At 37.6% G+C, this 72,089-nt stretch overlaps 4 protein-coding genes across 14 annotated transcripts in view; 2 read left to right on the top strand and 2 right to left on the bottom strand.

Annotated features, from left to right (window-relative positions):
- Positions 1-2,256: 2,256 nt before the first annotated feature.
- LOC120512053 (programmed cell death 1 ligand 1-like) lies at positions 2,257-15,073 on the bottom strand. The gene is made up of 11 exons (XM_039729952.1): positions 14,958-15,073; positions 14,746-14,852; positions 13,525-13,731; positions 12,451-12,497; positions 10,357-10,425; positions 9,205-9,555; positions 8,464-8,745; positions 7,136-7,246; positions 5,328-5,378; positions 4,299-4,364; positions 2,257-3,306 (listed from the first exon to the last, which is right to left on the bottom strand). The coding sequence occupies exons 5-11, from the start codon at positions 10,409-10,411 to the stop codon at positions 3,284-3,286; spliced, it is 939 nt and encodes a 312-aa protein (XP_039585886.1). The 5' UTR covers positions 10,412-10,425; positions 12,451-12,497; positions 13,525-13,731; positions 14,746-14,852; positions 14,958-15,073; the 3' UTR covers positions 2,257-3,283.
- A 4,083-nt stretch (positions 15,074-19,156) lies between these two features.
- PLGRKT (plasminogen receptor with a C-terminal lysine) lies at positions 19,157-43,904 on the top strand. The gene is given in 5 exon segments (XM_039729946.1): positions 19,157-19,225; positions 38,290-38,394; positions 38,397-38,422; positions 39,339-39,448; positions 43,783-43,904. Coding segments are annotated over 5 exon segments (432 nt in total).
- Positions 43,905-49,565: 5,661 nt separating this feature from the next.
- LOC120512040 (relaxin-3-like) lies at positions 49,566-52,590 on the top strand. The gene is made up of 2 exons (XM_039729913.1): positions 49,566-49,818; positions 51,913-52,590. The coding sequence occupies exons 1-2, from the start codon at positions 49,602-49,604 to the stop codon at positions 52,278-52,280; spliced, it is 585 nt and encodes a 194-aa protein (XP_039585847.1). The 5' UTR covers positions 49,566-49,601; the 3' UTR covers positions 52,281-52,590.
- Positions 52,591-62,635: 10,045 nt separating this feature from the next.
- JAK2 (Janus kinase 2) overlaps positions 62,636-72,089 on the bottom strand; it is an 84,585-nt gene continuing 75,131 nt past the window's right edge. For 5 of the 11 annotated variants that reach the window (XM_039729703.1, XM_039729699.1, XM_039729700.1 and 2 more), the window contains 4 exons: positions 71,680-71,852; positions 70,669-70,786; positions 69,069-69,182; positions 62,636-66,852 (listed from right to left, as the gene is read on the bottom strand). In XM_039729703.1, coding sequence (XP_039585637.1) covers positions 66,745-66,852; positions 69,069-69,182; positions 70,669-70,786; positions 71,680-71,852 — 513 coding nt within the window. In that variant the 3' untranslated portion in view covers positions 62,636-66,744. The remainder of the gene's footprint in view (positions 66,853-69,068; positions 69,183-70,668; positions 70,787-71,679; positions 71,853-72,089) is intronic. The other 6 variants (XM_039729704.1, XM_039729701.1, XR_005629882.1 and 3 more) reach the window with 5 other exon arrangements.

The raw sequence follows: 72,089 nt of genomic DNA on the forward strand, positions 1-72,089 counted from the left end.
GTAGCCCTGTCACACAAAGTAATTAATGAGTAGTCTCAACTTTTCCTAGAAAAGCTTCAATGATTTTTTTTAGCAGAAGTCAACGATTTGGATGACAGAAAAAAAACACCAAAGTTACTTCACAATCACCATCATCTACTCATTCTGAGCTAGTCCTTCCCTACATGTTATCTTTATGCATTCCCATATTGGAACAAGGAGAGAGCTCCATGAAGTTGCCCAAGAGTCAGTGACTTGCCTTGGACATCATATGAACCCCAGTAGCATCTGACTTGCCTGGGACAATCATATATTTGCAGAGCCAGAGAAATATGGAGAGAGACAGGGAAAACAGGACAATATGCTGAAAAAACAGAAGTCCTACTGTTAAGGTCTGCAAAAGCAGAAATTCCACTGTTAATACCTCTGTTGATTTCCTGGCTAGCCCATGCTTGAATGATGCACCGTTGGTAACTCTTTAGTCAAAGGGGAAAAGGGACATGGTCAGAAGTCCTGCAGTTCTGCTCCATGAAAAGCTGTGCAGGTCAATAGCAATGATTCTATTTTTCATTATTAGATCTTTATTAGAATTGTAATTATAAATAGCTTTCATATTCTACAAAATTAAATGCCACATCACAAAGCAGGCCACCACACTGTTTCATAGTTACATTTGTAAAATAATTGAGTCCTGAACTGAAATACCAATAAGCCAATTTTGATTGTGCACATGAACCAGGCTTTTCTGAGCACTTTTGAAAATCTAATAATGCTTGGCTGCTAGGAAGTAAAATGCAGCTTACTGAAGCTAAGTCTGGTCCTGCTTGCTGCTGTATTTTGTCTTCCAGATATCTGAAAACACTGAAGGATCATGCAAATGTTTTTAACAGAAGGAAAAAATGTTATTACACATATAGTGTTTAACTACATTTATTAGGATAGGAAGGATTTCCACTTACCTAGTTCTCATTAACTAAATGTGTTCCCTCTGTAATGAGTGGAGAATACTTGATCTGAAACCACTTATGGCATTCAAGGAGAAGCATGTGGGCCTCTCTCACTGTATTTATAAATTGAAGCCACAAAACTTAAGCCATACTAAAGTTATACTAAAAGTTTAAAATAAAGATTAGACAGTTCAGCTTTGTATTTCAGAGGAGTATAAAAGAGTGCTTATTTAGTGAGGGCAGGTCTTTTCACTTTACCTGTTATTCACCACATCTCCTACTTTTCTAAGCAAAATTTTATGCTTCCCATCAACCACTCAGGAATTCAAGCACTGTCATTTCAGAGTTAGGGTTCAGCCAAAGAATTTCTTTTTTTATCCCCTCATCTCATTATCTTACTCATCTGACATCACTCGCTTTCAACAGCAACTTGCCCTTTCTCCTACTGGGAAAAGAGAAATATAACAGTTCCTGCTGTCCAGTAGAATTTGACAAAGACATTAACTTCAGTTCTGTAACACTAAGAAAGAACTGCCCTGCAAAGGCTTATAAGAACTAACAAGAGGAGACTTCTTCACTTTTACTGTAATATGCACACAACTTGTCCAGTCTCAAACAGGAAGTAGAAAGTGAAAGGTCATCTTGTCTGGAAAGTGAATGATTTATGTGGTGATATGATTCTATATTTTTGTGCTGAGTCAGTACTTTGTCTACAAATGGCCATGATATTTAAAAAACCTTGCTGTAGATAATTAAAATTTGGCTATTACCTTCAATGACACCCAGATTCAAAAAGCATATTGGGAAGCAGAAGGAGATATTCAAGTTCACATAGTAACCTTGAAGACTCAGATGGGAAGAATCAGTATATATGACCCAGAATACACAAGGTCTGCAATGAATCAGGGAAATAACTTGATAGTAACTGAAGTTTTACTAACTAACTGTGGTTGACCAGCCCATTATGATTCTGAGAAACATTTCTCTATTTTCCTACATAGGACAGCTTTCTGAGATTATTAAACACAATCATACATTAGCTAGCTTGAATACTGCCAGTAGTGAAGCCCTGATATTCATTAATGAGGACTGTGTCCACATTCTTAGGACTGCACAATAAATTATTTCTTTTCAAATGAAAAATAAAACCTGAGTCCAATGAGATTCCAGTTCTCTGCCACCTGTTCTTTGTGGGAGCCATTAGAGGGAGGTCATGGCTGTAGACTCTCTCCTACACCTAAATCTTAGATACTGCTTTTTTCTCAGAAATATGCAAATAGAGCTTACACTACTTGCTGACAGGTTAAGGAAAGCAGGAAAAAACACAGGAAAAAGAAAACACATTTTATTTAAAAAATACTATGTGAATACCATTGTAATATTTTTTTTTCACCTGTGTATGATCCCGCCCCATAAAGCAATGCACTTAACAAAATGCAATACAACAATAACTTGTGAAATGGGATCCAGGAACAGGTTCAGCATTTCTATGTAATCACATGTTCTTCAGCATTTCTATGTAATCACATGTGCATATATTTTCATGTCCTGGAAGTAAGTAGGCTTTCTTTCTTCCACTCCCAAGAAAACAAAATGGTCATCCAAAGCAAGGGCTGCTTTTCCTAAATGTCCAAAGAATTGTATTATCCCCAGACTGTAAATCAGAAGACAGTAAGCAGAAACCAAGTAGTGCCGACAATATAATGAGGAAATTAAATGCTCAAAATGCTTTTCAAAGAAAGATGTCAAAAAGCTTAGTATTATTTAATTTCCAAACCATAGTTACCAAGAGTTTTAAATCATTTTTTTCATGCTTAGCTGTGAGCATCTGGTATTTTAAGGACCAAAAGTGCCCTGTATGTATGGCAACTTGCCTTGCTGCACTTTTTATGAGGATCAAAGTATTGAAAAGATTCTTTAAATGATGGAAAACCAGTTATGTGCAGGAAATTGGGAGCTCGGGTGAAGGAAGAAAAAAGTTTCAGAAGATGACTTATCAAGAGCTAGCTGTGAAATTCATGATGGTCATAGACCTAAAGTGCTTTATATGAAAGATACATTCAATTAAATAAAATCTTTGAAGGACACATTTCCCTACACTTGACAAGGTAGAAACTTTGATATTTAAATAAATATCTCAATATCTAGTCATACATACAGAAGCCTGCATTCAGTAATTTTTTATGCTATAATAATTATTTTAACTTCATTAAATTTTTTCCTGTGTTACAATATAGAAGATTGCCATCACACAATAAATACAAAAAAATTTTATATCCCCTTCAATACATAGAACACAGAACACTTGAGCTGTCAAATCTTCACAATAGAGGGAAAAAAGTCTTCTCCTGCTCTCTCTAGGTCTTCTCAATTTGCATATCTGTAACAGGAAGAATTATATGAAAAAATTATCCAATTACAAAATTATGAAGGCACAGAACACTTCATAGTTTTGCTCCCCTTTCCTAGAGTTTGAAGGTACCAAAAAGTTTCCTTCATTGACAGAATTAAAGATCTAAAAATAAATTAATTAAAAGATCATACAGGAAAATATCACAATGGGAGGAAATAAAAGTGGTAGTTCAAACTTACTGTAGGGAAGTGGTCTTTAGCATATACAGTGAGATTTCTGTTGCTTAGGTCCCCCTTTCTTTCAAGACCTTTCAAAATTCTTTCAAATACATTTAGTGCTCCCTCTGTCAGTATTCCCAGTGGCATATCTCCAGGCCCTAACTTTTTGGCTTGGAGATCAACATCTGCAGGACCAGCAGGCTTACCTGTAAGTTTACTGTAGTAAAGTGTAGCAGGGAGGGATTTGGGATGCAATTAATGCAAGTGCTTTAGGAGTCAGCAAGAAAGGGAGAGAAATACCTCAAGAATTTCACCCTCCTGTTCCACACATAGGATGTTCCATGGATTTGAGATATTTGGTCATATATTTTCTTGTTTTGTTGAGACAGAATCGCACAGTTTGAGACCTGTTCAAGCAGCTGTGACAGGTTCCTCTCCCCTCCCTCACTGCCATCACTACCCTTACAGACATACATGAACAACTCTTTCTATAGCAAAAGGGCAAGCTGGAAAAAGCAACTGGTTTGGGTTTTATATATCTCCACATCACATTTTCCTTTGTATATCTTTACTTTTTATTTTAAAAACCAGATTCATTATTTGATGTAACAAACAGTACACAATGAGTTATGATGGTGAGTTTGTAAGGCACAGAATGGGAGGCTGTATTATCTCTTGAACGCTCTGTCTATTGAAACAAGAGGCTAAATAAACCAGCCTTGAATCAATACTCCAGTGACCAGGGATGGTTTATGCCGTGTAAAATTTGCTACTAATTTTTTCTTTGTCATATATACTTACATTTCAGCTCTTGGTCTTCAAAAGAAGCATCTCTGCAGTTGTGTGTATCCTTATCTTTTGACAGCTCTGTAAGTAAAGGACATACATACACAAGCAGTGAGCGCAGCTTAAACTTTTCCTATAGTGATAAATCTGTGTTAGAAACTGCCACCTCAGTCCACTCAGGATCTAGAGTGACTTGAATGCAGAGCAAGGGATGAGATTCACACCAATCTGTGTCTGTTTGGGTAAGTATTCTCAAGAGAGTTTTTCTTAGGAAAAATGCCAATGGCCAGCATGAACTAATTTTCACACAGCAATTTAATTTGTGGTGGTCTCCAAATACCCATACCACAAATTGAAAATAAATCAGTGAGTAACCATCTTGAGAGGCAGAGAAAGGATTTTCATCTCTCCTCTCCTGCTGTAAATATTAAGTCTCTTTGCTCTTTTCTTCATTTTCTTCAATACCACCTGTCATCATGGTACTGGCCTTCCACTGAGCTTTGCTCATAGCAAATATCATCAATATCACAACACAGAAACAAAAGCTTCCCTGAGTTTCTCTCAATGGGGCCAAACTCTCTGTCATTAATGTTGTGACAAAGACCCTCAAATGCATGCTATGATACTGGAGAAAACAGACAAATGTGACAGCACAGTTCAAATTGCAGCAAAAAGTCTGCATATCAGGATGTGATGCATTCTGAGGTATTATTTCCAGGGAGCCTGTCCCATCCTATTGCAGGCTTTCCAAAACACAGCATACTGCTCTGTCCCTTTCTTGTTCATATCAGGAGTGCATCAGTTCCTGGACAAGTATACTTTTTCTTTCACATTTTCCTTTCAAAACGATGACACAGTCATGAAAAGCCATTCTTCAATTGTAATTTACAGTTGTTATGTAAATGAAATGTAGAAAGCAAAATCAAAATGTAATTTAAATATCCATTTGGTTGTCACCATTATGGAGTTAACTCTCAAGCAAGTATTTCCACAAGAATCACACTCTGCTTTAAATCACACTAGATTTATGTCATAAGTACATACCTGCTATTGATGGACTTGCCACAGGTGTTCTGTTGCCCTTATTTGCTCTAGCTGAAAGAAAACAAAACAAAACAAATTTTAAAAACTATCCAAAATACTTGATTTAGATCTAGTGAGGAACTTAAATACACTGGTGGGAGGGGCACACATTACATAGTGTAATAATTTGTTCTCAAAACACTAAACTTCTTCAAAAACTTCAAAATAAATTCTTCAGTGCTCCCAGTCTCTTGGTTTCCTTTCCAACTCCCTTTTCTTGTTTCTAAGCCAGAACTCTATTGATACTATGCACTAACATCACTGGAAAATACTTGTTCAAATGGTTTCCCATTGCATCTTTTGTTTCTAAGCCAGAACTCCATTGCTACTATGCACTAACATCACTGGAAAATACTTGTTCAAATGGTTTCCCATTGCATCTCTTCACCCAGAAATTGAACATAGCAGAAAACAGGGAACAGAACAGGGATCATCTTCCCAGTGCTTTTTGAGGGGGAAAAATGCTCACATTCTGGGAAGATTCTGTTCAGAAAAAATCACTTGTCCAGTAACCCAGGACAGCTTAGGGTTTAAGACAAAAACCTATTGTCACTAGTTTAGCTTTTGAATCAACTCGTAGTTTATCAAACATGAAAAAATCACTCGTCCAGTAACCCAGAGCTTAGGGTTTAAGACAAAAAACCTATTGTCACTAGTTTAGCTTTTGAATCAACTCGTAGTTTATCAAACACACACACACTCACATGTGTATGTGTGTATACATAGACAGATATGAAAGCTAATGCAATGTGCATTACCACATACACACACAAACAATAAATATTAGTCAGGCAACCTAGGAAACTTCTGACCTTCAATGAAATCCCCAGCGGGATTCTTTTGAGCAGTCAAGGATTTTGCTGTCCCTTCTTCCACTTTCATGTTCTCCTCCTATTCCTATTATGTTCTTAGGGTAAGTATATTCTTATACTTGCAGGATTTTCTACAGTCCTCTTGCAGCCTGTTAGAATCACCTGGAAGCCTGTTAAGCTTATGAATACTTCTCTCAGGATGTTTCCATAGCTGCCCCCCTCCCCTAACCAAACTATGAAAGAAAAGTAAATTAACAGTACTTTCAATTTAAGTTACAAGTTTAAAACCCTTTTTTTTCTTTATTTTGGGTGCTAGCTATAGTCTTTTCATACACAGACAACCTACAAATTATTTCTTCAAGTTTTTCTTTTGTTAGCTAGCAAGTGAAAACAAATTATTGCCAATGCTTTAGCTTTTGAAGATACTGTGATGCTGAAAATGTCCAATCTTAATTCAGGAAGTGAACTTAGAAAGCTCAAAACTTAGTAAGGAAATCAATGATTAACTTAAAAATCAATATTAACTTAAAAAAACAGATGCTCTCATAGTTCAGTGAAATTTTTCAGAGAATGCAGAAAAAGAACCACTAAAAAACCTCTAGTATCCTGTCTGCTACCAGCATTCTGGTTCCCAGTCAAAAGGAAGGAAACACTACAGGAACCTCCTATTTCCAGTAGGTAAAAAATAAGCGCTTTGAGGTTGCAATAGGTTAGACACTAATTTTACTACTTACATCCTTACCTATAAGAAAGATAAACAGACATACATGAGTAAGTGGGGTTTGTGAGGGGCTGACAACCTATTTCACTTTGACAACTTGCTAGTATCTACTCAAGTCCAGCAAAGAAATAGAAATAAACAATGTGGTAAAAAACCACATTCCACTCAGCGAGGATGAATTAACAAAGCAGATTGATAATAACTTTAAAATACTCTAAAATAAATAATTTGCATACCTTTTCTTATGCAGAGCAGAAATAGAAGCACTGATCCAACAAAAGCAGTAGCAATGAGAGTTGCTCCAACAAAACGTCTGCTCTCAGTCTGGAGAATGCCATCAGTTGAATCTTCAAGAAAAACAGGTGGGGGATAAGACATAAGATCCTCCCTTTGTATTTAATTTTCATTGTATTATTTTTGCTATGAGCAATTAAGGCATGATAACAACATTAATAGATTGTGTCTAAGGTCAGGTGTTAATGGTACACATAACACTTTTTTAAAAGAAGGCGGGGGGAATATAGAACATATTAATATTTGTCTTTGTTCTCTGCATGTAATAGTGCCTTTGACCCCATCAGAATTCTGCTTGTTAAAGTGTTACATCTGGCTTAGTTTCCCATCAGGATTACAGGAAAAAGGTAATTGAGGAAGAGGACAGAGTCCCTTTCACCTGGTAATGATCGCTCTAAATGCAAAGGGCAAGTGGTCTCCTTGAATCCCAGATATTTTTCTTATTAAAATCAATAAGAATTGAAATTTCCCATTGAAATTTCCCATTCCCATTCTTTCAACTGCCCATTGAAAGAATTACTTGGTTTTCTCACTTTAAACCTGCCTGTTTCAAATCCTTGTCATGTCCAAAAAGTGTGACTGCACAGTGTTTCTAAAAGTAGGTGGTGAACTGAACCAGGGAAATGAGCTCACTAAGTAACAGTCTGACAAAGAGAAATATTATTTTTGAGTTGGATCAGGTCTCCAGTCTGGTTGAAAACACATCAGGCTACAATGCAGAAAAGAATAATCAAAAGCAAAAGCAGCAGAGGAGCTGCCCAGTTAAAAGGTTTAATTAGGAATTGCATTGTCCATTTATGAGTCTTCCTTAAATTCTGACTTTATGAGGAAAAAAAAATCTGTGTAAAATTACTGAAATTTAAATATGCTCAGAGCAAAGGCTGTAGTGGCAGGAACAGACCATATTGTTCAAGTTTATGTGACAGTGATCATCAACAAACTAAAATGTTCTTGGAAGAAGGAAGGATTTAATTTCCAGATGCTGAGTTGCATGTCTTCCAAATAATGGAACTTTTTAAACATTTAGACTCAATATCCACATACCTGCGGGTCACACAAAATTCCTGTCTTTAAATTCTGACCATACATGCATAATGAACATGTTACTATGGTGAAAGTATACATTAATAACAAAACTTAATGACACAGGTATGTCTTTCTAGCCTCTTCAAAATTTGGAAAGAGAAACAAATCACAGCTGATTTGACTGGGACAAAATTACATTTGCACCTTGAAGTGTATTACCATAAACGAAATTTAGAAATGTTACCTGCTATGTGTAAAACGGCAGTTGTATTTTCTTGCAGCTCTTTATTCCAGAATGTACAGTAAAAAATCTCGTCAATTCCACTTTTGATTGTAAGGGTACTTGTCACAAGGTACAGCTGGTCACTTGCAGTTTCAAACCTTGTGTTTGCCTTATAAGTCAAATCTTCATAGTTTCTATTTTGCCATATCACTACAGCTTCTGGGTATCCTTCTGACTGACATGTCAACCTCCATTCATTGTGTCCTGTGCTCACAACACCTTGGTTTATAATTCTGTAAGGAGCTAAACAATTGGGAAAAAAAAAATCATTACCAATAGGATGCTAGAAGAACAGCCTGTATTAAAGGAAGACACCTTTTCTTTTTCCCTAGCCCCCAGGGTCAAGTTTCTGCTGGGACTTTAACAGGAAAAGTAAGTAACACTATTGAGTCTGTAACTGGAGGTACAGGATTTATTACATTTTGATGTGGTTTAGAAGGCTCACTAGGCTTTAAGGTCTTTGTACTCTCTACATGATTTTGCAACCTGATTTCTTGCATGTCATAGGGGATTTAAAGGACAGAACACAGATTCAACCTAAACAGAAGTGCCAAGTTACACAGCTGCACAACTACCATCGGGCAGCTCCTGCCTCCAATACAGTTTCTTTAACTGCTAATCCAGATATATCTTACTTCAGGGTCTCCTCTGAAATCTATTAAGAGTATCAGAGTATTGAATCTCTGGTAGTAGCACACGCACCCTTAACTTTCAGATGGATTGTCTTGTAGTCAGCTCCCCCATAGGCAATAACACAGCGGTAAACCCCTGCATCTCTGAGCTTCACATCAGTGATCTGAAGGAGAGACCGTCCCAAGTTCAGATTCTCTTTCAACAATTTTATTCTTCCCTTAAAGTCAATATGCTGATTTTTTAAGTCTTCCTTTCCTTTGTGAAGTACATAAACCTGCTTCAACCCATCTTTCTTTTCCCAGCTGACACTTAAATCTCTAAACTCTAATTTCCCATTCACTGGAAATGTGCATTCCATGGTGACATTGTTCCCACGTTCCACAATGCAGAGTGACTGAGGAGCTTCAACAGTGAATAAAGCTGAAAAACAAAATTTGGAAGAAAACTCAGTTTTTAAATAATACACCTAATCTTTGAAGTAAGACTTTGAAGTCATGTCTTACCATATCCATAGAAAATTTTAAGGACCAAAGTATCTGCTCTGTTCTGAAAAGTTAATGTATGTTGTTGTCCAAGTGTGTGACAAAACACAAGACCTCTGCTGTAAACACACACAATGGGCACTCCTATCTGCAGACACCTGCTTTGTGCACACACACAATGTGATGCTGTATTAAAAACAGTGAAGTGTATACGCACAGCCCCTCAGCTGTTGCTTTGAGAAAACACTGCCATGGTAACAGGCAAGAGTTCGTAGTGTGATGCTGTATTAAAAACAGTGAAGTAGTGAAGTGTATACGCACGGCCCCTCAGCTGTTGCTTTGAGAAAACACTGCCATGGTAACAGGCAAGAGTTCGTACCTCCAATGGGCATGTTCTGTTTGTATAAGTGCCAGTTGTTTTTTACCCACTATGTTAAAGAATACACAACATTTCCCAGGTTTGATAGAGCCTAGAAAACCTTTGATGTAATGTAGTGGTACCTCATTTGAAATAGTGCCTCTGCTGGAACACTGACAGGGATTTTAACCTGACCCCTTATCAAAATACATGCATCTAGTTTAATGTAAAGCTATGCTTAGACCTTTTCACTTAAAACATTAAGGGGAAAAAACTTCAAATGCTAGCAGCTGAAGGAAAACTGGATAAATTAACATTTCTGTGCTTAGACATGGAAGGAAAACATACTAAAACAGTTCTACTGCTTTTTACAATTCTTACCATTTAGGAAATGCCAGTAGAATAAAAATACATAAAAAACCAAAAGTCTTCCCATTATGTAGATGGAACCTAAAATGATAAAAAATAGGCAAGTATAAATACATACTCATTTTCTGAGTTCCACTGTCAAATACCCTTTATAGTCAATCCTCACAGAGAACTAGACAGGAGACACTGAATTCCACCCTATTTAAAAACAGGATGAAACCGCACCCAGTAGATAATCAGGCAGAAATCTTCCTGTACAGGTGGGTCCAGGAAAAACATCTTACTTAATTTGCTTTAAATATCTGTTCTTGACTATGGCTAAATAGATGCTTTATCATTATCTGTTGATTAGTGAATAAGTACTCACAAATTCCCAGTTGTACCCCTAACTATAGCAGGGAATGTTGCTCCCATCAGGAGAATGAAAGAATATTCTATACTGTCAGTGCAGGAAATAGAACTTGGTTCTTCCCCACCTGTTTGCTTTTTATTTTAACACACTGTGAATACACCCTGCTTTTTTGCCCTGGTCCCACAGTACATACCAGAAGGCTCACAAAGTTACACATATTGTGAAAACAATTAATGCAGTAGTTCATCTCATAACATGTGTTTATGCGATAACAACTATGAATCAACGCTTCACACAATAGTGCCTTTGTAAAACAGTGACAAAGCCAGTCAATCTACAAGCAGAATCTATTGCCTTGAATTTCTGCTGCTTTACCTCTGAATACAAAAGTAATTTCACTTTTCTGTCAGAAGTTTTTCCCCTCTTTACTGGCATAGGTTTTATAGTCCTACACAACATTTTAACATTTTAAAATGCTTATTAATATCAACTGATACATTTAATCTTCACACACCCACTGCTTTTGGTAAGTCTGTATTTTAAGTCATAAATACAGAAAATGGTATCTTTTTTTGCTAAATAAAGTTCTAATTTTGACCCCACAAAAATCCACCAAAATAAGGAAGCCTCGCCTGTAGTTGTTTTCTAGTGGTACCTTCAGAATCTGCATAAGAAATTAGACAACTGTAATGCCCACGACACTTCCTAATTGATGAAGTTCTATCTTGACTGCCATCCTTCACAATTTTTGTTTCATCCTTCTTTCTCTGATTGTCAACTTTAAGATGATAATGACAAAACAATTTTGTCTTGAATTCATAAGACACATGTGCCCTTATAGTGCTATGGCTTAAAGGAACTAGACTCCTTCTAACAATTTGATTCAAGCTACTTCCTTTCCTCAGATTGCTGCTGCCTGATCCCAACAGCCAATTTGCAGCAAGCAATGCATATGGAGAAAGAAAGGCAATCCACTACTTTGTTAACAATGTAAGCATAGTCTGAAAACAGGTGCAGGAAAAATACAAAGAAAATTCTCAGGGGGCAAGATCTGATTAATTGATAAATCCTAGGCTTCATAAAGTGGTTAGGTACCAGTCTTATTCCTTAGCCATAAGTGATGTCCTTGAAAGCACTAGAAAATTGCAGGCCAATCCTGTGGGTTCCCAAGAGCTTCTCTGAACACGTATGCATAGGAATGGCTCTGTCATGATTCCCCTACTAGAGTAACAAGCACACCAGACCACCAATTAATCTCCTAAGTAACACTTCTCAAACAAGATAGAGGTATACCCATCACACAAATGTGCCATAATCACCCTTATTCTGGAGACAAGCCTACACAGGGACTGACTGGGTATTGTGCACTCCCCCATCAGAATGACCAGAGTTGCAGCACACTCAAAATCCTTTCTTCTTTTTTTTTTTTTTTTTTTTTTTTTTTAAGTAGAGGATGTAGACTACTTGTAACAAAGCAGACTGCTTGGACTAGTACACTGCTTGGAACAACAGTATGTGCACTACAGTCAGGATACTGAAAGAGACCCATATTCCTGCCTGCAACCCCTATCCACCATTTTGACTGTAATCCTGCTCTCATTAACTCCTGGAAGACAGATGACAACAAGTTAGCTTTTATAGTCCTAAGACCCATGCTTATGTCCTGCAATTGCTGAAACTTATTAGTATGCTTTCTCCCACTGTAGAGGAAAACAAGCTTTACAATACACAAAATAAGTATGACTATTACTTACAAATTTCCTCAAGACTGAGAAGGTTTGCTGCTGTATTCAATTTTTCACTTTCAGAGGGAAGAAAATGTAAGTCCAGGTCAAATCCAGGTGCACATGCAAAAAGAAAACCACTGAAATAAGCATTATAGAACCTTCTTCTGTTTCACCCGAGCAGAAGAATCCTCCAGATCAGTTTGAGACCTTGACATCAATCAAAGTCCTTCCCTAAAGCTATCTGCTTGCTGTTCTTCTTACAGAACCTACTAAAATGCCCTTTCTGTCCTCCTGCCACCTTCCAACATCTGTGGCAAATAGTTTTTTAAAAGCAAAGTATATTCTGAAGTGTGCAATTGCTCCTCAGTACTGCTGCTGCGTGTTTCTGCCACAATCAAATGAAAAAGACAGGAAAAACCAGAACTATTTGTCAAAGGACTTCATGTGACAACTTAAATGTTAATGTAACTACACCTACTTCTTTAGGAAACTTCCCCATTATTGGAAAGTTCCCCAGCAGGGAAAATTCTGTATTGCTAACAGTGGTTCACTGTAACCAAACACATAAATGCTGCAAAAATTAGAACATAAAGTGCCATGGGCATTTTAAGAAACACATAATCCAGTCAAAACTATGTGTGAGCACCAGTCCTTGGAACACCAATTGCAAGTGGTCATCCATTTACACAAACTCAGGGTCCCTAGATTATTAATCTCAAGCCATGCCAAAAAGCTGCTAACAACAACCAGAACTTTCTACACAATTTTCTCATGTCTGTAAAGGTCATAGGAATAGAAATAATGTAGGAATAACAGGAAAAGCATTTCCTAACCTCCTCTTGTAAACTCAGGTATTGTCTTCCCAAGATTTGGACACAGTGAAGGCCCCTTGGCTTGCTACTGTGTAGCAAAAAAAGAGTTCTTAATCCTATGTACTATGTTAGCAAAAAATAGAGAGCACTGTCTTTTTCATTTTCTTGATTCTAGAAGAAATCAAAAAATAGAGAGCACTGTCTTTTTCATTTTCTTGATTCTAGAAGTCCTTTAAAGAACAGAACCCCCCTCCCCCCTCAAGTGTTAGAAGCAAAAGGATGTACTCACATTAACTTGTAGACTGTAGATGGAGAATTGAGTCAACAACACAAAATACAGCTCTAAACATATGTTTCAGAGTAAATTAATTCTCCTAAATTGTCTTTACATACACCAGAAAAGGGTTGAAATTCTCAGAGGACTTAAAATACTGTAAAATGAGCACTCTAAAAATTTCTGTTTTCTTCTTTCCACTTGACAGCTTGCTGACAGTACCTGTCATGGAAGAAAAACCACGTAATGTACAAACTGATTAAGGTTAATGTCTTTACTTGAGGTGTGAGATGAATGTGGAAACCGTGGTATATAAAATAGCTGAATGTAACATTTAGGTTGTAACAACCTGAAACTACCTTAGGAGATTGAGGGGGTGGATATTCGCAGTAGGTGAGACTGATAAATGTAAATTTCCACTGTTTTTTTTTACTTCTCTTAAAAATAGGCTAAATTCTATTGTCTCAGTAAAAAAAAAAAAAAAAAAAAAAAAAAGTGGAACAGAAGAAAAGTGATACAGATTTATAAAATGCTGTGAGATCATAGAAGCCACCTTTCAATGCAGTGACCTTTCAATGTCAGGAAATTGGTTTCTGCTTTTTCATTGCTTACCTTGAGGTCACAGGGTTGCAATTTTTTATGTAAATTTTTAGCAGCAAATAAAAGACCAGTACAGGTGGCATTTTGTTTTGTTGAGTTTCTTTTTGTTCTTGTTTAATTATGTTGTTTATATACACATACTCATATATATATATATACATATACATACACATCTACAGGCACATAAGCACATTTTACTGCACAGTTCTACAATGTAGTGGTGGAGTTTGAGTTTTGGCGTTTTTTCACCTGTTTTGCAACAAACTTCCCAGACACCTATCTCAGCCGTGCCTGCCTTGGGGCATTCCCAAGCAAACCTCAGGGCGGGATGAGGTCGGTGCAGCACCGGGACGGGCCCCGGCCGCCGGCAGCCCCGCGCCCCTCAGAGCTGCCGTCCGGCTCCTCCCTGCCCGCCGGCTCCTCCCTGCCTGGGCTCTCTCCGCGGCCCCGGAGCTGTGCGGAGCGTCTCCCACCCCACCTCGGCCGGGCCCCGGTCGCCTCGGGTGTGTTCCGGCCCCGGCCCCGGCCCCGGCCCCGGCCCCGGCCCCGGCCCCGGCCCCGGCCCCGGCCCCCCCGCTGCGGCCGTGGCACTGCCGGGAACTGGTCCCGGCCACGACCCTTCGCGGAAACCCGTACCGAAACCCCCAGAGCCGTGCTCCTACGCCTCACGGTTCCCAGCGCTTCAGCCGTGGCGGAACAGGGAGTTCTCCAGGCAGCTTCTCTGTTCCTGAGAGCCTTGAGCTCTAGAAAACAAAACCAAAAGCAGCATCAGTACCCCTCCCTCACCCTGCTTCCCTTGCCTTTTCCTTATCCTTTCTTTTTCAACATGGTGAGATCATTTTATTCACTTTCTAAACGGATGGCTTGCATGACTGATGTGTACTCATGCAGAGGATGACTGTTGTCAAAGGACTGGAAATTACAGTCATCCAGGATAGCCATAAATTCCAGGAGCTATGTCCTGCTTCTCCAGAGACAAAGAAGCAATTTATTTAAATAGCTCTGCTTCCTGCCGCTTAAAGAGCCTTCTGGGAAACAAACCTCCAATTTAACAACATGCTAATATGATCTGGACGTACGATGTTGTGCATAATTTTTTTGCTGCAATAATGTTTCTTATGTTATGAAACATAAACCTAACAAGATCTCAGCTGTAACTCTTCTGTGAGAGAGCAACCCCGAAATAAGGATATTAGTCAAGATATTACCAACGAACCAAACAGCGGTTGTGAGAGCGGTTTACTAATGAGTGTATTTACAGGGTAAAATATAAATCAAATAAAAAATTCTGATCCCTGATAGCATACACGTCTCAGAGGTGTATACTGAAGGAGGGGAAGGACACCCAAACCCTTGTGCTCTCTATGCTCTAAGCATCAGGTACTGCCACCTGCAGTATGAAGTTAATGGTTTTGTTAATGCCATAAGCCAGCAGGTGTCAGAGAAACCACAGGAATCCCTACCTAGAAGCCATCGGGATTTCTGTTGATAAAGCACATTGATGTGGAGGTGTTTAACAGCAATCAGTTTAATTGTGTTCAAATCTTCCAAAAACATACAACATGAGTCCCTCAGAAAGAAGGATGTAGATATTAGGATATGCAGTAAAAACTTTGCACACCCCTCACATGTACGTCCAGACAAAGACTGCTGTCCCTGCTGCTTCCAGGCCCTTCCCAGGGGATATGAGCCCAACAGAGACACATCTCCACAAGCACAGAGAAGCACAGAGGTCTCAAGGCAGGTAGGAGTACAAATAAAGGACTTGGAGGAAGCTCATATTTTAATAAGCTTCAAATTGTTTAGCAATAAACACGACATTTGTAAATGGACACAGCTATGTGGTGTACATGAGGTACAAAACAGCCATGAACCCAGACAAAATAATGATAAGCCAAGCTGTGAAGTTCCTTTACAGTAAGAACAAAAAATTACTACAGAAACATTCCAGAATGAAGTGGAAGCTTCTAGTTTATGACAAATACTTTAAGTTAACTAAGAAGACCAGATAACATAGGGACTTCCCCTACAGCAATCAAAAAAATGCTGTGTCAAAACTACAGGCTTGTTGTAGTTCTGTGTAGCTGCTAGGATTTTTCTTCACACAACTCCTATTTTCAAAAGTCAAACAGTAAAACAAAAGCCCAGGTAAAAATCTACAAGATTGCAATCATCTTTCTTCAGTAATGTAAAATATTAGCAATCTGGATAGTTTTGCTGAACATTCATTCCTAAAATATTTTTAAAAAAATTACTGTCACAAGTTAAATAATTAGTTATTATAGGGTTAAAATGTCTTACAGACATCTATGTTTACCGTCAGTAAACTTCTAGCATACTTAAGTAAATATACTGTGGTAAAACAAGGAAACTGGCTTGTAAAATGCTACAAATTCAGAACATTTATCTTAAATTTATTTCTTCAGTTTCTTTCAAATTAACTATTTTGATTGATAGATTTTGGAATTCAATTTTGTAGAGAGTCTTTCAAGTTCAATGAAATCAGTCAGGCAGATTGATAGAGATATATTCTACTTTTCAGATACTAGTTCTGCAGGCTGTGTCTAGCATGATATATTTCCTTCTCAATCTGGATTATATAATTGAAGAGAATAATGATTTGTTTAACATCCAAGTCATTATAGTAAAATTAAACTGATGCATCCAAGTGCACTACATATAATGAAAAGAGGAAGAACATTTGCTTTCTTTCAAATATTTCTTCTGGTTCTAATTCTCTGTTCCTCTTTCTTCCTCATCTTGTAAAAATCACAAATAAATTACATAATAAATATCTGCATTGGCACAAATTATAACTATTTCAAATTTTTGTTGACTTTTTCTGTTGGGTATCACAGTCAACATTTCCAAGGTTCAATTATTTTTGGACCAGCTGTTTGTGGAGAAAATACACCCTGTAATTTAAATACTATTTTTTTAAACATGACAAGAACAAAGGAGACATGACTGCCTATCAAATGGATGCCAGATTTGTGTTACTATGAAATGTCTTTATGACTTTGCGTCAGTCTTTTGTAACGGCAAAAATACCTGTTGCTTTCTGGACTAGAGAAATACTGCCTACCTTCAGAAATGCTGACAATCTAGCAGCACCATGCAACAGAGCATGCTGTCTGATTTTTTCCTGTGGTCCCCATACCATGACCTGACAGACTGGGAATTGGAACAGGAGAGGCTATATCCCCCACGTGGTGCTATGATTATTTACAGCATCAGTGGAATCACATAATTCACTTCATGTCCGGAGCCGCAAAGTGGTACCAACAAAGAGAGGCAAGAGCTGCAGCCCCTGCTGCAGGTGGGCTTCTGCCAGTCTGTGAAGTCTGATGTAGCTCAAACCAGCCTCCCTTCCACAGGCAAGAGTCACAGTGGCTTCTTATGCCCTATGGAAACTAGTGTCCATTCTCTATGCTACTTCTTAAGCCCTAGATCCTTTCTTCAGAAACCTGTACTGTTTTTCTAGCAGTAAGTCACAGTTCTGCCCCTCCACCTCTGCCTTATCTGTTCCTGTGTTATTAAAATCTGCTGCCCCATTGTGCTAACTCCTCCACAGAAAGCAGATCTCTGTAACTCAGAGGTTTGCCAGAGCTGCACTACAGACATCTACTGCGCTCTGAAACTCCTTTCTCCTCAAGGAACGATTTGCACAGACCAGAATGGTTTACTTGGTTACAAGAGGCTCAGTGGGTGAAGATGGATGGTATCTTTGGTAACCTGCTTTGAAAGAACATTATAGTGTCACAAATTTATCAGTGAGACACCCATCAGTCACCGTTTTCTCTGAAGTCTAGTTAAATACCTGCCAGTGGCTGCCAGTGCAGTAGTGCCATCTTGCGTGGAGCTGGTGTATATCAATAAATTTCTCCCCTGGATCTCTGCTGCATCAGAGATCCAGGGGAGAAATTAAATACTTGTTGAACACATCAAAAAGTCACAGACATTTTCAAAATATCACAATAGTTCAAGTTCTTTATTTCAAGTTTTTTACTTCAAGTAAAAACACTAAGCAAGTTTCCACAAGAGAAAAATAATTTATTTCTTACTTTTTTCTCATTTTTGCTCTACCAGTAACAAAAAAAAAACAAAAAAAAAAAAAAAAAAAAAAAAAAAAAAAAAAAAAAAAAAACAAACAAAAAAAGGGAAAACAGCTGGCTTCTTCGTGGTTTTTTGGTTTGTGGGTTTTTTTTGTTTGTTTGTTTGTTTTTAAAGAAAACTATTTTTAAAATGCCTGAATTTAGAAACTAAGTATTGTCAAGAACAGCATTTGCAGTTCAAGATATCAGCAGATTGAAGGAGTAGACTGTTTCTGGAAAAAATATTAATTCTTGCAGTAAGACAAGATGAGCACTTGCACTATGATTTGGTGTTTGAAGTGCCGTGTATCCTCACAGACTCAAGCTGGAAAACTGAATGAGATACTCTTTAGTGCCAAAAGAATTCTGGATATTAGAGCATGCTGTTAATATTATCAGGGCTGTAGATTTGATCCCCGTATGGGCCATTCACTTAGGAGTGGAACTTGATGATCCTTGTGGGCCTCTTTCAACTCAGAATATTCTGTGATTTTGTAATTCTAGCACTTATTTGTATCACTGTTGTAAAGACCAACTGACAGAGCATAATTTCTGACTCAGTATTTTTAAGTATGAAAATTTAGTTTCTTTCAAAGCCAGCCTGTCGTTATGGGTGATGATGTCATGAAAACATTCTGGCACATGATAAAAGGCAGAACAAGATAAGAACAAGATAAGATTAAGCAACAAAGGCATTTTAATTCCTTGTTCCTTACATGCATTGCCTACATGCATCACCCCCGAGTGGTGAGCCTACCAGGGCCTGTGCATCTGTTCATATGAGATGGGTTTCTTCAAATTTCTCGGGATAGTTTCTGTGGCCGAAGAGGGGGCGGTGGGGAGGGGAGGAAGAGGGGGCGGGAGCCAGGACAGACGGCTCCCGGGGCGCTCTCCTCATCCTCGCCCGGTTCCCCCGGCTTGCCGGCATCGTGTCTTCTGCGCTGCAGGGCGCGATGGGGCTCGTCTTCTCGAAGGCCATGAAGGACAGCCTGAAAGGGCAGCAGGAGTTTATGCGGCTCCCGGTAGCAGCGAGGCCGGCGGCGGTGCGGGGGAAGCCCTGCCGGGGCGCTGCCTGCGCACGGCCGGACTGGCAGCCTCCCCCGCTCAGCTCCGCTGTCCTCCCGGGCTTAAAGGCGCTCCGTTTACGTGCTCCGCCAGTTCCTGTGTGCTTACCTTGTGCAGCAGGTTCAGGTGTGTAAAGCACCTGTTCTCTGTGTCAAAGGACAGCCTCGACAGTCTGCCTTAACAAATTGTAGAAGTGGAACCCGTCATTAAAGTAGCCAGACCCTAAAAGCAGTTTTGGAAACCTACTTTGAAAAGTACATCTATGCTGAAGCTGAGCTGTCTTACTGCACTGTAACACTGCAGTGGTAAGAAGCATGTACATGTTAAAGTGAAGTTTTTGTGGTTTTTTTTTTTTTATTTTTTTTTTTTAAAGAAAGTCATAATGGAGTTGCTAAAACATGGATCTTATACTTTTAAAATATATGAGTTAAATATGTTTCAACTCTTTCACTATTAAAAAATCTTTTAAACAGTTCTTTCTTTAAGTTCAATCAGGTAACTGCAGCTGAATTTTTCTAGAAACCTCAGGCTAGGGCATGGGGATGTTTTATTCCCTCTCATAAAAATAAGAAAATAACAGCAGAGAAAAAGGAAAACCAGTTTGATTAGGTTTCAGAAAGTTGTGCTGAACAGAGCTACAGTATAGCACTGTCTGATTTGTTGTTGAATATCTTGTAACTTACTCGCAATATTTATATGCCAAGTGCTAGAATGCAATCTGAAGGATTTAGCTGCAGTTTGTTCCTTTAGTTTTGCATTTAAATTGAACACAGGTAACATTTTTAGAATGTTTAAAGTAGTGACAGATGAGCTTCCAATTTACTAAATTGCCAGTAGATGGCATATTCTAATTTATAAAGCAGTGTGCTGTAGTAAGTTTTGTAGGATCACAAGTAAACTCTGAAGGTGGCCTTGGAAATGTGTCTCAGAAGAAGAAAGATAACATAAGGAAAGACTATATAATAAAACAGTGGATAACTCTTAAGTGTTCAAAGAAGAGCAACCTTTTGCATGACTTGTAGACATTTTCTGTCTGTGCTGTGTTACATGTTTCTTAGATGAAACCACAAGTTTTTTGTACCATATTTTTTTTCCTCCTGCAGAGAGATGCTCCTCCCACCCCCAAGGGTTTTGGAAATCCAAATAACAGGAAGGTTTTCAGTTTGACAGATTGATACCGAAATTACAGTGGAAACTTGCTTCACAAACTGCTCTCTGTTGGGTAAACAAAGTTGAGGACAGGCTTGAATTCAAGCTAACATTTGTAGAGGTAGCTGCAGACCGCGAATGCCAGTCTTTGGCTTGGCTAGTTCTAGCTCAAATGCTCAGGCATTTATAAAAAACAAACTTTGAAGGCAGTTACAAAAATGCCCTTTCAAAATTACATATAAATTTTTTGCAAGTTGTTCTTTAGGAACTTCCCCTTCGCTGTATTTCTCCTTTTTTGACAATAGTTGGCCTGCATTGTATTTCTTCTTTTTAACAATAGTTGTGGTGAGAATAGTATATTTCTTTCTAGCACTACAAACACCTGATCATATCTGTTTCCTACTGGGTTTGCAGACGCACCTGCCATGTTAGAAAACCCCCATCTTTTGAAAACACATGACGTGTACAGTTGAATCACGTGTAAAATACTCAGTGGGGGCAGGGAATATGGGGATGGAAGAATATAGCCCTGCTTCAAACTTGGGGAGAGTGTAGGGAAGAGGGAAGATTGCCATTTGTCTTTTCCATATGTGACTAAAACCTATGACATGGAGTATAGTACTAGACTTTCAAGGTATCTGTAGAAAATTATATAGCCTGATTTATTTGCTTTAGACAAAATTGTAACTAGAAATGCTTGGAGAAGTTAGGTCATGCTAGGACCAGAATGAAATAGCTTAACTTAAAGCATATATATATTCTTATGGTGAAATACTGGAACTTGGATGCTATCAGTTCACCCATCTTACCCTGAAAACCATTATATTTATTAATAAAATAGAAGCTTACACTTGAATAAATATTATGTACTTAGTATAAGATATTAAAAAATAGTGATTTGTTTTAAATGGTAATCAACCCCAAAACAACATGTGGGATCCAAACTTCTTGGAGTTTTTCATAGCTTCTGAATGTTCTTAAAGTGTCCCATAATTAAGATGTTAAAGGAATAGGGTAAAATTGCCGCTCCAGGCTAATTGATGTGGATCAAGAAGTCATCAAAGTTGTTTCACCTAGAATGCTTTCCCTACTAGCAGTGATGGTGTGACAGTGCACAGAAATCAGCTACTTACTCTTTGGGTAGACCTGGAATGAAACACAGTAGGAATTGGTCAGAGAGTCAGAACCTGTAAAGCTTCTGCTCCTTGCAGATGAAGAAATATCATAATGTTACTGTAAAGTACTGTAAAGTACTGGAACAAGATTTTTGCGCGATTAATTTCTGTGACAGAACACTTTTTTTTTAAAGAAAAAATTCAAATATCATAACGTTACTGTAAAGTGCTTGGAACAAGATTTTTGTGCTATTAATTTCTGTGACAGAACACTTTTTTTTTAAAGAAAAAATTCCCAATAGGTGTATGCTCTCCTCTGAACAGAGAGAAAGCACAAAGCTATTTAGTGATTGACTTATTTCATGTGGAAGATTGTAGGTTTGAAAGAGACAGTTGCAAAAATAAAAAGACAATAAGATGATAGAAGTTTATAAAGACTCCTCCAAATCACAAACTTTGGTGCATCCTAAAGCTCAGTCAGTTTTAGAGTTGTTCCGATATGTGCTGGACAGCCAAACCAGCCTGACTAGTTTAGCATAAGACAATATTAAAAGATGTTGTGCATGGGTTTTTTATTTATGCCTTTGTTGGAATAACTCTGAAAAGGAGGGACTGTGGCCTTGTAAATTGTATCTTAATGCTTTTTGGAAGAGTAATAAAACCTCAACTGTTTGCCTTGATGTTGAAGGACTTGCCAGTTGTTTGTATTGTCTTTGTGTGGCTCCAGAATAAAATACCAGTCTGTGTCAAGTGGAGACTGTTTGTGGTAGAAGTTTGTTGAGGCTTCGTTTTTATCATGAGCCTGCTCCTTAAAGTGTAGTTTGCAAAATTATTTTCAAACACTTTAATATCACAGATCTGCAGCTCAAGACTAGTATATGACCTTGCAGAGTGCTTTTAGTGAGGCTGAATAGGCTAGAGTAGGTCTCTGCTCCAGGCCACAGAGCAGCTATAGAAGATTTTTTTAATGAGTTCTCTGTGTCCTCTTAACATAATTAAATGTGAAAATTGCATATTAAAAGTGTACATTCTGTACATTCTGTTCTAGTGAGACTTTTATTCCTTGTCCTTTTAACATCCCAAATGTATACTTAAGAAAGCTATTGCAATAACTATTTATTAAGAAAGCCATTTTAAGATGTACAAGGCAGGCTGGAAAAAGATGCATATCTGAAAGTGGCAAGTGAGAATGCAGAAATGTTTGTGGCCGATTATGCTTTCCTTAATATGGATCAGAACTCTTTAAATATTTCTTATTAATATTTCTAGACAGTGACGTTACTATTAGAACCAGGTGTCAAGACAGGTTGCTTTTTAAACCCTGACAGGTTGCTTTTTAAATAAGAAATTGTCTGACTTCATGTACTGTGAAGATATAATGAAGATACTTCCTAAAGACATTATTGTGATGAGAGAGACTTAAGTTTGGTTAGTGCATAGTACAGGTATATTGTTTTCAAATAATATTAAAAATACAAAAGCAATCTTGTAGACTCTGTGTAGTGTTATTTAGAATGATGAAAAGCAAAATCATGGTAGAAGATCACAGCACAGTACAGATAAAAATTTTAATTCTCTGCTAATGAATTTGATTCTAGGATTGCATAAAGCAGAACTTATTAAATTTGCATCTCAGAGTAGTATTTTTGCAGTGATGTGTAAAAGACATTCTAAGCACAATTTAAAAGTCTTTTAATTTAGGGGTCCCACATAGAAAATCTAAGTTCCCCCACCAAATTTTAGCCAGATCTCCTAATACATAGAGAGAAATCAAAAATGCTTTCTTTAGTTTTGAACAGAACCCCACCAAGTCAGTATTATGCCATTTCCTCCTGTGACACCCCACTCCACTCTGCGAGTTAGATTTTAGTTTATGTTCTGCTGTTATTTTTATAGAGGTAACACTGCTTTTGGCTCTAAAAAGTTGCTTTTCCTTTCTTTCCTTGGGAAACACTACTTAGGGGGAACTGATTAATATCCCAGTTTTCCTGTATATAGCATGTCTGCACTACTTGAAAGGTAACCCTACAGAGGAGAAAGCTGAGATTTTGTTTTAATAACAGGGGGGTTTTTCCCAGTGGTATTATAAGAGTTGAATTACATGAAGATATCTTGATGCGTATAAGAATAATGCTGCATAGTAAGTAGTGGTTTCTAGTCCAGACAATTAAAAAAATTAAGTCCTAGTAGCATTTTAAATCCTTCTTGATTGTTTTCAGGTATATCTCAGTGTATAGTGTTCTATTACTTAATTAGAAGAATTTTTTTTCATTGGAACTCCACAAGTAATTGGGGATACACTGAATCCATTATTGACTGATCTTTTTTACTCTTTATCATGTTAGCTTCATCATTAATAATGACATCTGAATTGAAGACTACTTTGTAATTTTGTTGTGTCATTATTTTTTCTATTTCGAGATTATAGATGGAAAGGCATGGATGAAAATACTGATTTGTTTTAATATCTTCATGTATAACAATCAGACCTAGGGTTTAAGTGCGTCTCTTGATGTTGTCAAGCCATTGAAGTTTTCACCTGGATGCATTTCTGGGAAAACTTTACAAAAACGGAGTGAGGAGAGAAGCACTGATTCAGAATCAGAGAAAAGACATGGAAGAGACAATTGTGCTGCATAAGGGCCTGCTTAGAGAAATTAAGTAAATAGGCTAGTAAATGGAGAACAAAGAATTCTCTAAGCTATTGCAGAACAATTTACTCTGGTTTTGAAAAAAAAAGCATCAAATCCCAGGAAATTAAAAACCTCTGTGTTTTCTCGAAATCAAAAAATTAATCACATTGTGCTGTCCTAAAAAAAGGTTTCTACTACAGCAGCACAATAGGAGCATTCTGCTGTTGCAGCAGATATTAAATAAAGAAGCCTAGAATGTATCTAGTCCTGGCAGAAGCTTTTATGAGACAGTATGCTGGGTTTTTCTGCAGTGTTGATGGCTCTGGAGAAAGGAAGCCTGTACATGCTCAAGCACAGATGTACACAGCCTGAGAAACAAGCATGAAAAACAAGAGCAGTCTCTGGTCACAGTACTGCAACATCATGGGAGTAACTGAGATATGGTAGGACAGCTCATGCAACTTGAAATCTCTAACGGAAAGGTACTAGCTCTTTTGGAAAGACAGGAAGGAAAGACAAGTAGTAGTGATGCCTATGATGAGAAGTGTAGCTTGTCAGTTAAGGTCAAAGGAGAGTTCACGAAACATGACACTGTGGAAGGAGTTTGCTGCAGGTCACCAGTCAGAGTGACAAAATACATGAAGAAACAACAAGTTGCCCTTTCAAACAACTGAAGAAAGTCTCTGGATTACTAACTGATTCTCATGAGACTGTAGTCTCCCTAAAATCTGCTGGAAATGCCATAAATAGGAAGATGTAAACAACTGAGTACATTTCTGCAAAATGTGAGAAATAACTACTTGATACAGGTGTGTGTGTACTAGATGGGCCATCCAAGGGCCATCATGCACAGCTGAATTTGTTATTTACAAATGAGGGGGAACTGTAATATTACAGTCAGACTTGATTGTAGCAAGATGAGTGCAGACCCTGGACACTGGGAGAGGGGTTTTCATCTTGCTTGGGAAACTGGTAGGCAAGGTGCCATAGGAGCTGTGAAGGATAAAGGAGTTTAGGAAAGCTGACATGATTGAAGTGTCAGCTAAGTGTCCTTGGCCACAACACAGACTGAGAGCTGAAAAATGGGAGCAATTCTGTAGAGATGCAACACTGCAAGATAGCAACTAGGGCATAAGTCAGCAGTGTACCCTGACAGAAGAGAGAGTCAAAAGGACAAATGAGGGCTTTTTAAGCTGTAGTGAAGCCAGTAGGTTGACAAAATTTTCTGTTGTCTTCTGTTCAGTGCTTTGTTAAATCCATTTAAATACTGCATCAACTTTTTGCCCCCCTTCTTCCCCAGTGCAAGAAAAATGTAGGTGAAAAGGAGTAGCTTTTGCAGCAGACCACCAAGATGGCCAAGGGCTGGAGCACTTCTTGCAAGGAGGCCAAGTGAGCTGTGCTTACTTAACCTGGAATGAGAGGCCTTCTGGGGAGCAGGATCTGAAGGGCAGCCCCTCATCAACCGTGAGTAATCAAGAAAGTATAGCCAGAAAGTGCAAGAGGAAATGGGTATACATTGAAACAGGATTTTGGGAGCCATGCAGACTGAGTGTAAGGAGAAACCTTTTCCCCTGCAAGGCCAATCCAGCAGTGGAGCAGAGGCTCAGTGATGCTTCCATCTTTGGATGTTTTCAAGACCTGGCAGGATAAAAGCCCTCAGTAGCCTGGTCTCCTGGTCTGATCACATAGCTATCCTAAGACTGCTGAGGTTGAATCCAAGTTATTTTATGATTCTCTAACACCCACAGAAGCAGGCTGTGGCTCACTGTATTTTGTTGGTCCTGTAAGGGAGGATTTTCTTACCTCTCTTTTTTCCCAGACTGAGAATTATGAGCGGTTATTTATTGACGTCTGCACTCGTACTGGGCACCACATGCACAGCAGCAATCTGTTGAAACAAGATGTGACTTGGTCTAACTTTTAACTGACAGCTATCAGACAGACTTTAGAAGTATGTTAAGTGATAATGATACAGAAATAACATCACAAGGGATGGAGAAGGGAATTCGGAATTAAAGCCTCTGTATGCCCTGCCTGTCAGAGTGCAAAAACAAAGCAAAAATCTTGTTTGTGGGAATAATTTACCTGAAAAAGAATGGTTCAATCTCCTGTGTATTTTGGAACTTTTGTAATATATATTGCTGTATTAGCAGATACATTATTTAAGCAAAACAAATTTTTAAAATATTGCATTGAGATTACAGTAGGTCAGCTCTGCCAGTCTCTCAGGGTCAGACTGGCAGACTGAAATTCTTGAGAATTTTAAGGATAAGTTACATAGGAAGAGCCAAGAATCACTGAAAGTACTGGAAACAAAGGAATCTAGTTAGGGTTTAGGGCATGTCATTGTTTTATTGGTTTTTGGGGGTTGCATTCAGAGTGATTTGGAGGGGTTTTTGGTAGACTTTTGGGGTTTTTTTTCCTTCCCAGCAGGAGGATTTCTTACCATGCAAAAAGACAGTCTTCTCAGTGGGAAAGCATCATTGCTTTCAGGAGTCAAATGCAGTCCCCCAAATTAATATTTGATGGGAGCCACTAAACTAGTAAGAAAATAAACATGCTAGAAAAATAATACACTTCTGACAGATCTTGTATTTAACAATAATAAAAGTGTTTTATTATAACCTGTCTACAGCATGAATCTCTGGATAGTCTCAATCCCAGTCTGCTGCTGTTCCTCTTCTCTCCCTATTTTATTATGTCAGACTCTAAAGTGCATTCTTTTCCCCAGGTAATATTGGATAGCCAGGAAACAGTCACAGATCTGCTTTTGTAGCAGTTAGTCTTTGAAAGTTTATAGACTTGCTCCCTATGTGCTCCCTGTGTGGGCATGGAAAAGATTCTATACTTCTTGGTTAAAAAAAGAGTAAAGATCAGGTAAATCTAGAAAAGTAAGGGCTTATTTTTCTGAGTTTTGACAATTCTGTGGTACTACTTTTTGTTTTTTACTTTTTTTTTTCTTTTTTTTTCTTTTCCCTGAAAATCCATGGCAATCCTATCTTGGTTTTTTAAGAATTTTCTTTCTTTTGGGATCTCTAACATCATTTAGGTTCATTTTGAGTAATGATAAAACTACATTATCCTATTTTAATTAGGACCAGAGGATTTTCTTGTTTTTTTAAAAATTTTCTTTCTTTTGCGATCCCTAACATCATTTAGGTTCATTTTGAGTCATGATAAAACTACATTATCCTATTTTAATTAGGACCAGATGGTGGTATGGAAAATCCTCTATAGTTCTGTATCTCAGTGGATACTTTTAAACTCCTTTCTTATACGACTTTCTTTTCTTTTTTTTTTTTTCACTTCTCTTTCATGGTCTTCCCCCCCTGCCTACCCTCCCCTACTTTGTTTTAACAGCTTCTTTTGAAGTTTTGGCAGTGATGCAAATTAATAAAGCACATAAAAACTAAAGGCATTTTCTTCCTCAGTTAGTTAAAATCGTGGAGCAAGTGGGCTGATAGTATAAAACATTGCTAGGGAAACTCATCCTCTAGTTCAGTAAGGCATAGTCTGCTTTTTAATAGATATAAATTATACAGCATTTTCTTCTGTAAGAGAAATTTGCTTTTGACACAACACAGAAATACCAAACATATTTATCTCTTACAGAAAAAAAATCTTATTTAGTTCTTCAAATTATAAATGGTAAGATTTATACTTCTGAAAATGGCATTCAAGTGGTCTATTCTTCAGCTCTTGCCTGTGGAGAAACATGTATGCATTGCACACTGTATGCATAAGCCACGTCACGTGCATTCACAAATCAGCTTGAAGTGAAACTGCTGGTGAGTGTTTGCTATATCTACAAATGGCACTAAAGCTCTCAGTTTTGTAAGAAAATGTTTCAGGGATATTATTTAATCATATATGCTAATGTATAAATATTAATATGATTAGAATGTAATTTAATGTTACAAAAGGTGTGTGACAAAAGTATGTTTTTTTGGAGAAAAATATCAAAAACTCACGGAAACTGTAGATAAATGTGACTTAATATTGTATGTTTTCTTTCCTCTACACTGTCAGTTCTTGATTAGGGGCAGACCATAGCATGATTGCTTTACCTTCCTGCCAGGATTGTATTGCCTTAAGAAGTTTGCTTTGAATGGCAATAAATGAAAGTAACATAGCAGTTTTTTCTTCATGTTTAACAATTGTCCTTAAATCTGAAATGAAAGTATAGAAATACCCCATAGAAGCTTATTAATTGGCCATATCTTTTGACTAAATTATATCCTTTTTTTTCTGAAATAAAGATATAAAAACAATTTTAAAATAGAGACCTATTACAAGAGATGGAACAGGACTACATTTCAGTTTATATCCAGACACTCATGTGTATCTCAAGACAACATGTTGTAACTTCAGTTATACAGCTGTTTATTACTGGTGTTTGCTTTTCACCTCAATGTCTTTTTGAAAATGTACAAAGAAGTCGAAACATTTGTGTTTGCCCAGTAAGAAATAAGTTTGAACCTTCCAGCAGGAGTTTTGTTTCTTATTGGATTCTATTTGATAGTCTAGGTAACCCTCTAATGTTTTTTGAAGTTCTTACTTCTTAAGAAACTTTAGTGAAGTTGTGACATATGGTAATATGTGTCAGGATGTATAGTAAAATAGGTAACTGAAGCATTTTAAACGTATCTTCAAGTGAAAAATGAGATTACACATTTAGCAGAGATAAGGTACAAGCAGTATTTGTATCTGCATATTTAAGAAGATAATGTTTCTGTAAAAATGTACACCTTTCCTTAAGTTATTGGTTTTGTGATGTTTGAACTGAGTCATGGATTCTACACACAGCACTTTGCTGGATGTCCTTGACTACAGATACTAAGAATTTTGTGAGTGATGAGGAAAACCCAATTTATTTATCAGATAGCTCATGGGTCTCGTCTGACCTCCTCTTCTCAGTTTTAAATTCCTTAGAATTAAAAATATATTAAGAATGTACAGATAATATTAAGATAGGTCAGTAGAGGTTTTATTAGAAACTAGATATTGGACTACTTTCTTAAAAACAAATGCAAAATGTTAATGTAAATTGGATGAGGAAAAACCAAAACTTTTGAAAAATGAAAACATTAAAGTCTTTCTGATACCTAGTAGGCTCAGTCCTAGTACTCCATCTTAAACAGGTACACGGAATTCATAGAATCATAGAATATGCTGAGTGAAAGGGAGCTATCAGGATCATCATGTCCAACTCCTGGCCCTGTACCTCATAAGACTATTGTTTGTTCTTGGTAGGGACTTATATCTTGCACATGTCCTGGTCTTTTATTCTGGGACTTTTTTTGAGTAATGAGCTATAAGTAGGAATGAAAAATAGAGTATGAAAAAGTATGAGTAAAGGCAGGGGGGAGATGACATGTTTTTCATCTAAAGAGGATTATATTTACAAATACAGTTTTGGGGATCTGTTGGGTTTTGGTTTGTTTTTTGTTTTTTTTTTTTTCCTTAATAAATTAAATTTCTGTTGGGTTTTGGTTTGTTTTTTGGTTTTTTTTTTTTTCCTTAATAAATTAAATTAACTCATTACTCAGTCAAAATGCTATCAATTATTTATCAGTTGATTTTAAAATGAAGTGGTGCTTAAAATGCATATGTATGCAATGTTTTGACTCTTGGCAGGAAAAATGGCTAATGTTAAAATGCCAGTGAGCTTCTGAACAAGAAATTTTTTTTCATGTTTCCTCTCTTTCATTGATAAAAAAGGAAAGTACTGACATAGTTTTCTGCAGTTCTTCCTGAGCCTAATAAAACTTTTTGTGATGACATTTTTCCATCTACAGATTTGTCACCTTATCTTTGTGAGTAAAAGATCAACCACCTCTATGATTATACCCAAAAAATTTAATTTCTCTTATTGTCTCAGACACTGAGTCATTTTCTTAAGGGTCTTTTAAATCCCTAACCTTTTCCTCCCCAAAGTTTTCAGTGAAATTTAGTCAAAAGGACTTTCTTTTAGTTCTAGTAAAATGAAACCAATTGTTCCTGTTCTTTCTCGTGAAGTAAAATGTAAGCAAGTTTTGCCTTTCCAGATTACTACCATCTGTTTCCCTTTGGGGTGGGAAATAGCTAGATTTGTTTTGTATTGACAAGATACTAGTAGCGCTTACGACATCACTAATGCATTTATCTTGAAGCCTTACATAAATTGTTTTGCCCCTTAGGTGATCTAGGCCTAATTCTGGGAAATAAATGTTCTCTGGTAACAATTCTATATCCTTATTAGTTTCTGCTCCTCAAATGGAACAGAACAAGATAAATGATACCTGTACTGAGGAAGATTAGAACCATCTGTCTTGCAGGAAAAAAGCCAGTTTGGTTGGTATTAGCTGACAGGTTGTATACTCTGCCTGAACACCGTAAAGAAACAAATTAAGTGGTTAACAAAGAGCAGATTTTAATAGCTATTTCTAATATTTAATGACTACCAGCAAAAGATGCAAAACAAACTGGTTGCTGCACTAGTAGTGAGACAAATATTAATTAAATTTATTCAGTTAAATTTATTAAATTATACCAGCATTTCTGGGAGGGAATATCTGTGACTAGTACCTATCATTGTGAATACAGGTTGCAAATTTTGTCTTGCTTGGAGGTGTACCTCCAGCTTACCTTTATACGTTTAGTCTCAATTTGTTGGAGGAATTTAACTGACTTCAAAGAAAAAAATGCCTTCTGAAGCTGCTTCCTGTGACACAACATATTTAGCATAGTTCCTTTCTTCTTAGTAGAGCAAACCTATCATTTCAGTCTTTTGTTAAATCCACTGAAGTAAAATTTAGTCTTTTACTTGCTTTCTATGAAATACTACTTCCTGAATGTTAAATTTTTTTGGGGGGAACTCTTATTCAGTTATTAGTCAGATATTGAAATTACTTTATATTGTTACATTAACTCTTTATTTTATATGTCTTGATCTATTTTACTATTCCTTCAACAGTGATACCTGCTTTTTACATAACTGGCTATTCAATGACTTTGGTTTCTCTCTATAAAGCTTGTATAAAGCTTCTGAGAATTCTGAACACTGGTAACAGTACCTTAAAACTTCACTTACTTTTCTTGATAAGATTATTTTATACAGGTAGTGGATGCCCATCACCACTCTGCTGCATGTTTGTTGCCTAAAAGCCACACAAAGGAAAAATAATAATGCTGGATTACTGCCAAGAAATTTAACCTTCATGCTTTGCCCATTAGATTGAGTCTGCCCTTTGTGCAGCACAAAATCTCACATGGATTTAAGGGCTTTTGATAATGTTTCTTCTTTATACAGAGTACAATTTCAGTACCTAATTGACAACAAAGGGAATATAAAGGATTTGGTGCTAATAACACCAAGGTCATGGGCTCGATCTGTGATGGTTCAGTTAAGGGTTGGGACTCAGTGCTGGTGGGTCCCTTCCAACTCAGAATATTTTGTGATTCTGTGTGATTTTTTTCAGTGCAGTTTCCATTCTGGCTTGTGGCTAATATTGTGAGACCCGTTTCTTTTTCTGATAACTCTTTGCTTGTAAATAATTTTTAATCTGTCTTTGCGTGGGGAAGCTTTAAAAATTAAGTTTTCCTTTTAGAATGCAGTTTCTTGCAGTACTAATAATTTTAATTGCTCTGTGTACTTGATGTGAAAAATATCTGCAAACAAGCTTTGAAGCAGCAGGATAAAACATTTTGGTGTGATTTATTTTAACTGTTTGATCTAGAGGCCCATTTCCTGAAATGTCTGTGGGCATGCTGGTCATAGAACCAAGCAGATACTGCATAATTATTTTAAGTTGTCATCTCTATATTGCACTCTGGTGGCTTACAATGGAGGTGTAGAGATAGGTATCACTGTTATATTTTTCATTTATTTTTGCCAAAGAACCACTTGCAGCAGCTTCTTGTTTTACCTATTGATTAGAAAGAAGGATACCAAGGATAAGTCACATGAGCTTTTAATCTTTGATCTGCTGATGAAATGCCACGTGTAACTGTACTATCTGCACACTAGCTTTCATAGATGTTTTGGAAGAGATTTGCAGATTTTTTATGTTTGATTTTCTTTTATTTTTTTTTAAACTTTAGCATTATTTTTCATTACAGCTCTGAGTCCTCAGAAGTTAGAAGTTAATACTTTTAAAAAGAATGCTTTCAGAGTGTCTGAACACTGAAAAACTGTAAATGAAAATAACCTATCATAGGCAGAGTAGCCATGGCGTATAACAGATGTATTAACCTGTAACAAAACTGGAGAACTCTTTTTCATGAGTGTAAGGGTATCTCAAAAATTTCTTCAAGTTTCAGTTTTCTTAAATTTATAAGTTTAAGAACTTAAGTAGAGATTATATTTATTGATAAGAAGGTGTTTATTTATAGAGATGGGGTTTCAGAACTTAAGTAGAAATTGTGTTTATCTGATTATTTCTTGTAAGGTAGTTAATTCCTTTCCTGTCCAAATATCTGTTTACCAGGACATCAGTATAATTACATCTTAATGATAGTGACATTAAATGTGTTCTCTATAGGTTTACTGCCATGACTGCTCTCAAGTTAAGTGTTTGTTCAGCCCAGTATTTTGGACAGGTTGGGTAAAAGAGTGTGTCTTCCAGGGGAGCTATTAAGCATATTGGGTTGCAAATTGACTCTTTATTGAGGGGTGATTACTGTGTCTTCCTCCACATAGACACTTAGATTCCACTGAAATCATATTTAATACATGTGGGCAGTAAAGAAGAGAGCATTTTGCACTACTTTTCATTTCTATTGAGTATTTGTACACCACCTTCCATCCCATCTGGGGTTACAAAACCAAAGCAGCATCCATTCCATCTACAGCATCTCAACATGGAAGAGAGAAAACAAGCTAAGAATCTAAAGTATGAGAAATTTCTAGTCTAGTGAAGATGTGACTTGTAATCCAGAGAGGGGTTTTTTTGCAAGTTTTCAAAGTCTATTAAATTATTTCAGATGAGAATTTTCTCCCACTGGATTTTAATCAATTAAATGATGGTATAAATGCTCTTTTGTGTGGTTTGACATCATTGTGGCAGTCTGAAAAATAATCAGTAGAAATGATAAGGATGGTTACCACTGACTAGTTTATTAGCATTATCAGTTTCACAGTAACTGACCTTTTCCTTCTGTGCCGCACTTCTCTTCATCTGTCATGATTCATTTTGTAACATTGATTTCCTTTTACTCTAACAATTTCTGTGTGACAGACTTCAAAATCCCAATCAGCCCTTACAGTTGCTCACACAGTGTTGAGAAACTACTAGCTGTATTTAAAGAAAAATGGGAAATTTATTTCTAAAAATTTAAAATATCACTTGCTATTAGGACCCATTTATTTTGAAATACTATACTTAATTTTAAAAATTACGCAATCAATATTTTTTGCCAATATAGAAGTTGCTACTGTCACTTTTTTATTATTATATTAACTGTGTCTATAAAATCATGGTCTGATTGTTACAGGATATAAGTAATTGAAAAGCATGCTTGCATGTTCACCCATGCATCCACATTACAGCTTCAGCTCTCTTGTGCTATGTACAGCAACCTGGATAGGAAAATTACAGTATCCCTGTTACTCCTGTTCGAAAGCTACACTTCAGATCCTTTATCTGTAATTTTTAGTGCAAGTATAGTCATGTAAATCATTCCTATTGAACTTTTTATGTCTATTTAGATGGGTCATTTATGTACTTAAAATGAAGTAGAATTTGTTCCCTAAGATAATGGCACTTGGATGGTGAATGGTTGTTGACCTGATATGTGTGATGTGCACCTGTGGCTTGTTTTCTCAATAATCAGCTTTGCCCATCAGTAAGACTTTTCTAAATAAAATACAGCCCACCTCTGCTAAGTCTGAATGGCATAGTTTTTTTGTCTTGTTACCTATAAAATTCTGTAAAATGTTTTGCAGTAATAATGAATACCTACTGTTCTTAATTCTTACTTCTGTTCTGCCATAATGAGAAAAGAAGTAATTTTTAAAATTATTTTAAAGTCCTAAGACAGTAAGACTTGGTGTTTTTCATAAAATCTGCATGTTAATAGATCAAAAGTCTTTCACTATCCCAGTGCGACTGACATTTTCAATAGAACACATGCAGAGGAAAATAAGACACAATTACTAGGAAATTAACAGCTGAAAATGGGATATTGATTTGAGCTGCAGTCGAATATGGTTTGGTTTTCTTTCATCTAATTTTGAGTCATTTTTTGTGGTAGACTCCTGATTCTTCTCCTATATACATATGTTTTCAAATCCTGACTGGCTTAAGCTCTTAAGGTAGTCACTTAAGGCATTGGTTTTTGCCTTAAGATCTGCCAAGATCTGGTTGTTAGCCAGTTTAAGACCAGCACGCCAGGATATATTGGTCATTCAAAACTACCCAAGCTCCAGATAGTAATTTAAGATTGGCATGTTAAATGGATAAGCATAAAGAGATTGTTAAATTGTTTAAAAATTAAAACATGAATTGTTTTAATTTCTAAAAGACTAGTTTAGAGGAGTTTCCTGAGTGCCCATGTAGGTGTTTCATTTTGACACTTAGAGCATTCAAAATTTATTTAAAGGTATATACTCTTTTACAATCAAGCATTGCTTTTAAACCTATTTAACTGATCAGGTGTCAGATCTGGACATGCTAAAGTGTATTTGATTGTACAGGATAGGCAGGTGCCCTGCCTTTTGTCTGCTTTGTCAGAATATGCCAGAGAGGTGCTCCCTGCTGTGCTACACAGTGGCTACAGAGCTCCCTGAAAAGAGCTCAGATGTAGCCAAACTGGTTTTTCTACAGTTTTTTTCTGGTAAATTCATGTGATGAAAGAGCATTTAGTAGGACAACTTTGGCCATAATTGTTGCTCAGTTTTTGCTTTTCCTTAAGGAGAGTTTGAAATCCAGTGCAGTCAATGTGGAATTGCCCTGGAGCACTTAGAACACTTAGACTAAATCTCATCTCGTCATTACTCAGATTCCTGTTGTAATCCTAACAGCTACAGCACTGTAGTCTTCTGTTTTGCAAGATTAAACTATAACAAGTAACAAAACTCATCTTGGAAATGGAAAGCATGAATGAAGATTTTTTTGGAATAAAGGAGTACAGAACAAAGGGAACTTCTGGGATTTGAGAGACATAATTCTGGATTTGGCATAAAACCACATAGGTTCAAAGGTGTTTTGGAGCACATATTCATGTATTGTTACTAAGTTTTCTCTGTATAAATTATGACAACATAAAAATTGGTTTACAAATCTGTGCATCAGTACTGTAGCTTACTTACGATCTCCAAACTCATCTCAGGGCTTTCTTGGTGCTACACTGTAAGTTTAGTGATAAAACAGGTCTTGTAAACTATTCATTGTAATATCATAAAACTTCAGTAATAGCAAGAATTAAATTATTATTTTAGCCAAATATCACTAGACCTGCTTTTTACTGCCTTTTGTGGATTAGTGTGCGTCTGAAACCATTGGTTCTTGGCTTGGTCACATTTCACCGTGTACAAAAAGAATGTTCATCTCTAAGATTCATAGTTCTAAAACGTCCCTCCAATACATTTTTTTAAGAAATTAATTTAAATAAAATATTCTCTTTCATCTGGTTTAAATTTTACATCTACATAGAAGAAGTTTGCTCAAAGAAAAGGAATTACAGGTGTTTTTCTATGCATTTCATTCTACCACTTGTTTTTTGATGGAGAAAGTTGAGGGTTGTTTCATTCAAGTGAAAGAAAAAAGATCTAGTTAGAAAAGAATATGAAAAATGTTTGATAATGTTATCTGGCTGCTGTCTATAATATAGAAAACAAGTCGTTTTCAATTATCGTAGGTTATTTATATTAACTACTTGTAGATATACATGAAAGTACCCTTGGGCTTCTGGAATTTGATATTACAGTCTCCTGCAGCATGGTGTTTGGTGACTTTATTGTTTGTGACTTATCTTTTTCTTTCAGCACTTGGGTTTTAAAGAGCTGTCAAAGTATAACAAGTGTGAGAGGGGTTTTTGGTTTTGTTTTTGGGGTTTTTTTGTGTGTGTGTATTTGTTTTTAAAGAAATCATGTTAGGATCCTTTAGTTTACTTTTGTAAGTTTGAACTTACAGCCTTCTTTTTATGCCATACTTACTTCTTTCTAAACACTGTACATGTTAAACTGTCTGTTTTTCTTCTTCTCCATTGTTCCCTTTTAGCAAGACCTATATTTCATCAGCATATCCTTGTCCCACTTCCTTACCATGTGCTTCTTCAAATTAAAGCTCATTTAGGGTAATACTGTGCATCTTGGAAGCACAGACCCTTATCTGTGCTGACAGGCAAACAAAGGATCCCTTAATACTTTTCACATATGTGGAAACTACACCTATAATCACACTGGAGATGAAAATAAAGTCATTAAATGGATATTACATGTCATTATTTTATCTTATCATGTCAGCCCTCAGCAATTTACCAGGCTTAGGATATTTGGGACCAAAATGGGTGTAATTAATGGGCAGCGTACTTGTTTATTTTAGAATTTCCAACTGTCTTGTAGGTAACAAAATAAAATCTAATTATTTTGATATTTTATTAAGTGGTGTGTCAGCCATTATATAATTACTTATTCTGAAAAAAAAACAAAACCAAAACAAAGCAATCTGAAAATTATGGCTATCAGAAAGGTAAAGCCTGTTGATATTTTTTGTGAGAACAACAATTGCAATGTAAGTCTTGAGGAAAGAGAAACAGATTAAATAGTACTGTGAGACTATAGTGAATGTTGTTTTCCTACTGTGTACAATTATATGTAATTAGATCTGTCCTTTTTTCATTATGCTGTCTCAAAATTATTTCTACCTATGTAGGTACTGAATAAACTCATAAATAAGATAGCAAGATCAACATAGTCTGAAGAAATAATTAGTAACAATTTAACAGAAATTGTTCTGTTCAGGCTAAGTCAATAGTAATGGAGATGAATAAATGGGTGGAAACCTTAAGTAATTACAAATCCTTTAAATTATTCTTGAATTAGAAAGCAGGAGGAAAGAACATATTTAATTACTTTTAGAGATTCATTAGAAGAGAACTTTCTGAATTCAGTCTTTGTTCCTTCTTCCCTAGAATACACTCATTTAGGCAGCTGGTATTCTGTTTCCTGTACCTTGCTGAACCTCTCATCCAACTTGGTTAGCTAGCCTAGACATACAAACCCAGGTATTCAATTTTTGCCCCACAATGTGAGTTATAAACATTGCTGTGAAGATTTATTTTTCTGTTAACTAACTTCTCCACTTTGGTTTCAGACTGCTTATTTTTGGCACAATTATTATTTTTTCATCACTCTAAAAAGGAATTTTTTTTGTGTTCTATATAGTTGAGAGGAACTTCTGAGAAATACTGAATTTACCTTACTTAATGCAAATGTACCAATAGGTTTAGATGGGGGATGTAACTAAAAAAAATTAATTCCAGTTGTCTGCTTTTTTATTCTTCTGTACCATAGAAAGTTCTTCTTGGATATGTGAATATATTGACTAGATTGTACTTTTTTACTGTTTTTAATTTTAGTTACAGGAGTATTTCCTTATGGACTTTTGATATATATTCATTATCTATAAAAGGTCTGTTATCTTCACAGTGCTTTTCTAAATTTGTAACTGTGGTATTGCAGAAGAGTTATTGGGTTTATGAGGCATCATGGGGAAGAGGAAATCCTCAAAGGGCAAAGAGGTGTCAATATTGATTCTAAAATTATTACAACTAAATTAGAATTAAGCAAAATTGATTGGGAAAGCAGGTATTGTATGAATCAGCATGGAAATGCGAAGGTCAGAGAATCTTAATCTAGAGAGTGCTGCTGAGACTTGGGTCCCACTCAAAACCTAACACTGCAATTTTGATTATCTGGACCTTGAGAAGCACAATTAGAAAGATTCTGCATAAAAGAATTTGCTAATGGACCTAAAGTGTTTTTTGGTAGAAATTATTACTGAAGAAGGCCATTCTCAATCAAAAGCCATGAAAGATTGCCTTCTTAGTTACTGTTTTGGATTTACAGACCACTGAGAGATTGAGTCAATCTTTGAAATAAATGGATGACTTAATTTTGTTTAACCTGTCTCCCTTCTTTAGCTGGAAAGGCAAATAGCACTGCAGAACCTGATGAGAGAGAGACAAACAGCCATGCAGATTGCTTGGACACGAGAATTTCTCAAATATTTTGGGACATTTTTTGGACACTTATTGCTGTAGTTTTAACAACTGGGTATGAAGTTTATTCCCTAACGGAAAATATATTACATTATATATTTCTATTTTGCTGGGTCTTAATTTTGCATTACAGGTAGTTATTTTTATCCAGTACTTGCTCAGAGATTGATCAAATAACAAATGGACTCTGAATTCTGTCTGCTTTGAATGTGTTCTGGTTATGTCTGCAGATTTATTTAAAAGGAGAGACATAAGCTGACAATAAAATGACAATAAAATATCTGAAGTACAAAAAGTCCACTGCAAAATAAAAGTTGTGTGTGGAAGAGGAAAGAGTATTTAAAAGCCATGCTATTTTCTTGTCTGTACTGAGATTTAATGAACTGTTAGTGAGTAGCACTAACTAATTCTCCATCTGGATTTTTTTAATGCAGTGAACATATTCTGAAGTCTACTCACTTAAATTTGAATCAACTGACCCAAGGGAAAAAGAAACCTGGCTAATAAAGCTATATTGCATAGAGAAGAACTTGCCCTACAGTACTTTTGGTTGATAATGTTTTCTTGGGCTGTAACATGCTTAGAGGGAATTAGGAAATATTTGTGGTTTTGTGTGTATAATGAAGATTAAAAGCACCTTATGCACTATGGGTTCTCTGTAGCATTTGGAAATGAACATAGAATTTACATTGTTACCTGTTGAAAGTGGTGCCCATGCATGCTAAATGAATTAGATCATCATAACAACCATATTTGTTAATATTTTCAAAAACCACTATTGCATTTTTAAGATGCTCTTGGCTTGAGAAAGAAGGCAACCAGAAGACAAATGTTTCTGAGGAAATAAAGACTTGCTCTTTGATTAGAGACTTTTAGAAGGATACACATGTCCTACACAGTCATGGTCAGCCTAAAGTAACAGTGCTGATGTGCTGAATATCCTAAATAGTTTTTTCTTTTTTCTTGCACAGAGCAATAAAAAGGAAAAATCCAGAAATTTTACTGCCAATACTTCCCTTAAGCTTTGTATTTTCCTATCATTATGGTATGGGCTATGGGACACACTTGCTAAGGATTAAAGGTATGTAAGTCTGTCATGTTCTCACAGAGAGCCAAGCTTCAGATAACCTGTTATGTTTTTTTTTTTAAATGGCTGGGAGAAATAATGTAATAGATATTTGACCTTTTTTGACAGAAATATTATGTCTCATTTTTTCTCTTCTGTTGAAATCAGACATTTTGCTAGTCAAGGGTGCTCACTATACTTTTATAACATTTCTTTTCAGTTAAGACTGTAATTTTCTGTTCTTGTTTCAAAATATTTGAATGCTAAGTTATAAACACAGCTGATGTAAGAACTGGATATTTGGGAGAAATCAGTGATTTACTTCTGTATTCCACTCTGCTGTTGTTTTTTTGGGGAAAGGGCTAGGGATTACAATATAAAGGAATAGAGACACAAATCATGGCCTTACATCTTCATGACCAAAGACAGTCATCAGGTGATGATCTTACTGCAGTGTCCTGCTAAGACTGAAGAAAGGTGAATCCTGGAAAGTGGGGTCTTGCCTCATAGTTGTCCCTTGTCTATGTGATTAACTTATATACATTGTGTTGAAGTATAAGGAGATGCATTTATGTTAACTCTGATTCCTAGTGAAGGAGACTGGCTTGGTGAGCGTTGACTATAAGTGAAAACAGCATCAGGCCATGGGTTGTCACCTTCACAAATTGACTTAGTTAACTAAGCCTAACTAATTGTCTTGTCTGCTACTGGCACAACCTATCGAAACAAAATAAAAATCTGCTTCAGCACTTAGTCTTTAGCCTCCAGATCTAACACTTAGGTTTCCTAACACTGTGCTTCATGGAAAATAGTGGTAGGTTAATTAGACAAAATCTGCTGTAGTTCCTGCTGCATGCAGGTGCAAATACATTTAGGTGATGCAGGATTATATATACCTGTGAACATTTCCCCAACAGCATTAAACAAACTTCTCAGGATTTTAATATGAAGAGTCAGCTAAGCATAGGGAAGAAAGGGTCGTTCTCAGCAATCAAAGTGTTAAAAACGAAATTAATACACACAGAGCAGAATTAGCACTTTGAATTTATGATCTATATGTAATGTGTTTACTGTGTACCATGTGGTCCTGTATAGGTTGAAGAGGAGCAGTGTGGTATCCTATTGCTTTCCAAATATGAAAAGTCATCTTCAGCACTTCAGATCCATTAGGAGAACTTCAGCAGTATGCAAGGCTTGTGAAAATGTTTTGCAGAAAAGAAACTGTGGAACCAAATAGAAAATAAAATTGAGTATGCCAAACTAACTCTGTCTTTTCCAGATTTTTTTTTCTAAAAGAAATGTGGTAGATCCATTATAAACTCATGAAAGCATTTGATGGTATATTACCTAAAGATTAAGTTAGCATGAAAGACATGGAAATTAGTAGACAGGTAAACATGGGAGCAAAGAAATTATGTCAAATTTTGTGCTTGAAAAGGAAGATTAGGGTTCAGCAGGGTTATTAACAATATTTCTCAAGATTTGGTCTGGATCTTCATTTGCTTTATAGTTTAAATTATGAGTAGGGTATCCTAATCAAATCTTTGGGTGACAAACTTAAGTTCATCAACAGAGAAGAAATAAATTGCAGTGCAAAAACTTACAGTCTGAAGAAATGAGAGAACAAAATAGGATTCAATTTGATAATGTCAGCAAGCAACTAGGGATTAATCAGGATTTCTACCACCAGAGCTCATCAGATGGAAATGGTAGAAAAAGGGAAAACATGAATGCTGATGATCACAGAATGAGTATAACTCAATAGTGTGAAGAAATTGAGTTAAACAAAGTCTAGAAACATCAAGTGAGGTTTCCTAGTATCATGGCATGGTTGAGGTTGGAAGGAATCTCTGAAGGTTATCTGGTCCAAGCCCCCTGCATAGACAAGACCATCCATAGCCAATTGTCCAGGAAAATGTCCAAAAGGCTTTTGAATATATCTGGAGATGCATATTTCACAACGTTAGTACAAATAGAATATAGATGGGTTTCACTCCCAATCCTATGAGAAAGTACCACTGATAGGAAGGTGCAGGAAAATAATAACTCCTGTGGAAATTTACATGTAATTCAGATCACTTCTGGAAAGGGAATCTGTAATTATACTCAAGAGCTAAAACTATTAGGTAATGACAAGCTGCCTTGCAAGAGAAAAAAAAAAGTGATTAATTTGTTTAGCTTTGTAAAAAGACATGAGAGATTTGGGTCTACAGATCCTACTTACAGGATAGGATAAAGGAAAGTAAGAGAAGGAAATTAAACTAATTACCAATATCAGCACTAGATTAAAAGGAAGTGGAATAGCCTGGATGAATCTGGTCTGGAAATCAGGTTCAGGAGTTCAATTTCATTTTATGATTAAAATTACGTAGTTGAAGAGAAGGTTTTATGACACAATAGACCTGCAGCCACAATGCTTATTCTCAACACTCAACTGATCCCCATGTTCACTCCCATACCTTTGCAACCATTTCTCTGCTTGTTTGTCTAATCTGTTGGTGCATGCCATGCTTAATCTCTCTGGTGTAATAATGAATGTATGCATTTACTGTTTTTTCTTTAAATGGTCTCTTTCTTCCAGCGTATACCTATCATCAACCTCATAGCCAATTCCCTCTCCTAAAATAATCGGCAATTATTTCTGTGCTGCATGGTGAACCTTGTATCTGAACTAACTTGATCACATAATGTCTGCATCTGCTGCCTGTCATCCTCTGGCATCATTTTATACCCATGAAAGTTTTCATTGTTTCATTAGGCATTTTGTTTTTGATCTTGCTTACAGTTAATTTTTTCTTCTGTCTCTAGCCTATTTGACCAAAAATTATCTCATTATTTTAGTATTCTTCCACACTGAGATATTGGAAGGGTATTTTTTCCTGCTTTATAGCTTGGGCTAATTAAAACCCCAAACTGAAGACATAGGGGAAAATACCTGTTTTGAGTTCTGTTTGTGCTGTTGGAAAGCCCTAAGTTTCCAGGGCTGTGTATCAGAACCTAATCTTTTGGGTATGTCAGGGTTGAACAGCTTTTGGGTATGAACAGCTAACCTAAGATTAGGTTGAACCTAATCTTTTGGGTATGAACAGCTGTCAAACTATCTTTTCTAAACCTCTGAGGACACAAAAAATCAACCTGCTGTCTGTGTTCTTGGCCTCGCTGTTTTGTTTTTCCTCCTAGTCCAGGCACACACTGCTGGTATTTTCCACACACATTATTAGATGAGGGATGGATTTTATGGCCAGCCTCTAGTTGCACAGAACTTCTCCACTAAGCAATGGAGCTCTGGCTACCTTTTCTGAGATTTGCATAGCTGAGTCCCTGTGTTCTGATCAGTCAGTGGACCAATGTCCTCTATTCCATGTGAGGGACAGGCATAGAGATTTGTCTATCTACATCTCTGTCCCAAGATCTTTTGCTATTTCATAATCAGTTGCTATATGCAACTGACTGATGTTGTGGGAGTGGTAACCAGTGTTGGATATTAGTGATGGTCCCAGGCACTGTTGTGCTATAAAAATTACAGCTGGGAGATGTCAGCGCTCAGACCTGTTTTATGGAATGACCGTAATCCTGACTGCATTGCAATAGTCAGTGAGGCTGATCACACATAAATACACTTTCAAACCACTGCTATAAGGATCATAAAGCTGGGACTTAAGGCATAGATAAACAAGATTGTTGGCATTGTGCCAAATGCCATCAGCCAAAACAAATGCATTCTTTGCCTAATCTTCATCCCTTCTTATATCACAATCAGACCACCACAACCTATGTATGATGTTCAATCTGTATCTTTGTTTTTTGGATTCTCTGTCCTAGATGTTTTCATTCCAGCCTTACCCAGAGCATTCTGCACTCTATAACTTTTCCCTGCCATGCTGCGTGTTTAGGTAACAAAGCTTTTGTGAGCAGTGGCTTTGAACAATGCTTCTTCAAGTCATGTGCTGCCCACATTCTGACACCTTTTAGGCTAGTCCTGAGGCACGAAGAAAGATTGTGCCCAAATATGGTACATCTGTGACACTGTGTACAAGTTTACTTGTTAAAGCTTATGTACACCTTCATGTGAATGTTTCATCCACATTCTTCTCAGATTCCTAATTACCCAACCAGTCCAAAATTCCTTAGAGACAACTTTGCTTCTGTATTGACATCAGTTTATTTATAAAATATATAGCTTTGACTTACTATTTTGCTAATGTGGTCCAAACAAGAATGGCTAAAACAGTTTCTTACGTTTTTTTCCTTTCTTTGCTTTCTAGCTGTAAGACTGAGGAAATTTACCTTTTGTTTTCCTTTTTGTTTTGGTTTGGTTTGTTTTTTGTTTTTTTTTCCCTTTTTTTAAGGTGAAGCAGAGAACACACTTGATGCACAGGGCACTTTGCTGGAATTGCCTAAAGGACCTCTCACATTTAAAGATTTGTAGAAAATCAGAATGTCTCAGAGCAATTTCTTCATAGAAAAATAGGAAGATGGTATTAAAGCTACATATCTGAAATGTGATTTAATACTGCATTTTAACATAATTAAATAATTTTAAAATGTATAAGATTATGAGCTGTTATAAAATAAAAATGTAATGGATTTTTAAAAATTAGTGCTTTCTAAAGCAATTGGTTTCATACTATATGTATCTCTTAAAAATAATCATTTTTCTGTAGTATATTTTTCTTGTTTATAATGACATATTGAATTTTCATTGTCTATTCAGAGTCTGAAAATAACTTTCACCTGTTGTAAAAAAGTCTGGTACTGACCAAACTCAGTATAACCAATAAAGATATGGTAATTGGTAGTTATACGTTTGTATAAATATATAAAATATATAAATAATTATATACCATTTTCAAATATATTTCAGGATACCGAGCTCAAATTGAAGTCAGGAGCGGGCAGTCAATTTCTTTGAAAAACAAGACACTTTTTATTTGTTGTTCTTTAGCAAAGAACTTACCATCTCTGCTTCAAGTTCTGGAATAAACAGCTTTTATCAGAAGTAGGTTCAGAAGTAAACATATAACTTGCTAACTGTGTGTTTTACTCTTAGGGAAAACTGTGTTAAAGTATGAGTAGAGATAGCTTCTGAAAAAGAGGAAACAAATTATGTAGCTATTTCCTGAATCTTTTTCATGCTTGTTCAACATTCTGAAACTCAGGATAATTTGTTTTTTGATAATTGAAATCAGAGTTTCCCTACTAAGATGAATATTAACTTAGGCAAACAGCAAGCAAAATTATTAATGTATGTTTTTGTAATGAGTAGATCCAAGTGGCCTTACAAGTACTGAAAAACGGAGGGATTTTTTGTATGCCTTTACTTTAACATGGTATATTCCAAGAATATAATTTTAGTATACTTTAATGTTCTGATGTCACACTTGGAAAAATTGTTTCTGATTGGAAATATTGTTCAGAAACAGATTATTTTGTGTTTTGGATGGAAATTCTTGTAGCATTAATCTAATTGTGGAATGAAAAACAAATGCTCAAGAAACATCCAAAAATTAATTAAGCCAAAGTCTCTACTGACAATTTGTTGATTTAAAAATTAAATTCCAGCTGGAGATAATGCCCCAAATATGATTTTGAAGACTACTTAAGTAAACGTAGATTATTGCTACAACAAGACAGCCAAATGTATAATGAAACAAAAGCTTCTCAACGCAGAAGAAATTAATAGCACAGTTTCCACAGTTTGACTTCTGAAAGTGCATTAACTTCTGCATTCAGGCACTTCTGTAATTGGTTCTGTCCCCTGCATGTTAACAATGCATACAGTCTGTAAGTGATCTCAAATGTGATGTGTTTTAATGGTCAGTGTAATAACATGAACACAAGTACTCCACTTTCTTGTTTTGCTTTGAATTACAGAGCGTTTGCTATGTTTCCTCCAAGTTCTGAAGTCCACCTTCCTTTAATTTTAAAGAGTAATTTTATGTTTTGATATCTGTCATCTATTGATACTTTCTTATCTGTGTGCTTGTGACAGATTCCTGACTATGAAGTTTGATCAAAAGCCAGTGTTAAAGGGCCAAATCATGGTCCAGGTAGCAGTTTTAGGGGATAATAGGGTAGGTATATATTAATATAAAATTGTTTTAATTTTTTTTGCTCCCAAAATTTGAACTTTGATTAATAATGTTAGTCTATTGCAAGACTCCACACAAAAATGTGACAGAAATGGGGTAAGTTTCATCTAGTATTACACAGTATCAGTGAAATTTACCAAATTTATTAAGGAAAAGGCTCTAAGCAAGATGGTCTAACCCAGAAATAGATTTAGATGGGCTACATAGAATATGCCAAAAATCATCAAGCAGTTAAGGGTTATTCACCTTTGTTGTCCTTATTTTTTACTGTTTGCTTTGCTTTTGTTTTTTGAGAAATGCCTGGTTTTGTTTTGTAAATGCTTGTTCTTTGTTGCAGAATTAGTTATTCTACTGCCAGTGTACTAATCAAAATGCTTGCACGTGCTGTGCGCAGTCATATCTGTGACATAGTGAAAGATACAGAATAATTGAATGGTATAACTTCCTTCAGAGGACAGTGAAAGAAAACAGGGGCTTAGTAGTGACAAGGTTTACTTTGGGGAAATACATATTCACAGCACAAGTTGCCCATATTCATCATATTTGTTATATAAATAAATAAAGCGCCTAAAACATCCTGCTCCTTTCTGTCATTTGTGCTCAACTGGCCTCAGCTGTTAGACTTACTTTAATATATCACAACAATTGCCTTTGTTTCCGTGAATCACTGGGGAAAAAAAGGAGAGCAGTTCCAGGGGGAGCCTGTTCTGGCCTGAAGGCACTACTCTTACCATTCTTAATTCTAATGGTTTCTTCTGGTTATTTTGTCTGATAGCCATATATTCTGAATCAGTATCATTTGGAGCAGGATTGTTCTGGAAAAGGGAGAAGTCAGTCATGATTAGGATGCCAAAATTAAGCTGTTTGTGTTCTAATTATAGGTGTGAACCCAAGGAAGTGCCTGCCACAAGTGCTTCCACTTCACTCTTTTGTTTATCTGGTTGTGATAATATATATCAGCACTGAGGAGAAACAAGCAAAGTTGCTTTGGAGAGTGCAGGTTGGGCCTTACAATACGGAATTCCTTACAATAAGGAAAGTTGAAAATCATGGCCCCTTCCTACATGCTTTGGAGTTATTGATGACTGCATATCGCTGGTTTTAAAAGAAGGGGAAAGCACGTATGTGGATGTATACAAACAAGATTATTTCTGCATTGTTATTTATTTTCTTAATCAGCCTTGCACTTCATTATGCAAAAATGCATGGATTTCTTAACTTTTTCAATTATGAGCTTTCTTAAGATTGAACTGTTTTCTAAACTGCACAATCCTCTAATGAAGGCAACTGGATAATGCTCATGCTTGGTCATCAATTGATGCTGTGATATTTCCCATTTGTTGCAGAATCCTGTATGGTACTAAGCAAACTTTAGAAATGCTGTAAATTCATGTTTGGACAGCTTTCAACAACAAAGTTGTCTTTGCAGAAGTGAATTGCATGAATTTGAAATTAAGTCTCTGGAAAATGTCTAATGAAATCAGTAAGTTTTTGTCTTACTGCTGATTTTCTTTGTCTGACATTTGTGAGTGATGGGAATAAGAGTTTAATTTAAGATAGTCAAGGCTGCTGAGATATTGTTAAAGGATATTTTTTATTTAGCCCCCAGTTTCATGAAATCTCCTTTACCTTCTATAAACTTTGCTATTGCTCAACAGATTATTTAATAATTTAGTACAAGGAGAGAAGTAGTACAATTCTCTTTAGCTTTTTAAAAGAAATTAAAAGATAAAAAATACTTGCATTGAGCCAGTACACTGGATGTACTTGCCTTGAAACATCCTATAGATCATTAATGGAAATTAGTTTCTTTGCTCTGCTATTGGTTTTTCATCTTTATAAAACAAACAGTAGGAAGTTATATAGTTACTTCAGATTTGTTAAATTTATATTATTAATCTTCTTCTGCATGTTTTGTTTTGAATAATAGTTTTTCTAGTCACTCAGGAGGTACTATCCTTATTGCCTTGTCCTGGCAGTGCTTTTTCACATTACTACAGATTTTCAGACACTGAAAACAAATCTGTTGTCTGGAAGACTACTTAAAGTCCATGCAGAAGTCCACCTGATGTGAGTATTTTCAGAAAAAGTCCATGAGACCAACAAAACCAAGGTACTGCTCTCAAAATTCAAGTTGCGATCACCCCTGCACAACTTCTGTTTGTAACAGTGTAGTAGGTAAGACTTCAGCTGAGGGAGGAACAGATCGAGGTTTTGTTCTTCAGGAATTTCAGATTAGCAGACTCCACTTCTGCAGATTACATCCTAGCAACATTCTGGATGATGGTGCCTACTGTTGCAGAGGTACCACTGTTTAAACACTTAAGACTGGACCAAAAAGAAAACTGTCTGGGTTTTGGCTGGAGATTATTTTAATTTTTAATTTGGCTGGGTAGATTTAAATTTTTTTGGTGGTTGGTATTGGTCTGTGGTTTGGATTTGTGCTGAACACATGGTTAATAATAGAGAGATGTTTTTGTTATTGCTGAACAGGTAAGAGCCAAGGCCCTTTCTGCTTTAGTACTGCCACACTAGTGAGGGGACTGTGGGTGCTTGTGAGGAGATACAGCCAGGACAGATGACTCAAAATGACTAAAGGGATATCATGCTGGTGGTATATGAAGTGGAGGGAAATGGAAGAAGGAAAAAGGAGGGTACCTTTGAAGCCATGGCATTTGTCTTCCCATGATGGCTGAATACCTGTTTGCCCACAGGAAGCACTTGAATCACCTATTTTTCTTTGGTTGGTTGGTTTTTTTTTCTTTTGCTTTCCCTGTTAAACTGCCATGACTTTTCTCACTTTTCTAAGTCTTTCCCCAGTGCACGAATGAGCAAGTGGCTGTGTGGAACTTGGTGGCTGGCTGGGGTTAAACACAACAACTTTGCTCACTATTTTAGCCCTCCACAGCCTTGTTCTAGATCCAGCTCAGTGTAAAACATCCAAGTCCTCCTTGAAGAAGAGACTGGATCCTGTAACTTCTCTGCCAGCACAAGTGAACCATACACCTTTGTACACTACTCTGTAGATGTATGTCTTCTCTGTGCTCTCCTTCTAGATTGAGTTTTGAAGGTTTTTTTTAATATGCCAACAATACTCAAGGGATTGAAAGCATACCCTTCATGTGAAAGGATCTACGGACAACAACTTCAAAGTATTTTAAGAGAGATGAACTTTTCTGGTTCTTCACAGAAGAACCAGAACCTCGTATAAAAGGTGACAGCAACCACTTCTTGTCCTATTGTACTAGGGGAAAAAAAACCAAAAAACCAAGGAAGCCACCAAACAAATCCAGAAGTGAAGTTTACTTTCACAGAGTGCAGAGTTCTGCATGGAGTCCAAAGACCACCACCCTTGTCAGCAAGAGCCTGCTGAGCCCTATTTGGGAGACACACAGATGTGGAGCTCCAAATCTCTAGGATGCCCACACTGGAGCCAGAGTATCTCTGACACTTGTATACCTATGGCTACCACTGAACTCAGGCCTCCAGTACAACAAACCTGAGAGGAATCCAGGCTTTGAAATCCCCCTTCGAGTATCCACAGCTGAAGTACTTCCTTAGAAGTGCATTTCTTTTACTTCACTTGTTTCTGTCTTTTTATGTCAGGCAACAGTTTTAGGACACAGAGGTAGTTATGGAAAAACAATGGAAAAACAGTCGAAATTAAGTTTTTCACGTTTTCAAAGCAATACGAAAGGGCATCGGCAGTGCTATCTGGCCGCGAACAGGAACAGCTGAGGCCCAGACCCGGCCGAGGCCCAGGCCCGGCGTGTCCCGGGCAGGTGTGGGCCGGGAGCCCGAAGGTGAGGCACGGCGGCGTGAAGAGCCGCGACAGCGAGCAAGGGCAGAAAGGGACGAAGGCGCTGCCCGAGGGCTCCTCGACGGCTATTCCAGGCACAGGGACCGCCGGGCGGCAGACGACAGCCCCGGCACTGGGGAAGGGGAGGGGGCTCGGGGCCGGGGCCGGGGCGGTGACTCAGCGCCTCCCGCAGCGCATAAAAGGCGAGCGGCGGGGCTGGGCTGGACGCCGCGGTCGGGGGCGTTGTGGCGGCCGTCGGGTGTGCTGGGACGGCGCGATGGGGATGGCCAAGCTGCGACTGCTGTGCGCCGCCGTGGCACTGCTGAGTGCGGCGCGGCCGGGGCAGCCCGGCGCCGTGCTGCCCGCGGGCGAGGGGGACGGCTACGGGGTGAAGCTGTGCGGCCGCGAGTTCATCCGCGCCGTCATCTTCACCTGCGGCGGGTCCCGCTGGAAGCGGCTCTCCCTGCTGGCGGTGGAGCCGGCGCCCGCGGCCGGTGAGTGTCCCAGGAGCGAGCCCGAGGGGCAGGCGGCTGTCGGGGCGCTTCGCTCGCTGCCGAGCGACGGCCTGCGAGGAGGGATGGAGAGCACGGGAGGGAAAGGGCGAGGGCGGGCGCTGCGCGGCGCCTCTCGCTCCCCCGCCCTGAGCCGCTGAGGGAAGGTCCCCGTCCCTCTCTGGCTTTCCCTCTAGATCCTAGTTGGCATTTCCGAGACTTTTGGAAGGCCGCCCTGAGCTTCAGAGGGAAAGGGTCGGTATTTGCCTTTGCTGGGGCGTTATTTGCCGGGATAATCCGCAAACTTTTTGGTCAGTTCGGGGATGCCGCGCCGCTGCGCAGGGCTGCCGGCTGCAGAGGAGCTTCTGCTATGAAATCCCACAAAATCACACTTCTCCCCTCTCTTGGCCATGTGGGGACGCCTGGTGCGCCCTGGGGAGCGGTGGGGAATGCCTGTCGCTATGGCTTCTCTCCCTTCCCAAGGCTCCGCGGTTCCTGGGGCGGTGGAACGGAGCGGGGTTCCTGCCGGGGTTTCCCTCCCGGCCGGGAGCCCTGGCGCCGCGCTGCCCTCAGAGCTCCCGGGACTGGGATCGCGCGCGATGGTATCACTGCTGCCTCTCTGAACCAGAGAGTTGGCACGCTGGGGAGCACGGGCTCTGGTGCTCCGGGTTACAGTCTCCGGGCTGTGCTCTCAAACCGCGGTAAATGTAACAGCAATTTTAAGGGATTGCTCTAATTTATGTTGATATTTGGATACTGAAAAATAACGTTTTTTAAAAGGACAAAAGTTGTAATTTTGGGTAAAACGTGCAATGGAAGAGGTTTGTTTTTTTTTTTCTGATTAAACACACTGCAGTGAAATAACCTAAGACTTCAGGCAGCTAATGAAGCCAGTTTTCTGGGAATATTTGCACGGTTTTTCTCCCAACAGGTTGAGTAAAAGATAAAAGTAACCTTTGTAATTATAACAAATCACTTACACACAGGCTCTGTGGGGATTATGTCCTTTCCCAGCAAATTTTGCTTTCCTTTTTGTTAACAGCAGCTTCTGAGAACAACAGTCACTAAGGAGCCTCCACTATGCTGCATGATATCTAACTAGAAGACTTCTTCACCCCAAAAGATTTTTATTAAATGGCAATCAATGTCTAATTACTAAAGTAGCTACAGCTACTTTTATTTTTGCACATACTCAGACAGCTGTTCTATCTGAAAATTAGGTTCTGTATACTAATTAGCCATATTTAAGTAAATACAAAAGTTGCTGGATATTCTCACGTTCTTTCAGCTTTCTGAAACAAAAAAATAACTGTATTAACAGCATTAAGATCACAAGACAAAGACTTGGTTTGGATTCTTTTAAAATTAAGACTTGAAGAAGCTGTTTTTCTTCACATTGGCTGAAGTAAGCAATGTCACTTGCCTTGCAGAAGTAAATTTAAGAGAAACCATGTAAGGTGAAAGGAAGTAGGACTGTATTTTTGAGAACACTAGTCAGTGAGATGAAGCATGTCATAAGTGAATTCTGCAAGCCCCTGATATGCCTTGAGAAATGAAAAAAATGAGAGGAAAGCATCAGTTAAAAATAGCTGTAAAAGAATGCAATCTAGGAATCAGTTTGCATAGAATCCTTGCTTATTTAGTCCTTCCTACATTTGTTCTTCACCTGATGCTACTGTGTGTGATTGTGCACAGGAGAGGAGGGGTCTGATCTAATTCATCCAAAACAAGACACAGCTCTGTGGTGTTTTTGGGTACATGCCTTTACAACAAAATTCTGGTTCTGTGGAAAAATTGAGACTTCTCCATCAAAAACACTGCAGTTGTTGGCAGACAGGATGCCTTTACTTCAGTTGCAGTTGTTTCTGTGTGCTCTGCATGTCTAACAGGAGGTATCGACTTTAAAACATAGATTCTGCTAAAAGTAAGCTACAAGTAAGTAATGGTGTGGAGACTCTCAAGTGCTGACAGTTATCCTACATAATAGTGTTTCCCTTATTGCTAACTGAATGGGTTTTGTTGCTGTTTCTTAGAGCTGTGTAATCCTTTTGATGCTCCTGCAGTCTGAATTTAAGATAAGTCTTCTCTTTAAAACAGATTCTGCGCAAACAGCAAGTAACAAACTACTGGGAAGCTTCAACCTGCAATCAGTTTTGGATCCTGAAGTGGAGCAGCTGCAGAGAAGCAGCCCATTTCTTGGATGGGAGACGTTTAAGGACTTGTACAGTTTAAATTACTATAATGAATATGTACCTGTGGCAGGTGACTTAAAAAAACTTGTTCACCAGGTAGAGGAAGCTGTTCAGAAGGACAGGGGGGGAACAGGAAATGCAAATCCTGTGGAATCAAGCAGCTACCTTTGGGCCAGGTATCCCAGAAGAAAACGGGAGTCTCTGGGCTTGGCAGGAATGTGTTGCAAATGGGGCTGTACAAAAGCTGAAATTAGTACTATATGCAGAGTTTAAAATCCTCTCTACACTTATGCATGAAATCAGTGTTTGTTGCAGTGTTACTTGATTGATTACTTAATGGAGGAAGAAAACTTCTGCTGTATTTTATCTTGTCTATATGTGCCAGTCAATATAGCTGGTTTTCTTTAAAAAAAACCCAAAACCAACAAAACAAACAAAACATAAATGTAATTGCAATGAGTATGTTTTGCTGCAGTAACTTCTAATCTATATTTTTTACTAAGTCTTTTCATTTTAATGTTGAGCCTTTACACTTACATTACGAATGTATTATATCTTTGTAACACTTTAAGGATAACTTCAATATTTCAATAAAATGTAATTATACTAAGTGTTGCCAAATTATTGTTCCTCTGACAAAATAATTAATATAGAATCATAGAATGCCTTTTATTGAAAGCGACCTTAAAGATCACTTAGTTCCATCCCCCCTGACACAGGCAGAAATACCTTCTCCTGGATGAAGTTGTTCAGAGCCCCATTCAACCTTGGCCTTTAATACTGCCAGGGATGAGGCATCCGCAGCTTCTCTGGACAATCTGTTCCAGTCTCACCTCACGGGGAGCAATTTCTTCCTCAATGTCTAGCCTAAATTCTCCCTCTTTTAGTTTGAACCCCTTATTTCTACTGCTACTAATTTTCTAATAAAGAGTCCCACCAGCTTCCTTGTAACATCCAACAATATTAAAATGGGATTCATGGTACAAAGCTGTAGAGAAAGAATATTTTGCCAATTGAACTCTCACTTGACACTAACTCAGGTTGCTGATTATTTTGACCACGTTTTCCATTTTCTTGTAATTGCAGAAATTTTTTTATGCAGTATTATCTTTATAGCAACTTTACTGCAACACAAGAGCAGCCTGCATTTTTTTATATTTATGTCTAGGCTTAAATAGTTAGAGTTTTAACACTTCAGTCATTCCTTGTTTACTTCCCCATTTTTTCACTACTGCTGCTGAGTGAGAGTGCTGGACGTGCATCAAGTAACTTGCTGTACAGACACTCAGATATCTTTCTGTGTGTTCTTAAAGTCTTCTAGTGTACACTAATTCAGATGTACTTCTAAGTTGCTAATTGCCTCTGTATTTATGAATAGCTGATTTATTCCTTGTAGTTTCTAATCCTTTTGCCTTCCTCCATGATTTTCTCAGCTGTAAAAAAGTTGTATTTCAAGCAATATGGTTCATGAGGTGAGAGTTTTGGTTTTCCTGACCTCTGTAATCCTCAAGGTAACTTAACTTTGTAGCAGTAGTTGACTCAGAGTATGCTTCAGGGCTTAGGCTGTGCAGTTGATGCCTTTTGCTTTGTTCTTCAAATTATCTTTTGACAAGTATTCCTTAATTAGAAGAGTGCTCTCTGCAATTATTGTGTAATTTTTTTTTTTTTTTATTCCTTAAGATATTACTGTTATTGCAGCAATTAGGCATCTACTGATTTTTTTTTTTTAAGACATGTTTAATTCAGTAAAGATTGGGCAGAAGGACATTCACTATGAATACTGTTATCTTCCACATGAAAAGAACCATCTCTGCTGTCCTGGTAATAATATTTGTGAAGAAATGAGTCATCTTCTTAAACATCTTAGTTATAGTGACTTGAAATGCTTTTTTGCCACTCTGAGTGGAAACAGCAACTGTGCAACATTCTGCTATAGTTTTGGGTGGGTTTGTTTTTGCAACAGATTAGCTAAATGTCTACAATTAGCTTCCAGCAACGTCTCTGTTAGTTTTGGGGTTTGATTAGAATTTCCTAGAAGATTACAGGAGGAGTTTGAGGGGAAGTATTCCTTATTTTTGAGCAGTTTTAAGAATTTTTGGAGTTAAGATTACTTAGTAGTAAGGTTAGGAATAAGAGGTATATAGAATCCCTATGAAAAGCCAAATGAAAATTCCATGCGGGGAGAAAGTGAAAATTATCCTGTATGCATTTGTCTTGCTAGAAAACTGTCTCCCAAACTTTTAAATGGAATATTGGAGAAGGTGAATGGTTATAGAGAGTAAATGGTTATAGCAGACTTGAGTGAAACAAAAATGTAGTTAAAACCTTAAATTTGTGAGTTTAAGTCTTGAATGGAACAATCTGGAGTTTAACTTGCTGGGTTAGATGTAAACCATTGGTAAAACTATAAATAGTGTAAGTGGAAATAGTGTTTGAGTGGAAGTGTTTCAGGCTGAGATGGGATTATAAATAGAAAAATCTGACTTTATCTGACATAAACAGGCTTTTCTCAGAGGTATGAGTCAACCCAGAAAAAAGGTGAAATTTGTGTTTTCATTTGGTTTCTCTAATAGGCCTTGTCATAGTCTGTAACAACTTTAGCAGTCAGGCCATGGCAAAGGCAGATGGCACAGACAAAAATTAAGTCTGTGAAAAAAAATTAGAGTAATAAAGTATTACAATAAAATTAGGGTAAAAAAATTAGAGTAAGAAAGTATTTGTGTACATACTAGAGTGTGCAAGGGCCCTTCCCTTCCCCTTCCCGTGACACCAGGCTAGGTATTTTCTAATGGTATCTTTGCAATGTAGCCAAAGGTGACAATTTTGTGTCACTCAGTTGGAACAGGTCTTGAGGATGCCATCTGCCTATGCTCACATCAGTTGGTGTCCAGAGGTACATTTTAATACGAGAAGCAAGCCTTTTATGTAAAATGAGGTCTCTGACTATTTGGGTAGGGAAAGCAAACACACTTTGAAGCAAACATACTTTGGAGCAGACTGCTCAAAATGTAAAATAATGATTGAGTTGGATATTGATCCAGATAGCAGAGCACAAGGACACTGTCTCTGCTGAAAATGCCTTTGGGAGTGCTGCTATATGTATCCAGCAGCATAAACATGAGGACAGCAGTTTAAGGGATCACATTCTGCTTACCATCACAATTGTCAGAAACATAGACTTTTTATTGAGGAAAAAATTGAGGTTTTTTCCAACATTTCTTTCACAGACAAATTAGGTATTGAGGAAAGCATTGTTTTAGCAACTAGCTGCTTACAGAAATTTCTTACAGTCCTGTTGATTAAGTCTTAGTGTACAGGAAGTATCCAAGTTCTGGATAGTCCATGAAGATGTGTGAGCCTACATCTGAACAGCTATTTTAGTTCATGAGTAGAAAGAGGTATACCAGCACATTACCATATTAGTGCTGCCATTTGTGTTTGCGCGAGTGTATTCTGAATGTTTTGGGGAATTTTTTTCACTACAGGTGTAGTCTGATTCAGGTCTGACTATGACCTCCTAGAACAGTGCCCAAAGACATGGGAATAATTCAGGGCAGTATGTAATAGCAGGTTTCCCAGCTCTGTTCCCTGATATTTCCTTGTTTTAAATCTGATGTAAAACTCTTAATGCAATTATGCAATGTGTTGATAGTCATACAGCTAGAGCCCAGTACCTCAAGTAGCGATGATATGTAAGAACATAGACAGAATGCTAAATGTGCTACAGGAAACTGTGTGGCAAGTCCCAGAGACTTGACAGACACATCTCCCTCCTAACTCTAGTCCTGTTTGGCCAGTTCTTTATTTTGCCATTTGTTTAAACCATAGAGGAAAACGTCCAGATTCATGAGTTACTGAAGATATGCTGTCCATTTTTTTTTTCTTAGCCTCCACTTACAGGCAGAAAAAAGATTGACATTTATTTTTGCCTTCTGGCAGAGCTGGAGACAGACCTGGAGTTAGCACTCTGAGTTTTAGGGAGAGTTCCTGAGACTACTGTGTTTCCTACTCAGCTAGCAGTAGAGAAATGACTGTAGAAAATGGCAAGTCCTTTCCTACTCAGCAAATGGAACTTGGATGGATTTGTATCCCACCTCCTACTGTGCAATCACTCACCTGTATAAGCAATTAGCTCAAAGGGAGTCCTTTCCTAATTTATGCCACAATGCCACCACACATTGAATGCATTCTATTCATCACACAGCTTTCATGTATCTTGGGAACAAACACCTGGGAAACCTGGGGTCAAACCAATGAGGAAACTTAGTCTGACTGGGTGTGAGTGCAAAGAGTCAAGCGGGGCACCCATCGGCTCTCTGGAGATGCCCGCAGTGGAGGGGCTTTCATCCCAGTTGTGGAAGTGTCTGCCCACATCTGAATGGTCAGTCTGGGAAGTTCCTTAACACAATAATCTCTTAAATTTTATCTTTGAGTCTAATTTTAACTATAAACTTAGATTACATCTAAACTAAATTAGTTGATTTGACTAGGTAGTTGGAGATCCAAAAGATCCCCAAGACACAGACCACTGCTATCAATGAAGAGGTCATCAGGAAGCAAGGCTCTCTACAGCAGTATATGGGAAGAGGATGAGAGAAAATACTGATAAAGTGAAACACAGAAGCACAGGCTGGAGATAAAAAGAAGCCTTTAGCCCACCAGGGTAGTTTTGGCAGCCATGACTCAGAGAAGTTGCCCCCAGTTTGAGGAATTTTCAGGCCTGTCAGGGTAATGCCTCAAGGAGCCTGGTCTGACCCTGCAGCTGAGCATTCTGTGGGCTGAGTGTGGGACAGGAGCCTTACCCAGCGTGCATTCCTCTGAAATTTCTCCTTCAGGAACGCTGAACAGATACAAAACAGTAATTGATATAAAGACTTAGATGTGGAGGAAGTATTTTCCTGGTGTGGTCTTGAGGGAGCTAAACGGACACATCTTAGTTAATTACATACAAATATTTAGTGATTGCATGACATTGTTCATTACAGATAGCTAGCATTTATATATCTGTACATACACTACATAGGAATATGGACAAGGACAAGAAAGAAGACAGGGAAAAAATGGCTTCATGTCTTAAATGGTATGCAAAATCATGTCTTAATTGTCATGATAGAGACTTTGTTGGATAGTAGACACAGGCAGGTATGACCTGTTCAGGAAAGATCTTTAAGACTAAAAGGCTATTTCGAGAATGTTTATTCTTAGACCAGAAGGACTTTTGAAGCTGGAGTGACTAAACATTTCTCAGTAAAAAGAATATTGCTGTCATGTAGGGGACTATGGTAAGCTGTAAATGAAGTTGTTAATGGAGATGAGTCTTTCTCTGTGTGATCAGGACTTACCAGAAAAACTGCATACTAATGGGAAATTCAAATTACCATTTTGATGAGAAAGTGATACAAAAGGACACAAACTACACAGAAAACTCAGGAAAGGTGTTAATGCACTCTGCAGAAGATGGAGAAAACAACTGGAGGAGAGTGTGCTACTTAAGAAAATATCTAGCTGAGAATGTGGACATAGTGGGCACCATAAGAAAAGAAATTACCAACACAGAGTTATTAGTTTCAGAAAATAAAGGAGTATTAAAACAAATAATGACATAGAGAATTAAAAAAACTCTGGTTTCTAGTACCTCTGTAGTACCCCAGAGATTACTGAAATTCCCCAAAAAGTGTGATTAACTAGCAAAACTGCACCAGTGATCTAGGGCTGAGGACAGAGACTAGCCTAGTGTTATGGATGAGTGGAGTGCATCTCAAAAGAGAGAAGAAGCAATATGTTTTATTAAGGTAAAATAATAATTTGACAGGATTCAATAAATTTGAAGGAACTTAATGAAGAGTGGTTTGACAAGGTTCAGTAAGTTTCATGGCAAGGTTCACCTTATCAATTATTGCACGGAGGAAATGAAAGAGAATCGATTTAGAATTTAGAATGCTTCACATTGAGAAAAGAGATGGCAAGAGTAGGGAAGAGCCTGTTATTGAGTTATGAGGTTCAAAGAGGACCCCCTTACTTTCTAAACTCTTTGTGGACCCAAGGTGGGGCTAGGTCCAATCTTAGTCTCAGACTTGGACAATGGTTTATGTCTAAAGAAATTATCTATACAAGGCTTATAATAATATTGAGTAGCTAAAGGGATTAGTAGTATTTAATGGATTTTAATTCACCACACTATTAGTCACTTACCAAGGATCTGTTGTGGATTAATGATCTGCCTTGGGCATGGCAGGATCTCTCAGTGTCAGGTAAGGAATCTGAAATCCCAAGAAGTGTCCCTACTCATGGGGAGAGTCATCTGTTGCACAGTCCATCTGCAGTTCAGGCAGAACTCCGGCTGGGTCCATGCTGATGGTGGTATCTATTGAGTGAAGTAGTTGGCTGCTAGTGAACATTACAGGCTAGATATATGTCCTAATTTTAGCTATGGTGTCCTGTTCTCCATGTTGGATTACATGCATTCTTGGGTTTTGGAACATGATTTGAAATCTGAAATATTTTCCAGATCATCTTTATGCCCTTTTATGAGAGCCAGGGCTTGTTAAGCTGGGTGTTTTACCTCCCCCAGGTTTAGGCTCCACAACTGTTAATAGTTATCTGTGGGAATTCAAAGACAGAGAGCTTTCCAGTGATAGGAAAAAATATAAACTGTGCAAGATTGGACAGAAAGCTACAGATCAGAATTTGGTCTAATTCAAAGGGCAAGAGAAAATGTAGCAAACAACCAAGTGAACACTATGATTACTTACTTATAAGATGATGAAGAGCCACCACATGGATTTAAAAAAAATAAATCAAATCTTGTGTTTAGATGTTATATTTCTTGCTATCAAAACTTATAGTCTTCATAATTAAACCAGGGCAAGACAGAACAAACTTAACTACTAAAAAAGATTAGTTCTGTCAGATCCTCCTTGTATTATGTTTCTGCTGTTTAACAGAGGTGTGCTTCCAAGGCAGAGAGACAGACCAAACTGAATTCACAGCATCTTCCCTTTTGTATAGTGTTATTTGACATTTCCATTAATTGCTTGCATGGAGTGAGACAGTGAAGTTGCAGAAACTGGCAAACAGATGAAGAGGAATTTACAAAAGGTATTGAGAAGGAAGGGACTGGAATTACATCCGGAGACTTCAGTCTGGTCCTCAAATATTAGGGAAATTACTTCCTGTGTTTAGGAACAATCAAAATCTTTTGCTATCAAAACATTCTTTTAAACAGCAATGTCTTTGGCTGATATTGCTGTCACAAAAGTGAATAGAATGAAAGGACCCTTATGGTAGGTCCTTTTTTTTTGAAGACTGAAGATTAAGTTCAACCTTAAATGTTACTTGGGATCTTTTCACAAGTACTTTCAGAGGTAAGAATCTGCACAAGCTTATTTGCAAGCGCCACACTTCCCATGCAAAAGCTGCTGTATGCAGACTTGATGTTAAGGTTGATTTATCCTTTTTGTTTATAGATCAGTATTTTTGAGAAGCAGCTAGTCCTAAAAGTAACCTGATAGTTAGAAAACTCCATTGATCTGACCAGTTATAGCTCAGGAAACACATCCAACATCCACTTTTAATAGCTCACTCCATGCTTTTTTTCAACTGCTCTTGATGTAATTGTTTAGCTTTTGTTGTTGTTGTTTCATTGTTCTTGTTAGTTAAATTCAATAATAGACTTATTATTGCTATGTGAAGTTCTTGCTGGAGAGAAATAACTGCAATTTTAAATGTATTGTAATACCTTTAAGCTAGATGCTCAGATAAATTTAACTATTTAAAATAATTGATCTGTTAATGTTCAATTTCTTAATGAAGTCTTCTAAAAGTTATGTAAAAATTGTTCTATATAATATAAAGACCAAAGTTAAAATGAGTTCAATAAAACAGTAGACAAAATTATAGTGTCAAAGTGAAATCACTAATACCATTACATTTGTAGGACACTTATTCTCTTTTTAAGAAGTCAGTAATATGATTCAGCTGTATTACAGAGGAGATGAAACAAAATGATAATTTTCTTTCCCCATGCACCATTCAACCAGATATCATCCAGATAAAATTGATTGTATATATTTAAAACATTTGTACTGATCACATACTTTGAACTTAAACAGGAATTTTTTGCTGTCCTTGTTTGTGTAGTCTGATTTATGGCAGTTCTGATACAACTCTGCAATAATATGGTTTTTTCTCCTGACATGCTTAATCTAGCTTTTGGTTCTCCTCACATTTTCATTTCTTCTAAGAGTCTTTACAGGGTGGCAGGTACCTTTATTGATACAATTGCAATCTTATTATTGTCCCTTATTACAATGAAACAAATTGAGATGTGTGTAATCAGACTTATCTCCACAGGTACAGTATTCAAGACCCAAGATTGACTGAAAATGTTAAGTATTCTGTCATTTGTTATGCAAGCAGAACATGTTAGATATCTTCCTCTGTGTTCAGTCATTCAATTTGAAGATCTTAAAATACAGACAAGAGAAGGAAATTTAATAAAATGGTGTTTGGGAGATATCCAGTGTGTTGGACCCTGGCTACTATTTATTGGACATTGCTCATTACTAGACAGCACCCTCGGAGGAGGAGGGAAGCAGAGCAGAAGGCACTGTGGCCACTCAAAATGAAGCTGAATCAGGGGAGTAACCCCTGCTGGTAGCAGCTACCCCTGTACAGAAGAAGAAATCCAAAACCAAATCAGTTTGCTTTGTGAGGGATGAAGAGGAAGCAGGACCCTCACCACAAGAGGCAGGGCCAGAGATAATTATCCAATCCCCACCCCTGGGTGAGCTGCAAGACCTAGGAAAAGATTTCAGCCACCAGAGAGGAGAGCTTCTGTTGGTCTGTTTGCTCCAAAGCTGGGACATTGTGGCACATGGCACAAAATCAGATGGTAGCAAAGCCAAGCAACTGGGATCCCGGTCACAGAATTTGGGCAATGACAAGGGAAGAGGACAGAAACTCTCACCCTCTGGAGATTATTTCTGTCAAATGGGAGGGAAAGATGTTCTTTCAAGGAAGACCTAATACTCAAAAGGGCATTCAGCACTGTGAATAAAAAAACCATTTCACAAAGAGAGTGCCCAAAAGCAGTAAGGTGCAGAAAGTTCCCATAGCTTTATGTCCCCTTCCTCTACCAGTCTGAAAACAACTAAGAGCTGGAACAAAACAAACCTTGAAGACAGATCATCCATGTTGCATTGCTCATTTCTTTTTTTTCTGGATTGCTGAGCTCAGCTGTGTTTGGCACTGTTCCCCAGGCTTGGCTTGGTCCCATGTGGCTAACTCCAGCACCAGTGGGGCTTGGCTAGGCTCAGTGGAGCTTTGGGCTCTGTGTGGCTGCTTCTGCTCTGCCAGAGCCAGGGTGTTCACTCCACTGGGCCCAAAAGAACAGGAAAAGGATGGGGGTGACAGAGCAGGGCCGAGTGCACCAGGCTGATCCTGATGCCTTCTCAGCTAGGCTGGTGCACTCCCCCTTCTTGCTGATCCTTGGCTTTTCCTGCCAAAACCATATTCCCATTGATGTGTTTGGTATGTAGTAAACCACGTCGTCACACCCACACAGCACTGAAAAGTCCATCCCCTTTCCCTGTAACCAGGACACTGTGGAATGTGTGCCGCAGCCCAGCAGATCAAGCAGGTAAACCCCTGTGGTATGGTGGATGATGGTCAAAAGAAAAATATGGGCATATGGGGGGAGTCTCCAGATCCATCACCTCACACTTGCCCAAACCTGCCAAGGCAAGTGCTACATGCTTACAAATAGCAGTACAACCACTGGATGGCTGGAGAGGTACCTGTGCCTCATGCCAGCACCTGGAACTCCACCTTGGGCCTTGAGAAGAAAGTCCTGGTGGGACATGGCACCCCTGAGAGAAGTTAGTTGGACAATGGGACTCATTTCAAAAACAGCCTCATAGACATCTGGAGCAGAGAGCACGGTATTGAGTGGGTGCTCTGCCCACACAAAACCTACATATACTGTGGAAGGGAATAAAGTCGCTGTGGTCCATATGGGGAATGTGTTAGGGAAAACTGTCTGGATTAGTCCTGCCTCAAGCAAAGGCAAACTCATCTGTGGAATTGGTTTTGCTCAAGGACACAGGTGTACTTGGTGAGTAACACCAAAGGACCAGTTGTGTATTTGATAAAAGTATTCAACTCTGTTCAAGGTAAATGGTGGTAATTTTCATTAAAAGTGGTGGTAATTTTCCTGTAAAGTTAAACAAAGTCAGATGGAAAGATGACAAAGTAGTGAAAATCAAGACATTAGAATTTCTAACAAGTGTAAGTAATTTGTCTTACAGACTTGCATCTCTTTAAATACTGAGAACCAAAGGAAGTAATTCTTCATCCCAAATGAATCTGCTTAGTTTAAATCTTCATTAAAAAAGGGATTAAAAGCCCTCAGTCTTATTGTTTAACCTTTTAACCTGTCTAACATCTTTACTTCGGTACATCTAAGTTTCTTCCAAAGGATAAATGCTTAACATGGCTATTCTAGGAAGGTTGGAAAGTTGTATGTGTTGTGTTCTACCTCATCAAATGGAACAGCTGCCTTCAGCAGTGATTTAAATGCCAGTAACAAATGTTAGCGTGCAAAAGAAAATGTTGGCAGGCATGCGTCATCCATTGTATTCAGGTTTTTTTTTTTTATTTTCACTATCCAAATGCAAAAAGAAACACACAGTTAAGTTTCAGGTATGGATACACAGTTTTCTAAAAATATCCCTTTCATGTTCTCCTCACTAAACCATGTGTTCAAATGTTTACATTTCAATCACAAGTGGCAGGTATCTTTTCCTCCCTGCTCCCTACCACCAAGGGACTTTTTCTACTTTAATATAAAGTACTGTAAACCTCTTATTCAAAAAGAAAAATTCAGAACAAAAATTTTTAATCAAACATCTTTTCAGAATTGTTGTCTGGCATGGCACAACATTTAGTAGTTTATTTTGGTATAGTAATTACTGATTTTTTTCAGTCAGGTTGGGTGTCTGTGAATATTTCAGACTTAAGGCAGACAACACACAGTTTAGAAATATATTAGCACATATTTGTCACGGTATGGCATTTTCAGTAGACATCAGTTTTTCATAATTCATTGTGCACTTCACATTTCAGAAAGCTTCTCCCATGCTGAACATCATCCTTCTTCCTTTAGTCTTGTTCTTCTACACCTTTACTTTTGCTCTCAGAACTCTAACCTCTAGGTGTTTATGTAGGATCCTACATTCCTGAAAAGCTTGCTTTCTTTACACAAGAGTTACATTTCTTCATACTTAGTAACCTCTTTTCCCGTACATTTCAGGGCATCTGGTCAACATCTCAACTAAATGCAACAATTAAATATTTAATTGTGGGGGGGGGGGAGATATAATTGTTACACATATTTTCACAGTTGTATTCATCAGGACATTTAACAACAATTATCTCAACTATGGAAGATTTTAACCAGTACTAGGACCTGACAAGAGCATGTGTTTCTTTTCCTGAAAATTAATTTCTCCTCTGGCTTACTACATGACTGTTGCGAGTTTGTGGAATACTGTGTGGAATATATTTAAAAACTAACTTTGAAACTTAACATATTTATACTGATAGACAACAAATCAATACTACACAACACAATACTTGATTGCAGAGATTCTATAAGATACATTGTGCACTTCTTAAAAAATTATTTCAATTCCAATGTAGGTGCAAAGCCATAGTTAATACTTTAATTCTACACTGTAGTAGCAGTCATGTATACATAAACCAGCACTTTTTCTATCAACAAAAATCAAACAGCATTTTGGGTAGCATAATGATTACACTAAAGTATTACAAATGCAATGGCAACTGAAGACATTTTCTACAACAAAGTACTTAGTCTATTAATACAAATGCCATGTAAAAATATGACATTATCAATGCTACTGTAGATCTGAGAGCTTTCAAAATACAGTGTTTTTTGGTGGTGTTGTTGTTTTGTTGGTTTTTTTTAAAGGTTACACAATTGGCAGTAGCAAATTCAGCAAAATCACTACATTTACATCCTCAACAGCTTTTTGAGAAAGCCACCAGGTCTGCTCTGGGACCTAAATATTGACACTGCAGATGACTATACATCTCCCAAGTCCTAAGTACTACTTGGTCCTATTCTCCCAGCTAAGAACTTTAATCCCAAATGCTCAAGCCCTCTGCACAGGACAGGCCTCTGGTTGTTAAAAAAGACTGTCTCTGGTCAACAGCACAAAATTACACTGCAGTGTAAAGATATGGCTTTCTCTCAAGATGATATAGTATTAAAGTAAAAAAACAAAACAAAACCCAAAACAAAACAAAAACATTCCACAAGACACTTAAAATTCATCCTTGAATTCACCACTACATTTATGCAATCAAATAGACTATGTAATTAGTCAAAATGTAGTAGAACAAGAAAAAGACCTTTAATTCACTTGAAAAATTAGCAGACTGGAAGATTTCTTCATTGCATTACACAAACTTCCCTGAGATTTTTACATAAATTATGTTTAGTCTACTATGTATTTGAAACCAGTGAGCTACTGAGTGTCATACACTGCAAATGTTACATAATTCCTGCATATGTTATTCAGCTAAAATGCTGTCTTGATACTTTAAAGCTTTATCTCCTTTGTTACAAAAATACACATACACATAACTGAGACTACAAATGCAAAGACATTTTTTTGCACAAAATTTCAAATCTTCAAAGCAATGTATAGAAATTGAGATAACATTTTAAGTTGAACATAGCACTTCAAAGTTCTTTGCAGCTTAAAAACTGACTGTGAAATTGGTTTGAAAAATCATCTATGCAAATGCTTGGTAGCAAGAACACTAACAGAAATAGTTTTAAATGCAATGGACAGAGAGAAGGTTGACACTGCTCTCCGTATTTAGCACTCTCTTGTACTATAAAATAGTAATTTTGTAGGAGTGACTGTGGGAGAGAAACATCATAGTGGTACAAAATACTGCTATACTGGCACTATGTTACACTAAGTAAGGATTTTTTAAAGGGTTTTTTTTTGTTTGGGTGGGGGGGTTTTTTGGGGGGTTTTTTTGGTTTGTTTTTTTTTTAGTTTTTTCAAAAGCTGAGGTTCTTCAATTTCTGATAAGATGGATGTAGTTAACCACAAATATTAAGGAGGCTCTGTTTCACTAACTCACTGTCACAAATTTTCAAAATGAGCACTTAATTTTAAATATAAATCTGGATGTCAGGTCAGTTTGCCAAGCTGTATATCCCCTTAACTGAACTTCTCTCAGCAGAAGTCCAAAAAAGAACAAGCACTATACTTTGCAAACAATAATGCTTAAGTAAAAACAAATAAACAAACAAGATTATTTTAACTAAAAATAAACAAAACCTGCAATTATACTGCTTTGAGATATGAGATTATCCCCAAGTTTTATGCCTCAAGGCAAAACCGAAGCATTCTCTTGTCCAAAAATTTTTGTTACTTATTTCAAAAGCTGAATTATACAGCATTCAGGTAGCTCTGATCTCCATCCAGTTCTCAGTAACTGGAATCCTGTCCTTTCCCTCCGCTGAGTGTGGAGCAATTGCACTTGTAACTCCTCCTTCCAAATAGTCCCATGTTGGGTTTTACCACAGAAATAAATACGCTTGGGCCACTTCAATACAGAACAGGCTTGATGTGGTTGTGACTGGCCATATCAAATACTGAGTTGTAAGTAGTCTTTTTCTGTGCTGGAAGGAAGATATTAAGATGATCATCTTAACAGCAAAGTGAGGAATTGTGAAAGTGAGGGTGTTTTCTAGATTTTTAATCCTGCTTTGAAAGTTTCAATTCATTCACTTATGACTGCATGAAAACTACAAGGATGGAAAGAAAAAAAGAGCAGCATTTAAAAGCAGTAGACTTAGCTTTTTCTTATTTACACTGAAGACACTGCCTTGTGTAAAAATGAATTCACTTCTATGTGTTATCACTGTATCTTCAATTCTGTAAAGGTAATCTAATACTCATCAAGGGAGGAGTAGGAATAAAACAATAACAACTTTGTGTTTTCATTTTTAAATTAAATTTTTTGCATGGATTAGTAAGTTTTCTGTCTCTCCCAATAAAGCACAATTTGCTCCCTTTCCCTCAAAATACTTACAGTACATCACACAGCTACATCTCTTTGGATATACTGCTGGCTGATAACTGATTCAGACAGGCACAGCAAACCACTTCTGTTTTGTTACACAGAGAAGCCAGTTCTGCATCAACAATGAAAAAATCATCAAACTGTATTAACAGACCAAAGTTTTTGTGCAACACACAAAACAGGGTGCCAAGTCACTATATGCTCAGTGTAAAAGTATTTCTAGAAGTCTTTTCTGGGCATCTCCACTTTAACACGGAAATACACTGTTTTTTTATCCCTTAGTATCATCACATTTTAAGTCACTTCTTTTTTGTACTGCCAAGTAAGGCAAATAATGGTGTTGCTGAATGATCACCCATTATTTAATTTAGAAAAATAATTTCTTTCCCTATTTAGAATTTCAACATGTTCTCATAGTAACAAATATATCCTAAAAAAAGCCCTAGCAGGATTCCTCAGTATGCAGATTGAGATATGGTATTTGCCACAGACTTTACTTCCAGCAAGGATAAGATGTGTGCACATGTACATATGTCAAATATACACAGCTGACCAAGAACATTTCGTTCTACATTCCAACTCATCCTCTGAAGGAGGGACAGTTTTCTCATCCTCCCATGTTTTCCCTTATATGATCCACTCTCTGAGCAAGATCCCGAAAGGTGGGGCGCTGGGCAACATTATTGTTCCAGCATTCTTTCATGATAGCATAAATCTGGAGAAGAAAAAAAAATGGTAGTAGGTAAACAGATACCATACATATTTACTTGAAACTAGACTAAAGAACATCCAGCTTAACTTTATGCTTCCAAACAACAACTGCAGAAGAGTATGCCTAAACTCTTGCTATACTCATCAGTTTATCTGCTTGATCCCAGTGACTGCAAGAACCTAGAGTGGCTCTGCAAAAGCTCTTATTATAAAAGACAATTTTCTACAAGTTAGCATGAAAATTCACTCAGCTGTTTTTTGAAACTTTTACAAGACTTACGTTATTTTGCCACGTTTTTGTATTTTTTTTCTTGGTCTTTTTTTTTTAAAAAGCTCAAAAACACTTTAACATAACAAACACCAGTATGACCAGAAATCAGATTTACAAAGACAGTAGCTCTAAGTAAGACTTCCCCTGGAAAGTTAACATACTTCTCCACATTTGTATATTAAATTCTTAATTATTCTTCATATATAATCAGAAATAAGAAAAAAAAAGTTACTGTGCAAACTGAACCAACTTTGAAAGATACTTCCACTACAACAGTTACATGGCAACAGTTTTCTTTTTGCCCAGAGATGTACCTGATACCTGGTCTCATACAACTTCCCAAGCTCTTCACCTGCACTCTTCTCGTTAATTCAATGCAGACTCTTATTACCAATTTCTCGTACTTTCAACAGTTTTTCACATGTTGCTTAAGAACAATCAGTACAGCTACCAGGAAAAAAATTAGAAACTGCTCCGTATCTTTCAGCAGATTTGAAACACCTGTATTGACAAAGCTGCTTTAGAACCAAGTCCCAAGCAGCTTGTAAGCTGCAAGATAAGCTGCTGTAAGCTAAGGTAACTGGAAGATTTATTATCTGTGATGACTGGTCTTCCAGAGTCAAAAGGGGATGAATACAGTTTCTGACACAAAGACATTTCCATCTTGCTTTGATATCTGGAGAAATGTCAGACACTGAAACCTTTGGGTTAGTTAAAATACAGTTTCAGTAAAACAGATTATTTATTATCTTGTACCTATGACATTCAGGTTATCTACAAAAAGCCCTTTTTGTAAAAAAAACCTTTGCAATTCAACAGTTGCTATACTGGTACATAAAATGCAAGAAAGGTTCTTCAAAGACTTCTCTTTCCATTCCCTATACATGTTTTCTTCCCCTGTGGCTTCCTGCCTCACTTGTACAATTCTTTCTCTTCTCTATTAGATCACTTGACCCTGATGTTTTCTCTTTCACCAGTTTTAAATGTATTATTTTTTGACTTATTGCCAAGTGTACTTGACTTTAAAGGGATGCAGCAATTAACCTGAGCTGGCAGTTACATATGTAAAAAACAACAACCCATAACTATTTTCCTTCCATTCTTTCACTACTGATTCACCTACAGAGCCCAACCAGGTCAATTTGACCGAACCAGGCTTTGTGCACTCTGGTCTGAAGAACAGAATACTGCAAGACTTAGGAGTGGTATGAAAGTATTTTTTAAAGCATCTGGTATATAAGTAAAACCAAAAGAATACTGAATTTATGTGCTCTGAGGACAGCTTTACAGCTGTACTTTAGTATCTACAAATAACATGAATACAAATCTGAAGACCCTCATCATAGAAAATCTGATTCATATACTTAACTGTGCCTACAGTCTGCAAGTTGAAAATGCTTGACGTGAATAACATATATTCTAAATATAAGCCTTCCAAGCTTGAGAAGGGAACAGTAACAGAAAGGCAATAATCAAGATAAGCAGCTCTTTAAATCCTGGAATTAAATGTGAAAAACCTTAGGTGCATATTAAGATTTTTTTTACTGAATATTACAGATTTCAAAAAAATCCAGAAGTTCACAGCTTTGATCGAGAATCTTCACATGGGACTTACACAGAACAAGTTCTATAATACTAATCTTGTTGCCTTAATACATGTATCTTTTTTGAAACAGAAGTGCAAGTGCCCAAGTACAGCAGTAAGTTATAGCAGTCCCAATTCACATATTCAGCAAGACTACAGTCTGGGCTCCTGAGGCAGTACAAGCAAAGAATCAGAAAAAAAGTATTATACTCATCATGAACTCATAGAATAACAGCACAGCCATTCCACTTGAATAAATACTTTAGTGGTCCAAGCAGAACAAAATACAAGTTTTGCATTTACAGGTACTCACCCTAACTGAGCACTCTTTACACTACAATAATATTTTAACACAGTACATCACCTCATCAGGGCATCCATCTGGTCTCGGCAGTCGTCCATTATTCTTCAAAAGCTCTATCAAGTGAAATACAATCATCTGACCTTGTTTATCATTGCCAATCATGCGCATGAATTCCTGAAACAAAAGGCCAACTGTAATATATAATCTTTAGAGGAAAAAAAGATGCTGCTATATTTTTATCAAGCAAAAATTTATAACAATAATAAGAATAAATTGAATAGTACATAACAATTATGAAATTATAAATTTACACATCCAGAGAACATATCAATAATTACAGATATTTTGGTGTATAAAATGGAATAATAATATGGAATAGAATAAAATGGAATAATGATACACACACAATTTAAAGCACTAAATGAAAAATCTTTAAAAATGTTGTTCATCATCTGATGATTTGGCTACCCTGGATAAAGAGAAGGCTGAGGTTTTAAATTACTTCTATGCCTGAGTCCTCAAAGGCAAGTGCTCCAGGCACACTGCCCAAGTTGAGAAAGGCAGATGGAGGGACTGAGAGAATGAAGACCCTAAGACCACTGTAAGAGAGGGTCATGCTCACGACCATCTAAGGAACCTGAATGTGCAGAAGTCTGCGGGACCTGAGGTCCTGAGGGAGCTGGCAGATGAAGTGTTAAGTTGAAGTTTGTGATGATTGGAAAAAGGGGAAGATAACCATGATTTTTGAAAAGGGGAAAGTGAAAGACACAATGAACTACAAGCTAGTCAGTCTCATCTCTGCCAGGCAAGATCATGGAGCCAATTCTCCTGCACATTATGCTAAGGCATATGGAAAACAAAGAAGCGACTGGAAACAGACAACATGGCTTTAGTAAGAGCACAACATTTTGCCTGAGAAATCTAGCAACCTTCTATGATGGAGCTACCTGGACTTATGCAAAGTTTGACACTGTCCCACACCCTTGTCTCTAAGGAGAGACGTGTGTTTGAGGGATGGGTGACTCCGTGGATAAAGAACTGGCTGGAAGGCTGCGCTCAGAGTTGTGGTCAATGGCTCACTGTCCATGGGACAGCAGTGATGGGGGGTGTCCCTGAGGGGTCAGCACCAGGGCCAGAACTGCTGAACATCTCTGTAGGTGACGTGGACAGTGGGACTGAGTGCACCCTCGGCAGCTCACTGACCGCAGCCTGCATGCTGCAGCCGACACCCTGCAGGGAAGGGATGCCATCCTGAGGGACCTGGACAGGCTTGAGGGCTGGGCCCATGCAAACCTCATGATGTTCAGCAAGGAGAAGCCGAAGGGTCTGCACATGGGTCATGGCAATCCTGGACGCACCTGAGGGCTGGGAGGGGATGTGATTGAAAGCAGCCCTGTGGAGAAGGACTTGGGGGTGATGGTTGATGAAAAAGTCCACATGACCCAGCCATGTGCACTCACAGCCCAGAAAAGCCAAACATGTCTTGGGCTGCATCCAAAGAAGTGATGCCAGAAGGGCCAGGGAGGGGATTCTGGCCCTCTGCTGAGACCCCACCTGCAGGGCTGCATCAGCTCTGGGGTCACAGCACAGGAGGACCTGTTGGAGCAAGTCCAGAAAAGAACATGAGGTTGGAAAAGAGATTAATTAATAATATACTTACAGCTGGTGGGCTTTTGCTTTTGTCAATATAGGTGAAGAGTTCATACAAGACCACACCAAAGCTCCACACGTCTGAGGCCACAGAAAATTTGCTTTCTGTCAGAGATTCTGGAGCATACCTGCAACACACAGTACAAGGACAATTGCTCTCTGCAATATGTGCCATTTTGATTTTGAAAACATTTGTTTTAGTAAGACAGATTTCTTTTTCATGAGTAAGTGTTCTTTATTCATTGATATTAGCATGTTCTCATTTCCTTTTGGTACCTTCAATTACTAACTAGCCTTTTAATAATAGTGAATTGGTTTTGAAAACCAAATACACCTTAAACACAGTTGGTGATAACTATAACCAAGTTTGATTTTTTTTTTTTACAACAAGGTTGTAGATATAGTTCTTATTTGTAGTGCAAGTAAACAAGAATTTGATGTGGTAAGACCTGCAAAGAAAGACAACTATAGCCTTCCATCACTTTCAGTGAACTGTGTTGCAGGCACTTTTGGAACTAAACTGTACATCTCCAACAGCATCTACTAAGATGCCACTTTGTATAACTTATTCTTTAGGAAACAGTGTCTGAATCAGAACTAAAATACAGACCAAAATCGCATGTACAGAATGGCATTTTCTCTTGGGGTGTATCTCAGATCTCAGCTGGAAGACATGACTGACCAGTGTTTAGGGAACTAGAACACCTAAAAACTTGAAAGCATCCAGGAAAATGGGCCATTTTAGACTTCCTTTATCTCTGAATTGTTTTCTGTTGGATGTTATTTCCTTTAAGTATTTTTTGGGATTTTTGTTTTGGGTGTTTTCCTGGGTTTTTTAAAAATATGTTGAAAAGTTCTAGATGCTACTCTGTGAAGCAAAATATCATGCACATGACTTTCACAATTCTGGAAAACTGATGTGGAGCTTGCAAGTAAGAATTCCACAACACGCAAAATCAATTGGCCGAAATGGCAAAAACTGAAAACATGCCATGATTTCACATACCAAAAGAAGACTTACCAAAATATAGGACTTTCGCCAGGTTCTTTCACTTTGTAGTATTCTTTGTCTTGTGGCAAAACTTTTGTCAATCCAAAATCTCCAATTTTAACTCTGTTCTCATTCTCCACCAAGATATTTCTTGTTGCTAAATCCCGGTGAACATATCTTTTTGTTCCCAGATACTCCATGCCCTAGGTGTAGGGGTTACAAACAGAACAGGAAAAGAGTTATTTTTACCACAACATGGCTGCACCTTCCCTAAGAGGATTAACCTCAAAGTTAAAACCAAAACCAAATTTCTCTTCTCTGAGGAGACAATTTTTCCAAGCTCAGGAACTTCGCTTTAACTGGAGGGACACAGACTGAGTACCTGTCAGAGCCAAGTATTTTTTGATTATGTAGCTGGATAAATGCTACCACCCCTTCTG

Source organism: Passer montanus, unplaced genomic scaffold (genome assembly GCF_014805655.1).
Source record: "Passer montanus isolate IOZ18808 unplaced genomic scaffold, ASM1480565v1 scaffold7, whole genome shotgun sequence".
NCBI classification, from domain to species: domain Eukaryota; kingdom Metazoa; phylum Chordata; class Aves; order Passeriformes; family Passeridae; genus Passer; species Passer montanus.

Coding starts and splice junctions, on each gene's coding strand:
- LOC120512053 (XM_039729952.1), bottom strand. CDS start 10,411: ATGGGAAGACTTTTGGTTTTTTATGTATTTTTATTCTACTGGCATTTC. Junction 8,746..9,204: donor AATCCATCTGAAAGTTAAGG/GTGCGTGTGCTA, acceptor CCAATTGTTTAG/CTCCTTACAGAATTATAAAC. Junction 7,247..8,463: donor TGCCGTTTTACACATAGCAG/GTAACATTTCTA, acceptor TTTTTCTTGAAG/ATTCAACTGATGGCATTCTC.
- LOC120512040 (XM_039729913.1), top strand. CDS start 49,602: ATGGGGATGGCCAAGCTGCGACTGCTGTGCGCCGCCGTGGCACTGCTG. Junction 49,819..51,912: donor GGAGCCGGCGCCCGCGGCCG/GTGAGTGTCCCA, acceptor TCTTTAAAACAG/ATTCTGCGCAAACAGCAAGT.